Source organism: Porcisia hertigi, chromosome 31 (genome assembly GCF_017918235.1).
Source record: "Porcisia hertigi strain C119 chromosome 31, whole genome shotgun sequence".
NCBI lineage: Eukaryota > Euglenozoa > Kinetoplastea > Trypanosomatida > Trypanosomatidae > Porcisia > Porcisia hertigi.
In genome coordinates, this window is record NC_090590.1 from 1,390,801 (window position 1) to 1,460,089 (window position 69,289).

Sequence of the window (69,289 nt, forward strand, 5' to 3'; positions counted from 1 at the left end):
CACACATGCAGTGCTGAGCATTCGCATAGAACCCCACCGTATGGGCATTGATTGACGTCAAGAAGCTCTTTCCTCCCTCTTCTCGTTTTTTTTTTTGCAGTTCACGCTGGGCGCGACGGACGGAGGTAGAGTGTGAGGGTAGTCGTGTCATCGAGAATTTGTGTCGTAGCGACCAGTCGGACAGGAGAACCAAATCGAAGCAAATATTCCATGAAACAAAAAATAAACAAACAAATCAAGCCCAAGGCAAAGAGGTGTTCCACAGGGTGGTGGTGGTGGTGGTGGTGGGAGGTGTATCTGTCCGTTGGTCCAGAAGTGGGGGAACGGGGGACAAACAGCACGGACTCACAAACACACATATAAGGGGAGGAGGGGAAGAGGGGGGAGGGGGAGAAGAAGGGCAGGCTGTGCCGTGTTTACCTATTCCGGTGTTTTTTTTTTTATCGGGCAATCTCCTCCTTACACGCGGTACCAGCTGCGAATTTGGCGCACACACACACACACACACACACACACACTATTCCGCACAAATCGGACCGGATGGGTCAGACACCAAGTGGGATATGCGTCCGTGTGTCTGGTCAGTCTCTACACGCTGCATAAAAGGCTAATAGAGAGGGCGGTACATATATATATATATATATATAATGTGGATGTGTATAGAAAACTGTCAAAATAGAGGTGTGTGTGTGTGTGCGCCCGTATATAACAATATAAGGTCATGTCGAGGCAGAAGAACAACAACGACAACAACAACATCAGCAAAGAACACTTCTCCAGTTGATGTAATTATTTCTGTAAATACGTGTGATATATATAAAAATAAAAATAAATACACGGTTATACACACACGCATTCATTCCCTCATCGATTTTCGCTCCTTTTCCATTTTTTTTTCATTGCTATTGTCAATCAGAGAGGCTGGAGTGGGGGGGAGGGGAGGGGAGGGGAAGGGAGGGGAGTGGGTGGGTGGGGTGAAGGGTGATGTGTATCGGTTGTACTGTGTCTATTGTACTCAAAACAGTATATCCACACACACATACACACATGAGGGATACGTGAGTGCATCCCAATGGGAAGAAAAGAGGGAGGGGGGGGGTAGGGGGAACTAAAGGCAGCTGAAGCAACACTAAACGCCCTCCGAATCTCGAAGTTGTGGGGGAGGGGTGGGTCGGTGGCGTAGTGGTGTGCAACACATGCCAACTACAGTGAACGGGCCAGATGTAAATGCGATCTGCAGTAAAAAACAACAACAGATCCCAAAAAAAATAGAAATAATCGATACTGGTTGGAGGAGGGGGACAGGGGAGAAAATTGAGAGAAAAAGAGATGAGTGTGGGGGGAGAGGGAGGAGGGCTGCTGATGGCACTGCTTCCGCCAAGTATCTCTCGGCACACAAAAAAATATACATCGACAGAGAGTACCACACCAGATGGTGAAAACCTTGTCTTTTTTTTTCCACGACGTGGTCTCACTACAACGTGGCTCTACATCTCTTCGTGGCAAAAATAAAAAAACAACAACAACACCAACAACGAAAAAAAAAAGCGACGTTAGTAAAGGGGAGTAACGGAAGAGTGGGGAGAAGAGGGAAGAGAGATGAAGAAGCAAAACGCAGAAGGCAGGGGGGGGGGCATACAAACCAGTCGATAATACAAAAAAAAACTATTAGAGAGACACTGGAGAGGGGAAAAAAATATGCACACACACACAAAAAAGACAGGGATAGCGGAGAGGAAACAAGCTACTCAGGACAAGCCTGCGCACACGTGCCCCCCGCGCATCGAGCACTCATGTCGTGCGTAAAGACACGGTCATGATTGCGTCGCTGCGCATCTGACATTTGCTGATGAACACTGCACGAGGTGGGACAACCCACCAACGATGTTTTCAGTGGGTTTTCCAGAGGCGGTGGGGGGAAGTGTGGCGCATGGGCTAAGGGAGGCATGGGTCCTCCCTGAATAGATGTGACCCATACTTTCCGCAAGAGGAGAAAAGGGGAGAGGGGGGGGGCTGCTGGAAAAAAAAAAACGAAAAAAAAAACAGAAAAAAAAGGGAATTGGCTTACGCTACACAAATGAGGTCACTTGGCCTGTTTTTGGGGTGTTGATGTTGTCATGGCGTTTTGAAACGGGCGTATTCGCGAGGTGTTTTGGTCGATCCTTTTTGATTCGCGTGTTCGCCCCCCTCCCCCAAGCAAAAAGGGTGTGTCGGCACAACTGTGCGCGTGTTCTGGCGCTCCGCACCTCGATCCACACGGCAGAGAAGCGAGAGGACCTCCCCCACCCACACACCCCCGCCCTTTTTCCGCTACACGTGGGAGCACAATAGTGGGTCGAGGAACAGCTTTGCGACGGTACCCCTTGAGTTGCCCTCCGTAGCCATTACGAGATACGCATTCCCTGCTGTGCCCTCAGCACGCACATGTCCGTCTTCCCCTGCATCATCCGAGTACTGCTGTGCACCTCTCCACTGCAGAGGGGAGGGCCTCGCTGTGGGGCTCAGCTGAGCAGAGGTGTCCTCGCGGTGAAGGTAGGTGCGACATCGACAGCGCCAGCAGAAAAAAAAAACACCGGGCCTGCACGACACCATGAAACAACAACAAAAAAAAAGCGATATTCGAAGCAATCGGCACGCAGCCACTCTACGTTGCATATCCGCGTCTCTTCACTTCATCAGGTCATCCTCAATCGAGTACGCGCTGACCTCAGGGCAGATGGCGGTGTCGTACCCCCGAATGCGATTCCCCATTCCGAGGCGTGTTTTGCGGACAAAATTCCTCATTCGCTGCTCCCTTGCCTCCTGCAGCGTGTCATCCAGGCCTGGTCTCTGCGCTTGCAGAGCCAGAGGCTTGAATGACTTCTGCGACATCTGCACGACCTCATCCTCAGAAGCTGGGCTGCGGGAGATGAGTGTCCGCCCCATGGAGGCCCCAGTGTCAGACGATCCTGTTAGGTAATTACACTTCACAACTGGGGAGAGGTCAGTAGCCACTTTGGATTCTTGGCGAGACAGCACAGGATCGGTGAAATCGCTTGTGTCCATTGCAACTTTATCATCGCCTGGATAGACGCGCTCCTCCTCGAGGGCCTTCTGAGCGACTTTTTGCCGCTTTTCACGCCGGCGCCTCACAGCGAGGCAGCAGCACAGCACAACAACAAGCGCAGTCAAGGCCACGCCACTGATCACCAAACTCAAAGCGATGACGCAGGTCTTGCCACACAGGGGTTCCTTTTTCGGGCGGATCCTGCACAGCTGGCCGTTCGACATTCGGCGGTACAGAGAGGCGATGTCTGCGGAGCGGTGCTGCACGACGGTGGTGGACGGGCTTATGGGAGCTACAGAGGACATGGTGTGGAATGGGGAAAGTGAGACCAGCCGTTGAGCGTCTGTGTGTGTGTGGGGGGGATGGGGGCGGGGGGGGGCTTGTGCGTGAAAGTGACCGCGGAGCTCTCTTTGCGCAGGGGTCGGGAGCAGGAGACAGAAGGGTAGCCCCTCAAAATAGATGAGAATGATGATGGGGAAGAGCGTGTGAAACGGGGGCAATATGCGTGGGGAGGGGAGAATCGTGTGTGTGTGTGCGAGGTGGTAGCCGTTAAGTGTCTGGCGTGTGTGCTCTCGATGAAGGAAGGGGGAGGGGATGAAGGGAGGCAGTGTTCAGGAGGAATGGTGTGAACATTGGATGGCCAGGGAGGGGGGTGGAGGGCTGCCTGTCTTGCACACACGCCGGCAGTACCAAGAGCTTTGTCAGCTTATGGGGCAACCGTGCCCGGATCCGGGTGCAACACAGTGCTCACGCACGTCTTCGATGAGGTCGGCAGCAGCAGTCAAAGCCAAGAGCGAGATAGGAAGAAATACACGGTTATGTTTGATGTTGGATGATGGGCGAGTGTACTCGCGATGGCAACGCCGAGACACAGCCCTTACCACCCCACCAGGGGAGCAGGCCCCTGCATTGCTCTGCTATCACGGTCGGCTCCTTCCAGCGCTGTGAACACTGCATCTTCCTCATCTCTTCATGCCCGCTCGAGGGTCCCCACAGTACTCGCGTTGGCTCGCCGTCGATATGCCTGGCGCCAGGTCGATCGTCACAGACAGCAGCGCCGATAGCACATGAATGCCAAGTGCGGTATTGAGTCGGGGGGAGGGGGGCAGGTCCGCTTTCCAGTCGGCAGGCGTCGAGAGCCACGAGAGTTTGCTGCGTCCAGCCAAAGCGCACGGGAAGCTGGGAGCTGTTTGCACCGCTAGTGCAGCCTTCGTCGCCGGCAGTCTTCTTTCCCTTCCACCCTGTGATTACGCGGCGCGACGTCTGCAGAGTGTCGGTGCTCCCTCTCCTCCTCCCTGCAGAGGAGAACGTGACCACAGCAGTCATCGCGTGTGTGTGTGCGTGTGTGTGAGAGAGAGGGGGCGAGGGGGGAGGGGGGGGGGCAGGGGACATGAGAGCGAGGGAGACCAAAGTAGCAAACAGAGGAGAGACCGCAGAAAGGGTGCGAGGTCTGACCTACAGACACGAAGGAAGCAGACCCCTCCCCACCCCCGGGGCGGCCACCGGCCCGTTGCGCGGTGCCGTACATCGCTGGGCGGGCGTGCTGAATCAGTGCTGCCTCCGCCTTCATAGCGCAGCTTCTGACTCCAGCTATACTCTCCATCCACCTACCAGGTTGCCCCCCAGACAGCCGTCCCCATCATGCCGGTGGCCACGCCGTGCATGCCCCTCCGGGGGGAGGGGGCTCCCTTCAGAGCCATCTATATATCTATATATAGGACCATGAATATCTTATTTCATGAGTTTCTCGTCCTACTTTGCGGTTCCCAATGAGGGGTTTGGGCATAGCCATGGCTAAATAACAGACGTAAGCTCTGTCCATGATTCGCCGTCCGCGCTGTGTGTGTTTATGTGTGTGTGTATATATGTCATGCCTACGAAAAGAATAGCAGCTCATAAACAAGTCAGCCGAGACTCTAGTTGCGCATCCTATGGAGACCGGATGCATGTGGATGACCGATCCTTCCTCCCTTCCTTCCTCCCCTTTTACTTTTCTTTGTAATTCTTCATCACCTCTGCGAGAATGCCAAAAAAAAAAGAAATATACACATACACACACACACACCACACACAGCGAGGTGGTACAGCACACGCGGATACCCGCGTGTCTTCGTTTGTTGCTGTTCTAGTTCGTTGTTTTCCCGGTTGCAGTCCCCCCTCCCCTACGCACACACGTGCGTGAGCGTCTTACCCCGCAGGGCCGTTCATTTTTTCTCGTGGCGGATGCGGGCCGGTGCGCGTTGTCGTTTGAAACAACAACAACAAAAAATAAGTGTCAACAAAAAGAATAAGGATGCGTAAAAGGGGGTGTGAGGGAGCACAGGGCGACACCAGCCGAGTGCGTGCTGGCAGGCGCTAGAGAAACAGAGAAGCAACAAAATGGGGGTCAGAATAATAATAGAAATATCGCGTAGAAGTGCGACCGTAATGGAAATGGGCTCGATTGCATTTGAGGGTTCGTTACGTCTATCCAAACCCGCTCCTCCTCTTCCCCCCCCCCTCGCTCTACATAGACACACACCATCTTTGAATCCTTTGCCCAATCGCACCCGCGGCCGCCCTCATCGGTTTAACTGTATACCTTCACTGTCGTCCTGGCACTTGCCACGTTGCCGTCACTTCGGGGTGTTGAGGTAGTGCTCCGCCACGACACGGGCGATGCAGTATGTTACACCCTTTGCGTACGGGATGTGCAGAAACTCGTTTGGTCCGTGCGCGTTGCTCTGTGGGCCGAGAACACCCGTCACAACAAACTGCGCGTCTGGATACATATTTATGAGCATGCCGATGAACGGAATCGCTCCGCCCATGCCCTGGCATGCGTACGGGTTGCCAAGGGCCTCAGTGCTGCCCACACGCAGCGCCTTGTCCAGCCAGGGCTTCAGCTCCGGCGCAGCGCACCCATCGCCGGAGCCCATGGCCTTAAAGGTCACCTTTGCACCGTAGGGTGGGTCCGCCTCCAAGATGCGCTGCATCGCTTGCAGCACAGACTTGGAATTCACCAGGGGCGGCAGACGCATGGACAGCTTCACTGTCGTGTGGGTGCGGATGACGTTGCCAGCAGTCTGCGGCTCTGGCAGGTTTGCGCCCGTCACGGTGAGGCTCGGTTTCCAGAAGTTTTGAATCGCCAGTTCGACGTTATCGCCCGGCACCGTCGAGACGCCAGCCGCCATGGCGAACTGCTCCTTAAACGGAACTGCCGCCATCGCCTCCGCTGCCTTTTCTGCGTGCGGTGGGATGTCGCAGTAGGCCCCCGGAACCGTCACCTCGCCTGTCTTGCAGTTCTCAATGCGTTCGAGGAGATCGCGTGTGATGCGGAATGTATCCGGCACGACACCACCAGCAACACCGCTGTGCATGCCCTCTGTCAGTGTCTGGACCGTCAGTTCACCGATCGCAATACCCCGCAGCGACGTCGTGAGCCACACTTGCGTGTAGTTCATGCTGCCGCTGTCCAGGCAAACCATAAGGTCCACGTTGCCGATTCGTTCCTTGCAGCGCTCCATGTAGTAGTCGAGGTCTGGGCTGCCCGACTCCTCCCCAGCCTCGATTGTGATCACAACGCGACCGTGAGGAATTCCGTGGCGTTGCAGCGATGATACGGCCGTGACGGCGCCAAAAAGCGCATAGCCGTCATCGGCGCCACCGCGGCCGTACAACTTGTTGTCACGGATCACGGCCTTGTGAGGGTCAAGGCCCTCGGCCCAGGGTCGGAGCGGCGGCTGTTTGTCCATGTGGCCGTACATGAGCACAGTGTTCTTGGTCGGTGCCGTGCCAGCGATGTCGATGAGAAGAAACGGTGTGCGGCCCTCCTCCGTGATATACTCATATGTGAGCCCGGCTACTTTCTGCTCCTTCATCCAATTGATGAGGATGTCAAAGGCTTTTTCCTGTAGACCATTGGTGGCCCACGCCGGGTCAAACTGCGGGCTCAGGTTTGGCACCTCGATGTAGGCCGAGAGGGCTGGCACAATCGTCGCATCCCACTCGGACTCCACCGCCTGTTTTACCTTGGCCCAGTCAGCACTCATGGTGGCAAAGGTGCAGAGAGAGGAAGGGGCGCTGTGGACGGGAGGGGAGGGGAGGGGAGGGGAGGAGGGGGGGGGAAGAGGCGAGAATAAGGAATATCACACACACACACACACACAGACAGACAGGCAGAGGAATGGGCGCTGTGGAGGGGCAGCGAATTCAGATGTATATCCTCGACCCGAAAGGGGGAAAAAAGAAGAGAAGCGTCACCTGTGTGGACAAGGGTGGGTGGGTGGGTGGGTGGGAGGAGAGGTGTAGTTATATATATATATACACATATATACCTTTGTGGTGGTTGTTATTCGATGGAATCTGTGACAATCAGAACAGGGGCCAATACGAATAGTTACACGAGTAGGCAGAGAGCAGAGCGAGGGAGGGAGGGAGGGAGGGAGGAGTAGATGAATAAACAGAGAAGAAATGATATCGGAGCGGAACAGCTCAAGCCAAAGTGTTATGTAAACGGAGGGCGTGTGGGACGCGGCCTGTGCTGCTTCGTTTCGTCATCTACTTGACCCAGTGAACATAGCGGGGAATCGTTCGTGTGGGGAAGGAGGGAGGGAGGGGAGGGAGGGGTGCTCCTCTTCAAAGAAGTCACTGGCCGTCGCACTAGTGTGTGTGTCTTTTTTTTTTTTGAAGATGTAGGAGAAAAAGGAAAAAAATAGTAAACACAAAATCTTAAGAAATGAGAGACGAAAAAGAGGAGAGGGGATGAAGGAAGGGAGGGCATATCACCGATTGGCCGTCCAGACACAACCCTGCAAGCATATGTCCACACACACACACACACACAAACACACACTTTGAGCGATGTGCATACGTGTACCTATCCCTGGGTAATGGACCTCCCCCCACCCCACCCCATCGAGGACCTTTCACGGTAACCGGACGACGGAGCTACAGAGCGGTTGTCATCACTTAACGCAGCTTCTTCTTCATGCGCAGGTTGGAGCAGTGACCACAGGCCTTCTTGCGGCAGTTCGTGGCGCGCACGGGCAGGCGGGCGTAGCAGCGGCGGCAGACCTTCTTCTCCCAGTTGTACTTCTTGGCCAGCGCAATCAGCGTCGGCTCCATCAGGCCACCGCGCAGGCGCAGCACCAGGTGCAGCGTGGACTCCTTCTGGATGTTGTAGTCCGCGAGCGTGCGGCCCTCCTCCAACTGCTTGCCGGCAAAGATCAGGCGCTGCTGGTCCGGCGGGATGCCTTCCTTGTCCTGGATCTTGGCCTTCACGTTCTCGATCGTGTCACTCGACTCGACCTCGAGCGCGATCGTCTTGCCGGTCAACGTCTTCACAAAGATCTGCATGGTGATGCGCGGGTTTTGAAGAAAGGTAACACGAGTATATCTGTGCGTCTCCTCAGTTTGCTGTAATCGTCAGGGAAGGGAAAAGTTTTTTTTTCAAAATCAACGCAAGAGAAAAGGAGGTCGGATGGGACGATAGAGGGAGCTTGGGGGAGGAGGAAGAGGCCACGCATGGGATCGAGTAGTGTCAGCAAGGCGAGGGGACGACTCAGGCATCGGGTGGGCCGGTGGGGCGACAGGGTCAGACGCATCCGCAGCGATTGTCGAGAATTGGGGACACTGTGAACAGCATGGAAACACGCAAAGTGAACGCTTCCCCGCGTGCTCAACTCAAAGAGTCTGCACCCCCACCTTCAGTTCAGCTGGCGTGTATTATTGCCTGAGTCGCATTAATCCAGACCCAAGGGAGGGAGAGACGAAGGGAGATGGGGATATCGTCCTTCACCCACACCCACACCCCCACCCACACCCACACCCACACACACACACGTGCACAGACATCATTGTCCATGAAAGGTGGGTGGGGAGGGGGGGGGGGGAGCGGTGGGAGGGAGAGAGAGACACACACGTAGAGTTTTTTTTTCAATTGGTGCAGAAGGGAGGGAAGGTGGTAGCGGTAAAGCCCATTGTCGCCATACACTCACACACGCACACGCTCGGAGGAAAATCAGCAGCGTCAAAATGGCAGGTGAGTGACAGAGGGGAGTCGAGTAGAAACCAAACAAAGAACCCAACAGCGCTCGCCCGCCCGCACACACAAAACAACCAAACAAGTATGTACATTCGAAAAGCGGCAAAAGATAGACATATGAGGAGAAAGGGAGAGTGCATGAAAACCTCCCGCACCACACACACACACACACACAGACACAGAGAGGCAACGCGCACACGCAGGACAGCAAGGAAGGTTTGATTGAGCATCTAGAGGGTGGGAGTGGGAGCGACGGGGAAACGACAGGAAAAGTTGCCAAACAAGTCCCTCCCCCCTTCCCACCCCTCCCCTCCCCTCCCCAGTCGCGCATTCAGCGATGCGCCTCGAAATCGTGTGGGATTGTGGACTGAACAATATATTATAATCCAGAAACCAGAAAGCATTAAGCAACCCTGAGGTCATCAGAAAATACGCAGGGGTTGGACGTAGTGGCAGAGCAGATACTCTGTTTTTCTTTTTTTGTGAAGGGTGTGTGTGTGTGAGAGAGAGGGGAGAGGAGAGGGGGGGGGGAAGAGACCATGCGGATCAGCCGAGTCTCTCCATCCCCCCCCCTAAACAAAAGTGAAAGGAGGAGAGCAAACATTTGCCTTTGATACACCAGCCATTCACGCAAGTGCATGTAGAACAGAAAGCATTACATGGATGTTGTCCTAAACAGAGCTGCCCCCCCCCTGCTTCCGCATCCCCTCCTCCCACTCGTGTATTCTTAACCCCTAGTATCTTTTCGATGCCTCCCCCCAGAATCCATGTCGACTCAGCAGATGATCTAGCGGGTCATTCTTCTTCGCCAAAGTAGAGTAATCCAGTCGATGCCGAAGGCCTCGTGTGTTGTTGTAGGGGCGGTGCAACCCTAAACAACGTTTGGTCATCCGCTTGGGGTGCCGCCCACCCCTATCAGAGCAGTCGTGCAAAGCATTCAGGTAAGGTGCGAGCCTTTCCATTGCCCGTGCTTCTTGCTCTTCTTTCCTCATGCGGAGGAACCGCTTACGATTTTGTTTCAGGGTGATGAGTGCGGCGTTGTTCTCTTCATCGGCAGCATTGGTCGTCGTCCGTGAAGGCGCCACGGTGGGGTATTCATCCACAGAGGAGCTTGCTTTGACCTTTTTTGTTTTTGGCAACGCCAGGTGTTCGTGCCCGGTGCTTGGCGGATCCGCGTTGAAATTCCACGAGACTTGTATTTGTTGCCGAGGAAGCAGGGAACCGGTACGGCTGGTCACCAGGGGCTGAAGTGGTACCACAAAGACATGCTGCTGAGCCGTTGTCACTGGTGCCTGCCAGTGTCCCACCCTTGTTGAAGGGAGGACTCTACCTCTACCTTTACCTCTGCCGTTGCCTTTCATCATCGGAGACTTCGTTGCAGGGTGGGGCGCCAGCTGCTCAAGTCGCGTCTGGTGCTGCGGAGACGGCATAACGCATACCGAAACCGCCATTGGAGAAGGGCAAAGCGGTGAGCTGCCCAAAGCGTCCCCGCTACGGGGGGCATCTACACGCGGATAGCGTGACGCTGCACCCGAAGGCGTGTTGAACTGCTCCTCAAGACCAGAACCATATCGACGAAGCACGTCTTCGAGAGACGCTGAGGCGGTGCTGCTCAGCGCTGGATGCGAGGATAACGCCACGGGGGCGTGTCGCGCCGGTGACTTTGACAGTCCAGCCGCCGCTTGCTGGTCGGTTTGAAGCGGACGGTTGTCGTCGCCGCCGCCATAGCAGACTACGGATCCACCCTCACGGTGTCTGTTTCTCGGCTCTGCTCCCACGTAAGAGGTGTTCGGTGAGCCCTTGCTGAGCGGTAGGGGGGGTCGTGCGGTTATCTGCTGTCTCCCGTGGAGCATCCTCGTAGACGAGGGACGCGAAGGTGGTGCCAACGCACGCATCTGCCCTTTACGCGTCCCCGCGGATGAAGAGTTCCGCGACAGTGGCGTTGAGATGCCTCCAGAAAAGAGCCCGTCATTTGGCCTCGGTATCTGTCTGGGCGGCGGGGGACGAATCCACACAATGGGCAGGTTCTGTGAGGAGCTCAGACGACGGAGGGATAGGCCCCGCTTTTCATTATTGAGTGGGCTGTCCGCGGAGGTGCCCGAGTTCCGAGCACCCTTTTTGGGGGATGCGAAACGGTTGTCACTTCGATTATTAGAATATGAAGCCTTACGCAGACGCAAGGAGTTCCGATTCTCGCTCTCGGATGATGACGTGACCACCTTTGGGGAGCACTCAACGCGAAAGTGTGGCTCCAAAGGAGGGAGGTCTCTCGCCCCCTGCACAACCACCTTTGCCGACGCAGCCCCAGCAGCTCGTCTAGGGGATCCGATGTCGGAGCTACTAATGACAGTATCAAACATGTCTCCATTTCCATGGACGCTGCTGCCTTGCGAAGACTGAGTTCGCATAACATCGATGATTTTAAGCGAGACCTTAGACGAGCCTGTGTCGTCTAATAATGAATCATCGGAGACGAAGGCGAGGTTGTTCTCGAGGTTCCTTTGTGGGGCTCTTTTCCCAAAGATATCCCTGAGGGTGGACGCCGTCCACGAGTTGCCAGGGGAGGCCTCCCACTGCGCAGCCTCTACAGGGCCGCTAGTGCTACTCTGGTGGTGCCGCTTCTTTTTCCTTCGCATACACATCTCCACATCGGCAGGGGCCAGCTGCTTTTTGATCGACCGCGATGATGGCACGATGCCGGAGGAAGAGTAGATCGATGCATTTCGATTCATCGACGTATTTCGGTACCCCATCATGCTGCCGTTGCCGTCGAACAACTGCATTCGGTGCTGCTTTTTAGTCTTCACGTTTTTTTGAAGGGCGTCCTCCGATGGCTCCGGTTGCTTGCCCTGGTTGAGTGACTGTAGCCTTTGGTTGGGGTGCTCCATGGCATTCATGAACGCATCGGCAGCAACACTGTTCTCTGCCTCTCTTCCGTTCCTCTGTTCTAGCGATTGGAGGTTAACCAGTATCCTTTCGCGGGTAGAGCTGAGAAAGGTCGACGAACAGTGGCTGTTGTGCGAGGACACGATGCTTTCGATCTCTAGCGCACTTTGATCTTTCATGACTCGCGAACAAGAACGAAGAAACCTTTTTTTTCTTCCCCCCCCAAAAAAAAAACAACAACAACAACAACACACACAGGAAAAAAGAGAGATGTTTTCGTGGTACACAAGGTGTGCGGAACCTTCTAAATCGTGAGATCCGTATCCATGCAACCAGTGTCAGTGTTTTTTTTTTGTGTGTGTGTGCGTGGGGGGGGGGGAAGGGGGGGAGACGTAGAGGACAAGAGAGCGGCCGCGTGGAAGGTGTGGATTGTATGTATACACCGAATATTAAGTACAGGTGAACCCACACACGACGCAGACGCAAACCGCACGCAGGTGATTCTCTTCCCTTCTCTCTCGCTCTTTGTGTGATTCCTTTCTACGCAAAGATAAAGCACAACACATGCGACACACCGCCACCACGACAGCAACAATGATGGGTAAGGGGAAGGAGGAAGAAGGGGTAGAAGGGAGGGAGGAATGGAGGGGGGGGGAGGGGGAGGGGGAGGGTTGGCGACTTCTACAGGGGATTTTTGAGGCGAGAAAAAGAGGAGGAAGAGGCCACACCAAAGCACACGAAAAGGCTACAGCGACAGGATTCGATCGAAAAACTGCGAACGGTTCAGCGCAACCATTCAGGAAATGATAAATATAACAAAGAAGACTGTAACATACATACACACACCATATGAGAACAGCAGAGGGAGGATAGTGAGAGAGGAAGAAGGGGAGATCTAAGTCGTGTAGAAATACAGCAGGGGGGAGGGGGTGATCAAGAGAGACGAGATGTTTCTGGACGTCGAGAATGTTTAAAAAACATCAGATCTGCAAAAAAAAAGGGAGTACTGAAAGAAACAGCGAACTGGGATTTGTGGTGCACTTGCCAAAACACAAATGTACACACACACACACACAAACAGGTCGAGGGCGACCAGCGTATACGTCTGTGTGGGCGTCTGACCCTTCTACCGTGAGTGTTTTCTGCGGATGTGGTTCTGTCTGTTGAGACTCGATGAAGCAGCGACAGCAGAGGCGAAGCAAGTTAGAAAGGGGGCCCCCCCTCTTTCGTTGTGCTGTGACCAGTGAATACGATCTCCGGTGCCTGCAGGGGCTAAAACTAGCTGGAGACACGCTGTGCGTACGTTGTACAGGTTGCCAAGATCGAGAACACCGTGGATCACAGATGGGTGCAATCAAATCAGTGCGTGCCCCACCACCACCATCCCCGGTTTGGCGTGTGGGGGTTCAGAGGGGGGAGAGAGAGAGACAACAGATTACATCAAGGAGGAAATGATATCCCCCCCAAAAAGGCGGTCAGAGAAGGAGAGGGTGTCAGGACGAGTAGTAGAGGGGATATACATACACATATACATATATATGAACATAGGAAGGAGACTTGTAATCACATTGACGGGACTCGGGGTGAGGGCATTCACGAATCCAGAGAGGGATAAGGGGAACAAAGGAATGACCTACAGGTACTCATCGGTACCCATGAAGATCGCTTCCCCCTACCCCTTTTTTTTCTGGGAAGGGAGAGCCCTGATGTTCAATGAGAAGAGCTGCCCCCCCCTGCCATCAAGGATGGCGAGTTCGTCGTCGTCTGCACGATACGGTTCGGGTGGTATGGGGTCTACGAATGAGAGAGCCGAGGGTCTGCAGGGTGGGGTCTGGTCAATATTGGCTATGAGTGTAGTGACGATCTCGGTTCAATGTGGCCGCACAGAATTACGACAAAAAATATGTGTAATCGACCCGTACACACTGCGCATAATCGAATATATATATATAGAGTACCTACACAAGAGTACACCTCGTGCACACAGAAGGTAGCAATGCGATGTCCGGCTCCAACGTGAGGGGGCCTGTCCTATACGCGTTTCGCACAACATCTCTGGGGGGGGGGTGGGCCGGTTGTGCCCCAGCTATAAACCAAGAGCTGAAGAAGCCAAAACAAAAAATAGAGAAAAGGGTTGTGCACTCCCTCCCCCATCCCGCTCTTTCCGAGCATACAACACACAGCAAACAAACAAGCAAACAAACACACACACACACGACGACGACGAGCACAGGGTAAAGAGAGAACAAGGAAAAACGGGGGGAGGAGGGGGCAAGGCAAGGCGAGCAGAGGGTGCGCATTGCGAAAACACAGAAAGGGGGAAAGCGGGAACAAGGGAAACACATGAATATTGGGCCCACAACGGCGGCCGTCGACGCAGCGTTTGCCATTCAACGAAAACAGCGTTACATCAGGGGAAGAGAGAGAGAGGGAGAGTGAGGCGTAATGTATGATATCAGAAGCCCTCTCCAGCCTTGTCCTTGTCTCTCCCTCGCTTTTCGTTTTGACATATTTCTTCGCTGATCATCGATGTTGCACTGCGAGATCAGGAAAAAAAGGGTGATAGAGGGGGGGGGAGGGGGAACAGCAACCAAAACAGGCTATACGCTAGAATGGGAACAACAGTGAAAAAGAGAGTGTGCGTGTGTGTGTGTGTGTGCATGATGGGGGTGTGGGGAGATGGCCGGCAAAGTCACACTACATTTTGCGAGTCACACCTCGAAAATAATTAAAATCATTTTTTTTTGTGGTTTCGTTTTTTTTTTCTCCGGCTTCTTCAGTTAGTTTTATTGTACTCCCTCAACATCGACGCTGGACAATGTAGAGTTCGAGTTCCTTTATAGAGAAGGGAAGGCGCGATCGATGGCGTGCACATGTTGCCCGTGTGTCGCATTGAGGAGAGTACAGTACCCCCCCCCCCGCCTCCCGCCTCTCGCCTCGCCCGGAAAGGGAGGGAGGGCGGAAGGAGGAGGATGAGGCCATATGTGTAGCATATACTCTCAGGGCACGGATAGTTGAAAAACAAAATGACGGGCAAGAGGAGGGGCGTCACACCACCAAGTCCTCTTTTCAAAAGGAAAGAAGAAAGAGAACCAGAAGAACCACCAACAGGTGGAATCAAGACGTTCCTTCCATTGTGGCCTACGAATGTTTTATCGCCTCCCCCCTTCCGTCCAACTCCCTCCGAGCTTCCTCGAAAAAAAAGGACATAAAGCCGCACACCGTATATATATATATATATATATATGCATACATACGCACACACGCACACACATGTATGCTCGTATGCATGCTTTCACGGCCCAAGTCACATCTTTGCCATATTAACACTTCCACAAACCGGCATCCTGTGCCCCAAAGCGGTCTGTGATGTGAAATCATTGAAGGCCGTCTCTGAGATGAAGAGATGTCTAGGTGGAGGAGTACTGCGAAGTCGAACAGCACAAAAAAAACCGCAGCCCCTCTGCCCCCTCCGCCCTCCCCCCCCAAAAGGAGAACAGCAATAAAAGATATGAAAGTCATATATTTATATATGTTCCGCAAACCAGAAGGCAACCGACCCAAAACGAAAAATAAAAAACGAGAACACCATGAAACAAAAAAAAATGTGCATCTACTCATTCACATTTGGATGGGAGTTATCATGAGCCATGAACAGGCGCCATAAAAAAAAGAGAGATGAAAAGACGAAGGCGGAGCCGAGTGAGCAGCCACATTCCTCCTCTCTTCTCTCTTCTCCTCATCAATATGTGTAGACGCACATCCTGCACAGGGTGACCCGGGAGGGGGGGGGTGGAGCGATGAGAAGCCGACAAAAAATGTCTTCACACACAATACAAACATATATCGACGTAACGACCCATCCGCCTGGAAAAAAAAAAAACGACGCCGAGCACATATACACACACACACACACACACACACTATTCTGATATGTGTTCTCGAGACCTCGTCTCATCCCTTAGGCGGCTTCCTCCGCGGCGGGCAGTATTCAAAGGCTCGAATGACACGCAGCTCAGGCGGTACACTAAAGTGTCGAGTGTAGTGCAAATCCTCATCCTCGGGCTGCTGCGGCTGCTGCTCTGTGTTTTCGCATGTTGTGGGGAGCGTTGGCGGAGCCGACGGGGACCTGCCGGGGGCGTCAGAAGAAGAAACCTGAGACGGAGGGAGGGGTGCTTCAGAGGCAGGACCGTCATTGCTGTTATCCAGCCCCTGCGCTGAATGGTCAGCGTCGTCGACCGGCTGCACTACGACATCCGTTGCCGAAGTAACACCGCGGCTGCGGTTGACAATGTGCTCCATGTACATTTGCCGCGCCACGCTGCAGACGTTGATGATACCAGCAAAGAAGAGCGAGAAGAGTAAGCCACCCATCAGTGGGGAGGTCTCCCAATTCCAAACGATGTGACTGGTTTTGTACAGGAAGTACTTGAATAGGTATCCTGTTGCGTGCACCTGCGCAAGAAGCACAACGCACACTACCAGGATGAGGATTACGTTCCGCCGAGTGTAAAAGGGAGGCAATATGTGCATTTCGGCAATGTACTCCTCTACATCTGACCGACTGCAAAACCAGCTGTAGACGATGAGGTTGGCACAGAGGACCAGCAGCACCATGAGGCCGTAGATGAGGAACGTCAGCGCGAGCCCCTCGAAACGAAACATGGTTCCGTAGGACACCCGGTGGTAGCTAGCCGAGCACGACATCTCACCAATGACTGTGTGCGTCAGCGTTGTCTCCGCGACAACAAGGGTGAGGCACGCCAGAAATAAGCAGAGCCCATTCAGGGCATGTCTCGAACTCTCCCACAGCAACGTCCATCGCCCAATGTTCACATGGAAAGTCTCCTTGCATATTTCACACTGGTTTACGTTCGTCAAGTTACGCTTCGCGCTCTCGATCCTCCAGCGGTCAAGGCAGGTGGCATGCACAAAGCGAACAGATCCAGTGCATGCGCAGGGCGTGATGAGCGGCGCCACGTCATCTCCGTCCCGGCAGATTCGGCAAAAAGGCTCTTCTTCCTCTTCTTCTTCGTTTGGCGACGTTTTGAGCACCCCTGTTGCCAGCCCAGGTTCGGGTGTCGTCGTTGCTGCCGCCAGCACTGGAGGGGTCGTGGTGTTGCAGGGAAGCAGTCGGCCACAGTTTTCGGAGGCGGCCACGCAATCGACGGAGCCTCCACCTGACAATATCGCCTCCTCCTCTTCACGAGGCCGCTTCGGCGCAGTCTGGGTAGTGTCATTCACGCTCGACTGCTGCTGTGTACCTGCCGTACGCTGGGGCTGCTCGAGTGCCGCAGGGCTCTGCTCACCATGAACTGATTCCTCCGTGGTGAAGAGCAGGTCGTATCCGTTGTTCCGCGCGCGTCTTCCACGCCGGTGGTTATCCTGCAAGTGCTCGGTAGCATCCGCCAAAGGCGGAACGTGCACCAACACCGCTGTTGAGGCCTCAGAGGCCACTCTGCCTTCCCGCCCATCCTGGCAACATCGGCAGGCTCCGTGGGTACCGCCCGTCATGGACAAGAGGCTACCTCCATCCTCTTCGAGGATGGCCCTGGGGCACCCCAGGTGAGGTGGGGCCATCGTCACATCGCTGTAATGGCCATCAGTGTGGTGGTGGCAGATATGGTGGTGGTGGGTGCGGTCGTGTGACTCACCGAAGCCTGTCCCGCTCTGAGCACGAGCGGTCATGGAGTCGGGGCCCCTATTTTCACATGCTTCGACGCTTGCTTCCTCTTGTCGGAGTTGACGCTGCGCAGAAGGTTCGTGAAGCGTCCGAAAGGGCGGCAGCAGCGGCCTCTGTGCATCCTCATCTGCTGATTCGGGAGGGCCGCCGGGATGTGGCACCCTCGTGGACGGCGGTGACGCCGGAACGACTGCACCCCATCCGAGTGGTGGTGTTCCCGACTGCTGCTGCTGCTCCTCCGTGGCCAACAGCACCGCCGCCGTCGCCGCCGAGGTATTTGGGCGCACTGACTGTAGGTGCATCAACTGCGTTTGTAATCTGCGCTGCTCATAGGCGGAGCGGAGGCGGATCACCCCATCCACACCTGCCCTCAATCCCCCCAGCATTTTCTTGCTCAGCAGCAATGGCAGCAGCCACATCCACTCTGCGAAGTCGGCGTCCAACAGAAATTGCCGCAGCAGGTCTGCGCGCCGCATTGTAAAGAACAGCGGCAGAAAGAGCACCAGGAGCGGCAAGATGAGGGCGAAGATGAGCTGCATCCGCTCCTGTCTCGCTGCAGGCTCTTGGGCAATATATACATTCATGGCGCACGTATAGCCTGCGCCATCGAAGAAGGACACGTTCGCATAGTACTGATTTTTTTCATCAGGCGAGATCAAACTGGATTGGATAGTGATGAAGTACTCCTCCGTTACTGGAGCCTTATTCACACGCAGGGACACACTCTGTAGCGCTTCGCACAGTGCGCTGTTGTCAAACGCTGGTGCAAAGAAATCCCAGAAGCTGAGCGAGCTTCTACTTTCCGTGTTCTCGGATGAGTCGGCATCGTCGCTGTTTTCATCAAAGGCTTCGTGCTCTCGCAAGTCCCATGTTCGGCGGTTGACGAGGTAGCGGTTGTTCAGCTCCACGCGCAGGTACATGCCGTGGCAGTTGTCTTTACTCACAGATTTGTCGTAGCGATGCTCTTTGAGCTGCACAACTGCATTGATCACGTTGCCAACCTTTCCCTTGAACTTGACCACGGTGGTGCCGCTGCCGATGATGTTGATGGGCAAAAAGGCGTCGGTGCTACCCGTATCAATCACTACATCCTTGTAATACCTGTTCCATGGATCCACTTGACTGACGTCGCGCTTGGCGGTGTTGTGCGTTGGGGCATTCTCTTCATACATGAGAGCGGAAGGATCGATGCCACCATCGCCGGTCGAGCTCACCGACGTCTGATCCGCCGCAGCCGACGCTCCAAGCCTCTGCGAGGTCGTCCTAGGCGCCAGTTCAGTCTCATCTTCTACGGCTGCCACAGGAGCGTGCAGAGGCACGACGAGGGACCTTTGCAGGGTTTCCTTCGGGGGCGCCACACCGTCATTCTGCCAGGGTGCTGCGCCCGAGATGTGGCTGGAATCCGCACCCGTTGATTGGAGTGCTGTTGGTTTGGTGTACAGCACACGCAGCTTGGGCATGAACCGCCCCTTATAGGCGACCGCTTGAGTGACTGGCTCTAGGCGGACCTGAGAAGAACTCCGATGAGAAAGCGTCACCCCCCCACTGATTGAGTCTGGCATGGGTCCCACGATGACCCGCTCCAGTGGCTTCCGTGGATCTGCGTTCAACATTTCCTTTAATGAGGGAGGGGCACCGGATGGTGGGTCAGACTTTGTGCCGGCGTTCATCGTGGTGAGCGTCTCCGCAATGGAAGCCTGAGTGAAAGCATTGTCTTGAAGCCCACGCCCCGAGGGTTGACTGAGCGCCGATGTCTCAAGCCGAGCCGTCTTCTCCGTAGCAGCGGTGGGAGCAGCACTTGTGAGCGAGCAGGCCGTGACGAGGAGCAGCAAGAGAAGCACAGTGACTACGGTGGAGACTCGCCATATCGAAGGCGCCGTGTGCCCACGTGCATCCGCGGGAAGGGGCATCGTAGATGAAAGCATTGAGCTCAAGGCGAGGGGATCCGAGTGGAATGCAGAGGTTGGTGTGTGTGTGTGTGTGTGGGTGGGTGCTGTTGGAGGAGGAGGGGGTTGGAAAAAAAAAACGGGTAGTGAAGCATGTGTTTCTCCCTTACTTGAAAGCGTCACACTTGCGCAGTGTGCCAAATGTCTTCCCCCCCTCTTCCTTTCTTCCCCTGGTTCGAGTCTTTTTTTTTACTTCACACCGCCGCTCTCTCCCCTTCTCTCCCCCTTTTTTTTGTTCTCTCTCGGAAAAAGAAAAAAGGCCCCGAACGAGAGAACAACGACAAAAATGTTTACGGCGTCTTCAATACGTGCCCGACGCAGAAGTTGGCACAAACGCACACACGGAGAAGCAGAAAAGCGCGTCGAATAAGACTGACGCAAACAAACAAACAAACAAACAACAACAACAACAGGAACGGATGGAGGGAGCGAGAAGAGAGGGTGAGAGAATATTCACATATATATATATATATATGTATGTGTGTGTGTGTAGACGATGAAAGGAGGGGATTTCTATGCTGAGAGTCCCCCTTTTTTCTTTGAACTCGAATACACACGTATAGTTGCCGATGTAGCGCAAACTAAGTGGTCGCAGAGCAGCAGCTCTAGAGCATGGGGGAAAAGGGGGTGGGGTGTGGGTGAGGGGGGGGGAGTGAGGGGTGCATGTAGGGTCGGCAACCAAAGCGACCGCATGTCATAACATGCATGTGTGTTTGTGTTCACATCAATACGGTGGTTCCTTCCGTTTAGGGGTGCTGGAATATACCAACAAAACACACACACACACACACACAAAGCAGGATAAACATTTCGAGGGAGGAGGGTGGGGTGATGCTATGGTGTTTAACTCTTTTTTTGTTTTAAATATATTCTTACTCGACACGGCACGTGGGTGGGTGTGTGGGGGGCTGTGATATCTCCAACAAACCGCCCCGTCATGCGATTTAGCTGGGGTGCCCCCTCTTCAGAAATCAATGCCCAGGCTGTCCTCTTTCGTCCATATGTCAACTGTTTCCTCCTTCAGCTTTGCCTTCGCCGCCTGCAATGTCTTGGCCTGCTCTCCGTCCGTTGAGCATTGATGCTCAGCCTCCATTAGGGCTCGCAGGTGCACCTCAATTGCGTCAAGGTACTGCTCAAAGGCGGAGGCAGATACAGACGCCGCAGCCGCGGCTGCAGCGACCGCAGCACTCTCCTCGTCACTCTCCTCCTCGCGCTCGGCACCACCAGGTGCAGCTGGCTCCTCGGCTCCCGGTGCTGCACACAATCGCATTGCGTCCATCTCGTTCCTGTCGCCTCCCTTCTCCACCTTCTTCACTTTGGAGATGTTCGTCTTGAGCTGCCCCAGTTTCTCACGAAAGGTGGCGTGCAGTTCGTAGCTGTGAAAACACATTTTGAAGAGGTGCGCCTTCACAAAACCAATGTCGACTGGGTAATGGCGTACCCACTGCATGTACACAAGTGCCGTGTGCAGGGCGGAGAGTCGCGTCGCTTTGTTGGCGCCGTGGGTACGTCCTGGCATGACGGGGAGGGAGGGGTTACTAAACAGCTTCGGGTCCCATAGCAGCGGCTCGGCACACATGTGGCCCTCGCACCGCGTCTCCCGCAAGTGAGTCATGACATCGTCGTAGGTGCGCACGTTGCCATTTGAGATGACAGGGACTGTGCCACCGAGCGCACGGTGTACACGACGAATGAGCTCCATGTTTGCCACCCCAGTCTGCTGCCCTTTCATGTTGCGTGTGCGGCCGTGGATGCAAAGCACTTGCGCTCCTGCGTCACGAATCATGCGGGCGTAGAGGATTGTGAGAGCCTCATCAAAGTCCCCCTTCAGCGGCTCCTGCTCTCCGGACGTGACGGGGCTGCGATGGGTGGTGCCTTCACGATCGTCAACAGTAGTCTCCGCTTGGTCTGGGTGATCGAAAACACGGATCTTCGCTGTCACAGGCACCTCCAGTTCCACATGAAGAGTGTGCACGATAGTGTGGATAACCTCCCAGTCCTCCATTAGGAAAGAGCCGTAGTGGCCACGGCGGGCAATGCCTTGCGGGCACCCGAGGTTGAGATCGACCGCGTCGCACTGATATAGAAGGTGCTCTGGCTGTCCATCTGAGCACGATGACCCACGCACTCGAACATGCACTGGGTACACAGGGGTCTTGAGAGCACTGTGGCTGGCGCCGGCATCCTCCTCTGCAGCCGCATGCTCACCGAGGACGGCGAATCGGGCAGCTTTCAAGACGGTGTCTGCGTTGTTCCCGCAGAACTGCACGATGCACGGTCTGTCCACGAGCGCGGTGTTGGCGACGGCATGATTAATCTCCGTCCCCACATCTGCCTTCTCACTCCAACTGCCATCGTGCGCGCCCGCTGAGACAGAGGGGCTCGGAAGCGGTGACTCCATGGCCGCTTTTACTTTATCCGGTGAAGACACAGATAGGAAGTGCGATCGGTACGCAGCGCCCTCCGCGAAGCTCTTTGCATGCAGCATCGGTGTGTATGCCAGCGTTGCCCCGTACTGACGGCACAACATTCGGAACGGAAGCTCACTCTGGTCGACCATTGGTCCGACAACGAACATGCGTGGCCCACTAGTGACGGCAGGATACGGTGCCTCCGCCTCCCTCGCCTGCTCGCTATTCATCGCGGTGGGGTCACTCAACGGTGGGTGGAGCTCTGCCGAAGAGTTCATAAGGAAGGCCTCCTTGTTTGCGCGAGCGGCTGGCGACTGCACCGCCGCGTACTTGCGCACCAACACATCATTCCAAAAATCCCACGCACTGGAGGGCTTCGTGCTGGGGTGGACATGCTTCACGGTGGCATCACGATGCCCATTGCAGTAGGGACATGTGGTGCTGCGGAAGGGTTTTCCTTCGTTGATGAGCTGCCGGTAGACCTCCAACTGTTTTTGGTTGTAGGCCATCCTCACATTACTGCCCCGTGGAATAAAAATATAAACGGTGATGGCGTTCGCCACCGTGTATATGTATGTGTGTAAGGGGTGGGGGTGGGGGTGGGGTGGGGGAAAGAAGTGAGGCGATATTGACGTGTCATGTTCATGAGAAGAAGGGACGTTGCATTGAGGGGGAGGGGGAGAGGTAGGGAGGGGGGGGGGTCGGCAGAATAGGTGTGTGATGCGTTTATTCGTCGTGTCACTCCGTAGAGAAAGAAACCACTGGGGGGGGCGCGTCGTGTGGGGCGAGTCACGAGACTCGTAGCGAACGCCTTTTTAGCACACACGCGGATTAAGCTGACTGTCGTTCCACACACACACACACACACACACACACACAGACACACAGACACACACAAAGAATGCAAAAAAAAAAGACGCACATTTGAAGAGCTAGGGAATACGAAGAAGAAAATGGATGCATTTCGTATTGCGTTGCCTCTTTGTGCGACACAGACGTGTGCGTGCAGGTACACATTCACTAGGGATACACAGGCACATTGTATAGGTGTCGGTGTGTCTGTCGGTGTCTCTGTGTGTGTGTGTGTGTGTTTTGTTTCCGCGCCTTGGCCAAGGAGTTAGGAATGTAATCTCCGCCCCCCCCCCCCCCCACGCCCGCTTCATCTTTACATCGACAGAGCTCCACACTACAGCCAGACGATTTTGTTCATCGCTCCCCCCCCCTCAGCGATGCGGGGATTTTTTATTTTGGGGTGGTAAAATGATTGAAAAAAAATGGAAACGCGAGGAAGGAACAACAACGGCAATCACAGCAAAGAGGGAGAGAGACGAGGAAAAAACAAAAAAAAATACCACAATGAAGAGATGGAAGGTACCCATAACGACACACACACACATATATATATACAGTTGAATGGACGCTCCAGACACCGAGGCCGTCAGGAGAGTTATCAAAGCTTTAAAATGGAGAAGGCCGAAGAAAAAAAAAAGGTTTGAGTGAGGGGAGGAGGGAGGGGGGAACGCGCGTCGCTTTTTTTTTTTCAAATAATCTTAGGCTTGATTATGAGGGCCCCCCGCTTTCCCCCCCTCCTCCCTCCACATCGCGTTTATATATATATATATATTTATTTATTTTTTCGTCTAATGAGGTTCAAAGAGGAGGAGGGGGGGGAGAAGAGCCTAAACAGATGAGACCCGTATATGTATATATGTATATATGTATATATGCATATGCATGCACTCACACCGAGGAGGAGGGGGTCTCATTGGAAAAAAAGAGAGATGAATGTAAGGTGCCGTAGTCGTCGTAAGCCGTCTTCGCAGCAGCAGCGATAGCAGTGTGAACACATCTCCACCATCAATGGTGGAGATGTGTCGTCGTGCTCAACAAGCGGAGGGGTGGGATGCGGGGGCGGGGGTCAACAAGTAAAATGGGAAGTAGATTGTGTGGAGTGATAAGAGCGCCAGCATCACCCCCTTTCACCAAAAACGAACAAAAAAAAGAACCCCGAAAACACCCAGCGTATGGCAGCAGTCCCCGAAGAGGAGGAGGAGGAGTGGGGTGACACAATGTGGAGATGGACACAAGCGAAACCGTAAACGGAAAAAATAATACCAAAGACACATTAAAAAAAGGAGGAGGAGGAGGAGGAGGAGGGAGGGGAGGAGGGGGGAGGAGGACATCACGCTCATATCACAGACGAGTAGATCGTGACGGCCAAAACGAGGCGACACATGCGTACACCAAAACATCACGTCCTTTCTCCGTACTCCTCCCCCAAACCTCCTCCACGCACCATCATTGTGGTTCCTTGCCGAACTATTCGGGTTGTCATCGATGAGCGATGTTGCATGGACAGAGGGAGGGAGGCAAAAAAAAAAACGGTTGCGGGTTCAGAGAGAAGCTAGACAGCGTCAAGCAACTCGAGAAGCCCCCCCCCCAAAAAAAAAGAAGAGAGAGGTGAGCAGGATGCAACTCATAGGACCACCACCACAACAGCAAAAAACTGATACAAAAAAAAGTGGGGGATAACCACATCGCCTCGCGCTACTCTGTGAGCGAGTTGCACACCTTCTTGTATTCCTTTCAACGTGCATCCCCCCCTCTTTATTCTTCTTGTTCTGTTGTTCAAAGCGTCTTTCTACCATGAGCACGTCAATCCCATGTATTCGTGAATGAACTGAGTTCATCCGTATTTTGTTGAACAGCGGTCAAGTCCTGGTCGTCCAAAAGAACGATTCACCTGTCGTGAAATCCAGACACACACGCACCCAGCAGGAGTCTCTTCCCGTCTTTACGTGTGTGCTCCCCCTTCTCTCTCTCTCTAATACGTTCTGCTCCATCGGCGCCAGACGACTCTTGGGTTCGGGGCGGCAATGCCGGTGATGCATGCGAGCGGGCACCCAACGTCCTGCTCAAGGCCCAGCGTAGTGGCGATTGTTCTGTGGGTGCTGGGGGGTAGACAATCTCTCAGCACATGCAGCGCGCGCGCTCGAGGAGGCGGTTGGCAAACCCCGTGCCAGGGTTCTCACAGACCCCGGACTCAGCCTGCTTGCTCTGCCTCGTACACCGTCGTTTCGAGCCTCGATGGCACCATTCGACGTGTTCTCACCATGCTGTCGGCATCTGGCCCCCATCAGCTATCCCCCCGCCGCGCCCCCCGGTCAGACGTGGAAGGAGCGGCATGCTTCGCACATCTGCACAGTCTCCTGGGGGCTGGTTAGTAGGCATACGCTTTCACATCTACTCTCGGCGACCACTCCTGCTCGCCCCCCAAAAAACCTCCAGGCACCTTGTATGGCTCCAATACGTCATGCCTGTCGACGTCACGGGCAAAGGGGGCGGGTTCGTGGGCGGCCTGCCCGTGTGTGGCGCGGATGGTGAGACGCTGCTGTGCGCGTCTAGCAGCAGGAGCCTGCTGCCCTCTTCGTGGCCTGCGAGCCTTTGACCACAGCGGGCGCGCTAAGCGGAGGGCACCCGTGTATAAACACGCATTTGCGCAGAGGAGCTCCACAGCTTGTCGTTCCAGTGGACAGGTGGAGAGGAGGGGGGGGCAGCGACAGACACGCGGTGGGGGTGGGGGGAGACCACGTGGCGCGAGCGAGATGCGCACAATGAGACGATTTTCATCCCCATCGCGATGTGGGGATGAGGGTGGGCTTCGGGCAGTGCGTGAGTCCCGCTGTGCTGGCAGAGCAGCACACAGCACACCATCCATATTTCCACAGTGCCACCAAAAGTTGTCCACCGTTGGAAGTAAGCCACATGGCACGCGGTGCGCTGACAATGGCGAGGTGACGTCAGCCAATTTATTGGACACAGCGACAGTCGATCGATGTCCACCACTGAACGTAGGTTAGTGGGTGCTGTGACACTATGGTGAAGCGGACGGCGTTATCAGGGGAGGGACAGGGGAGAAGGGCGAAGGGGGGGGGGGAGCACTCGCGCGCGGACCGAGAACCAAATCACACGAGGCAAAAAAGATAACAGACCCCAGCCCCAATGCCAATACGGAAAAGGGGGTGGGGGGTTGGGAGAAGACCGACGTGGGCTTGGTGCAGAATATGTAATCTGACATCTCTCAATAGAAAAAAGTTTCCACAGCCAGGCCTTCCTTCTGGATCCAATACACTGTTGTTCATATTGAACACACACACACGCACACATCTGCGCACGCCGAATGACAACGCCCAGTCGTCCATGAGCAGCCGTCACCCGCGATGTGTAGGGGAGGGGGGGGAGGGGAGGGGAGGGGAGGCCTCATTAAAAAATCCACACAGCCACCGACGTTTGCCTTTCAACTATGGGGGTACGTTCCCCTCCGCCCTCCCACAAGTTCAGCCGTCCTTCTTGACATCATCAGCGCTCACTCTCTGTGAATCGGCTCATGAATGCCGACGGAGTTTTTTGTCAGCTCTCCAGGGACCTGCTGGCATGGGCCTGGCGTCTCTTTGTCGCTGCGCTGCCAGAGTAGCGGCAGGCCTGCACCGGCCAGACATTTCTGATTTGCGCCGTTACTGAAAAACCCGCTAAGTGCAACGCTGTGCTCGACATCCTTCCACGTGCGCTTCGGGGGAGAAGGCTGCAGACGGTCGACGTGCGTCCCGCTGCCAACGCCGGATCCACCGTGGGCGGCACACCCGGAGCTCTCCACCGCCGGTGTGTACGATGGACACACCTTTACCCCCGCTTCCGAGCACTCGAACTCACTCGATTCGACCCTCCCGCTTTCATCTTCGCCTTCAAGAATCACGATCTCGTTGGGCGCTTGGCGGTGATGGCTGACGCAAGGGCGATCTAGGTAGCCGCGCTCGCCGTTCCTGAGAGCTGGGTACGTCGTGCAGTTGACGGCGAGCACCTCCTCCGGCGGACGAGGCTCTGAGCTCGCCACACTCATCGAGCGTTCGGGGTGCAGACGATGGTGAGAACTACAGCCGCCGAAGGGCGTTCCTGTGCCACGGCGAGCGTGTCCACCGATCGTGTTCTCATCGCCATTGTCCCCCAATGACGCAGAGGACTTTGAAGACGGCGACAAATCCGAGGACGGTGCCAACTGGTCTTGCGCCCATTGGTTAAAAATCTCTATTTGCTGCTGCTTCTCGCGGCGACGCAGGTGCTGGCGCTGGCGCTGGCGGCGCAGGTAGGATTTGATGGTGGCGATGGTGCCCTGGCTGGTGCGACTGTGCACAGTGCCAGAGCTGCGTCGCGAACAACCGCTGTAAGCACTGTGCAGTTCGTCGCATTCGTTGTGCTCATCCAGGTGCACTGCACGAGCATCAGGGGGAGGTGAGAGGTAGGTGCCGCGCCCGTAGGCAAGAGTTGACGCCGTCCGTACCGTCGTGGCGGCAGACTTAAGCGTTGTTTGGGTGGTCACGGAGGAGCTGTCATCAAATTCATTTTCACTTGCCATGCCTTCACCATCGCCTTCACGGACGTTCACGATTCGTGCCTCACGAGCAGCTTGGCGCTCTCGGCGGCGCTGCTGGCGGGCCTGACGGCGCCTATACTTCTCCAAGACCTTTTCGCGCAGGATCTCCTGCTCCGGCGTCAAACGCGGGGGCCGTGAGTTCAGCGGAATGCCCTTGCATCCTAACTCTGCATTAGCCGCCTCGCCGCCACCGGTCGAGTCCGGCCGCCTTGAAGCATTGCGCCCACGTTGGCGGCGGTGTCCATCGGCCAGATCACCCTGTGAGGATTTGCAGAAGCCGAAGAACATCAAAAGAAACACAGCGACTGCAACACCAAAGCCCAAAGCAGCAGCGCAGGCAATACAGAGTAGAGCCGTTATTCCAACAGAAATGCTCATTAGGAAATTCGACACGGAGTGGGGCGGGGGGAGGGGTGGGGGAGGGGGGCTCACTCCCCGCTGTACGCTGTTTAGCCCCCTTTTTGTGTGTGTGTGGCCTTCGGATGAAGGGGCTGTACGAACTCCCTCAGAATCCCTTCACTTGTGTCGAGGAGAGCGTGTATTTCTGTTTGTTTGTTTTTACTGGGGGGAAGGGGAGGGAGGAGAAGGGAGGGGAGTGGTTTCTCAGCTGAGCGATTAAAAAAAACGAGCGCTCGTCGGCGAACTGGGGTGACGAGCCGCTGGCTTGTTTAGTGAGGTGAGGCGGGTAAAGGAAAAAGGGGGAGAGAGAGGGCCCTCCGAGGACAGGTGTGTGTGTGTGTGTCTGGTGGTAGTGGCGGTGAATAGAGGGTACTCGTGTAGAGTTTAGGGTGTATGCTCGTCACGGATTATAATGAGGCGTATGCGACAAAACAAAATTGAAGCACAAACACAAAAAGGATGGGGAGTGGTGATGTTGACTACGCGATCTCAGTTGCAGGCGGAGCAGGGGGAGCAGCAGAGAAGTAAAGTGAAGCGTTTGCATGTAGGGAATCATCTTTTTGTGATACAACTACACATACACACATATATACATTTACGTGTATATTTAGTTGTAAGTAGACCCAGGGAAAGACTGTGCGAGACATATTCAACGGCGTGCGATTTTGAACGCTTGTGTGTATGAATTCTGCGGGAGAAGAGAGGTGGCGGCGCAGCCCCGCTTTTCGTTCACGTTGCCTTTTTTTATGTAGTGATGCCGCTGACCCCCCTCCCCCCTCCCCTCCCCCCAGCGCTCTCCCTCTCCCCGCCTTTACACAGCGCTGCATGGCCACTAATATGACAAGGAAGCATCCAACACTGTGTAAACAGGGGACCTCAAAACTGTATATAAAAATATTTATATTTCATTGAGCGGATTGCGTCGAAAAAAGCAACATTGCACCCCCACAAAAAGAAAAAAAAAAGGCGATTCGTGGGGGATGACCGAGTACACACTCTGCAGAGGGGGAGGAGAGGCGGTTGAGTGGAGCCCTAATTTTTTTTCTTTAGGGGGAGGAAAAAACAAAAACGTGTGTGCGTGTACCTTATTGATGGGGGGGGGGGGGGAGTGTCCTTTGGGGGGAGTGAGGGGTAGAGAGGCGGGGGTGGGGGTGGTGGGGGGGGACACGGCGTGGATCAATACGCGCCAAGAAAGGGGCAGATGAATAGCGAACAAGAGGAGGAGGGGGCCGGTAGGCATTCACAGATACGACGAGGGCGTGCTTGAAAGCGAGGTGATGCGCGACGCTCTCAAGTCGGTAAGGAGGTCACATAAAATGAAGAAGAAAAACAGTAGCAACAGGAGGCGTAGGCTCTCTTTCTCCACTCGAGTGATCTCCCCCCTCTTTTCTCTCTCGTACTAACCCTACAACCATCACAGCTGCACACCACCCGTTTCGGCTCCTTCTCTAATTATCGCAGCCGGGGTCCCATGAGTTTTCGCCTCCTCCCCCCTCCGCTGGTTTTCCTCCAACACAGCGGGTTATCTCTACAGGTATTGTCTAGGGGACTCAAATACACACACACACACACACACACCGTCAATCTTTCCCAGTGGTATCGCTTCCGTCTGAATGGCTCTGGTGGAGTTGGGAGATGGTGGTGGTGGTGGTGGTGGCCGAAAACAAAAAGGGGTGCCCAAACCGCCACCGGCAGCAGCAGGGACAAGAAAAACAACACACATTCGAGTGCTGTCACGACGCCACCCTTTTTTTTCCGTTGTTGTTGTTGCTGCACGGATCCGGCGAGCGTGTTGTTGTGATCTGCGCGGACACGCCCAACGGGGGCGAGACCGAAGTCGACGCCCGCCTCCCCCCCCCCCATTTGCCCTCCCCCCAGAACTTCATGAGTCGGATGCGGTCACAGGGTCATTACTGGGTACCGAGAATGGCGAACGCAGGCTGCCGCTCCAGTGATTTGATTTCGGTGAGGGCGTGTCATAGAGACTGGCCGGCGCACCCACCCTGCCAACGCTCCCCTTGCCGACGCCCGAGAAGGACGCATGATGATGCGCGCTGGCAGATTCTGTATTGGCTAACAACAAGGAGTGAGTTGACTTTGCACTGCTGTGCGGCCTCCCACTTGCCCCTGCCAGTGTGGGTTCAGCACCGGAGGGCGGTACTGATAAGTCCACGTGCGAGTTGGACGTTACCAATCCCAGCCCCACAAGGCTGCTATTGGCCGCCGTGGCGCACCGAGACCGGCGGTTCTGAGTGGAGATATTCGAGGGCAACGCACCAGCGACCATAGCTGAAGTGTAGGACAGGTGTGACGGCGCACTTGGGTCCTCTAGGGGTGACACCGAGCCTGCTGTGGCACGCACGCCGTCAAGCCCACCCAGGCCACCGCTCGCCACGGATGCCCCGGGACTTCCTGGGCGATCAATGAAGACAGGAGAAGTGCTGAGGAGACTCGTTTGATCAAAGCCGCTCATCATGTTACCTGGGCCAGACATCGGAGAGAGTTGGCCCTGCATCTGCTGCTCTTGCTTCAGCAGGAACTCGCGTAACTGTTGGCATCGAGCATCAAAGGAGTTGTTTTGCAATGAGGCATCCTCAAAATCGTCGGACGTGCTCTCGAGATCGTCGTGACGGTGGCGGTGTACCGAGAAGGGAGAGCTTCGCGGTTGTGGTGTTTTTTGGGGGCTTGTACTGCTGTCGAGGTCATTGCGTGTCAGTGACTTATTATGTCGCTGAAAAACTTGGAGACTGCCAATGCTTCCATTCGGCAGACTGAAGCTGTTTGGGTTAGTACCTTGTCGATTGTGCCGTGCGCGCCGTGCCGACCCCGCTGGTGATCCGTGCCGGAAACTCATGCTCCCCACACTGCCCTCGCTCCTGTAGTGGGCCAAGGAGTGTGCGGATGCTGACGCCGCGCCGTACTGATGTTGCAGATCACGCAGCAGGGAGGAGCTGAGCTGCACGGTGGGTGTATTCCTGTTGGAGGCTCGCCGGAACTCATATTCAGCACGGCCATAGAACTCCGGTGACGCCACACGATTCTGCGCATCTTCTAGTCGCTGCTTCTCTTCCAGCGTGAGTGGTGGAGGTCCAGCCTGGGGCACACGGGTGACCCCGCGAAAATCGAGGTAAACCTCCTGGTCGCCATGATGCACGACGACGGGGGCACGCGGCAGATTGCGTCGTGGACGCACGCGAGTTTCGATGGGGACACCCTCTACACGCTCCGCGTTTGGCGATGCCGGTCGGACGCCTCCATCGAGATCGCAGTAATGAACGTTACCCTCCCTGCGGTATTCGACCGCGTCGCGATCGGCGTAGTTGTCGCGACGACTTTGACCAGGAATGGGGCTGTTGTTGTACGCTAGCCTGTGGGCGGGGCTGCTATCGCGTCTGTTTGATTCCGCTTGCGCATGAGGGTTAACCCCGAACTCTCCCTCGTCTTGGACGGACACGATCTGCGCGTCAGCATACGCACGGGACGATCGTGCGCGGAGGACACGGCGCACCTGAATCACCAGAAAACCGATGCAGAAGGCGACGCCAACAGCGGCAAAGAAACCCAAAATGAAGCTCACGAACGTGATATTCGTTGAGCCCATCTTGCGCGAGTTTCCTGGAGGGGAGTGACCACAGCGACGGATGAAAGGGGGAAAAAAGGGCAAAACGATTGTGCCACACTGAGTCAAGTGCCATCAGGGGGTGAGTGGGTGTGTGTGTGTGTGCCACACCACACAGCGAGTAGTGAGCTCGACAAATATTGTTTAGCCCAAGGCCAATGGACTATACAGAGAGGACGGTGTTCTCAAGACAAATGAAAATTTAAAACAATTAGGGTGACAACAGAGCAAGGAGAGCGCGAGGCGTCCGCTGGATGGCCCTTCAAAAGGCGCGCGTGATTCAAAGGGTGAGGTGGGGGGGATTCGCGCTCGGGTGGGACAAGATGCGCGGGGGTTCCGGTAACAACAGCAGCACCGCGAAGAAGGCGATGGTCCTGTGTGCTTGTGAAGGCTTGTGTGTGTGTGTGTCGTGAATTAGGAAGTGGGAGAATAAACACGAAAAAAAAAGAGGGAGGTGGAGGCAAGAATAGGAGAGACATGCAAGCGCATATATAACAGTGATGTAGGAGGGGGGAGGGGAGGGGTACCGCCCCACAGCGCAAAATTCGATTCACGTACGCATTTTTTTTTTACTCTTAAGAGCGCCACGTGGGATTTTTTTATCGAGGGTGGGCGGGGCAGGGGAGGGGGTCCCCCCTTCCAATTGTGTGTGCCCATTCTGCCAAAGTCACGTGTGGAATGACACTTTCTACTACCCCCCCCCCTTAACCCTCCACCACCACTGCCCCGGCAGAGTTGTGGATCCATGAAATAACTTCAAACACGTGGCCGTTAGAGGAGATTCAGGCATGACGAACGCGGTGCTCAACTAAGCTCGAAGAGCACATGCGAGCTGTGAGCCGCTCACTAGGAGCGAGCACTCTGGGGGTAGAGAAGAGGGGAGGGGAGGTGATCGTGCGTATGTGCGGGAGGGGGTCAGGAAAAGCATCGTCCAATATTCTTGATCAAGAGATGAAGACCTTACTTCACCCCCCCCCTCTCCCAAATGATAAACAATGTTTCTACAACATGCCTAAGAAAAAAAACTGTTTTTCATCTAAAGCAATCATGAATGACTGAAAGAGGGATGGTGGTGATATGGGAGCGCGAGAGAGGTGTAGGGTGCGCCCACTGGCGCCACAGCTGTGAGACGCAGAGCGTATTGCACTCAGCGAACAGGGCCGGTTGCCATCAATCTGCTCCGCGGCATTTCTTCGTTTTCTTCTTCACACTCTTCATTTTTTTTTCAATTAGACAACTGGTCCGTATATGAGAACGCATCAAGACGAGTTGGACATATATCACTTGCTGCGGCTCGTCAAGGAGTAGAGGACAAACACGATGGCCAGAACAACAACGGTGTTGCGTATGTAGGTAAAGACTGAAGGCTTAGCCAACTGCAATGCGTCTGCGTTGGGCCACGGAAACGTCTCCGCGGATGGGTCTTGTGTGACCATGTCCCGTCCACATCGCGTTATTATTTTGCGCGGATTTGAGTTCTCAAACAAGAGAAGCGTAGGAATGGACCGAAACCTGTATGTGTCACTCCAGACACGTGACATCGACTTTGCGTCGGCGTATGGCAGACAGTAGTAGTCCCCGTGCGCCTCTCGGAAGTATCTCATCATCTCATCTGAGGACTTATCCGACGACAAAAAGATGATTTCGAAGTTCTTTGTGGCGTGGTGGGCATCGTAGAACTTCTTCAGCACCGGTGTGAAGGCGCGACACGGTGGGCACCAGTGAGCGGAGAAGTACACAAACACGTAATCGATGTCTTGCAAGGCATCGATGGCGCGGACGGTGGTACCATCCTTCCGGAGGAGCATAAGCTCTGAGTTGTTGAAGAAGTTGGGCTTCATGTGGCAGGCTGAGGTGTGCCGGGGGCGGTGCGGGGGGAGGAGGGGGAGGGGTGAAAAGAAAAGGGGGAAAAACAAAAGTGTGTGGGTGGGAGGCTGAAGAAAGCGGCAGTTACCTAAGCAATACGGGATATGTACATATGTATATAAACGGATGAAGCAAAAAATTAAGTTTCGACTTTGTGTCTGAGGTTGAGTGATTGTAGTTGGTTCCCACCGAGTGTGTGCGTGTGTGTGTGTGTGTACTGGGGGATATTTTTTTCTTTTTTTGGGGGGGAAGAGAGAGAGGGGAGGCGGAATCGCGTGCCATGTCGTGGGCACAGAAGGTATGCGATCAATCACGAGAGCACAGGAGAGGAGAAAGGGGGAGGCGAAAATACTAAAGACATAAAGTGCTGAAACCGGACCATGTATTTAGTATATACACATATACATATACATATATATACATACATATACACATACATATACATATATATATACATATTTATACACGAAATCACCGCACTATAACCGGTTCCCAGCGAGTCAGGCAAACTCGAGAAGACTATAAAAGAGAGTGCCCTCCTCCCCCCTCTCTCTCCCCTCCCGGTTTGTCTGCCCTTGGAAAAAAACATTCAAATCCGTTCTTAGTAGAGGGGATGCGGCGGGCGGGCGGAGGGGAAACAAACCAACGCGGTTGCCCAACCACTACAAGCGAAGACGACCTCTCCAATGAGCAGCCAACATTTTACTTGAAATCCCTCCGAGATCGACACACCAGCCGTTACAAGCTTCTTGTTGCATCACCGGCTGACACACACACACACACGCACAGAGATAGAAGCTGTCACGAGGCAACTCGACTCAGCAGATTGGCTTGGATCGCTTCGATTTTCCCCAGCGCAGATGTAGATTGCCTTGTGCACCTCCTCTCTGCCTTTTCTACTCCGACTGCAGCGTCCTCCATCTCCGTAAGAATGAAGGCAATAACGTTATCGAGAGTCCCCGTGTAGAGCTCCATATTCCTTATTTCATGTGCCATGCGCGCCTTTTCTGCCTTGGCGCGCTCCGTCGACTCAAGTGTTTCGCGTAGCTCTAGCTGGGCTCGCTGCAACTCTGAGTATATGGCCTGAAGCTGTACATCTAGGTTCTCCATAGCTGCGGCGCGCTTACCAGGACCTTCGGTGTGTAGAAAAGAGGTGGCTGGGGGATACGGCTGTCATTACAGCCGTGCTAGCGCCAGTGGAGGTGCTCTGGACTTCACCGCCTTTACTACTTTGCCTGTTCACATTGGGTGAGGGGGTTTGTGATGAAAAGTGAGGCTCTGCAGCTGTTTTTTTTGTTTTAGAGTGTCACTGGCATTTCGCAATGTTTGGACAGGACAGTAACCTGGCGAGGTATTCGGATCAGCAAAGGACGAGAGGGGCATACGAGGTCCCCCACTGACGGGGCCTGCAGATCGGACGACGTGAGAACCCTTTCATGATCCCCCCGTGCCATCTACAACAGAAGAGCGCGCATCCTCGAATTTGGAGGGCCTTCCTTTATTCAACTTGAAGGGCTGGCAACGCATCAAAGAAAGTGGCGTGGCAGCCTCACCCGCAAGGCTTCTCACCCGGCAGGGCATTGTAGCTGTACCGTGCACCTGGGTCTCGCCAAGAGGCGGCGCACATTCGTGCGCGACATCGATGATCGGAGTTTTTAAATTATCCCATGCAGATGTGGCCCGAGGCGTACAACAGCGCTTCGCTACAACGCTATCGGCGTGGACAAAAACTCCACTCGCTGTGGTGCGAGGGGGAGGGGGGTGAGACCTGGCGGTCGTATTCATTTTTTATTTCCCGATCCAACGGCGCCTCATTTCTACTGGCGGCACACCAATCGTAGTCGTCCTTGTCGTCGTTGTCGTCGTGGGCACCGTATCTTCCTCTCTGCCCACCACAGCGGAAGCAGCGGCGTACATACAAGCCCTGCAAGAAACGATAGCAGAAGACTGCAAAACGCGGCAGCGACCCCCGACCACCCCAAAGTTGCAGGGGGCACCAGCGGGTGTGAGGCTTTTTGTTTTTAAAAAAGCATCGCTCTTCTTCTTGCAAACAGTCAAAAGGATGAGAAGGAGGAAGGTGGATCGTGTAGCCGGTGAGTCTATTGGAATATCGCGAACCCTCGATTGTCTGCCTGCGCGTCTGACCAAAGACGGAGATAGAGAGAGAGTACGAGTGGGAAGGTGTGTGTGGCTGCAGGCTGTTTGACCCAATGGTGAGAGGGCAGCGCTCACACTCCCTGGGCACAAGGTCCAAGAAACATATGCATACCCAAGCAGGACGTACCCACCAGACCAGAGAGCGGCTCCAAACATATGTTGGAAGACATGTGCAGATTCACTCTGTGCCCCCCCCCCCCCACACCACACCCCCATGGCTTATGTTTTGTTGAGCGCAGTGCCATGGGGTGCATCTATAGATCATATGAGTAGTAAATACGGGACGGAAACGGTATTGCGAGAGCAGCACAATGAGCATAGAAGAGAAACAATGGAATAAAGCTATCCGCAGCGCTGCAGAAAAAGAAAACGTCTTCCCCGTTCCAACACGAGGGAGAGGGAAGGGGAGGGGGGGGGCGGAGTGAAGAGCGTGGGAAGACAGAGAGAGAGAGGGAGACCACACCCCCTTGAAAACCTCATCTTTTCACACACACCCCTCTCTCTGCTTTCTCCTCCCCTTCAGCAGACAGATGTTCACACATGCCGACTTGTACACACACACACACACATGCGCGCGCGAGCAGTTCACAAATACACATAGAGATGCACAACTCCGCCCCCCCCTCCCCTCCCCTCCCCTCCTTCCTCTCCACACTCACCTCCTGTGTACAGATGTCAAGGAAACATCTAATAGAATGAAGGGAGCACAATGACGAAGGGGGGGGAAGGAGGGGGAAGACAACAATACTTCAGGTGAGAGACCTCTCACTCCCTTTTTTTGTCCCTCAGATCACGAAGGGGAAAGAAGCACGTAGGACATGAAAGATGCACAGAACAACAACAAAAATAAACCACGGGGAGGGAGGGGGGGAGTAGAGAAACCCCTCAATACACATGCATATATATATGTATATAAACAAATATATATATGGATAGATCGATGTCAATGAGGAAAAACATAAACAATACACACCCAATAAACGCACACACGGATGTAAAACAAACACTGGAATGAACAAGAAAAAATATTTGCGAATGGCAGGGGGGGGGAAGGCGGCACACGATAAAACGACACAATTTTATTTCATTGAGAAAACACAGAAAAAAAGCATCTGCAAGGGTTTTTTTGGGGGGGAGAAAAGAATATACGAAAGTAAAACGTAAACAATGTGTGTACGTGTGTGTGTGTGCGCATGGGAGTGGTGATGGTGGTGGGTAGGGGGAGGGAGGGGGGGGGGCATCATATGGTCATATTTCCAATATTAAAAAAGAGGAGAGAGAGCATATGTGGACAACACGGGAGGGAGGGGTAGGGGGAGGAAGGGGGGGGGGGGCGGAGCTTTGAGGCGGAAACACGAGGATTTTCTACTTAGCAAGCGACGCAATGCTTCTCCTACACCCCCCCTCCCCCTCAAAAAAAGAACAAGGGAAAACATGTTGTGATGATCGTTGTATGTGGAGAGGGGGAAAAAGACAACAGGAGGATGGGGGGGGCAGAGAGGACGGAGAAGGGTACAGTATTCAAGGAGGACAAAGGTGGGGTGGGGGAGGGGGGGGGGCTGGAGGTGCACACACTTGCTACACCAGTGGCAGGGCCAACGACGTCGCAGTTTCACTACAGCTTTGCACGCTAGCACTTCCGGTCTGAAGAGGGGCTGTGCCGAAGCCACGCTCATGCGTGGCTTCACTGCACCTGTCACCCATTGCACACAATTCTTCTTCCTCACGCAGGGTATCACTCCTTCTCGAAGTTGTCTTGATTTCTGCACCCAGGAACTGCAAATAGACTTTCTGATCCATTCGTCGGTGCAGTCCCATGCATAGGAGGAGCGTCGACGCTGTAATACGATGCCTCTCCATATTCTGCCACGGCTTTCTCGTACGCCGACTGGAGCTGTCGCGCTCGGCTTTCGTGCACAGTGGAATTATAGAAGCCGTTGGCTACCACCACCGCGCTAGTGCGTGAGAGGGCAGCGACGGAGCGGTTTGCACCACACGGTTCCCCCTTAGAGGTCGAATGACCGCCGAGCACGACGGCGCCTGAGAATCGATCGAAATAAACACCATCGCGGTCGTTACTCCGTTGGGCGGTGGGTGGAACACTCGTGCATTTGATGAATGGCGCCTCAGCGGCACCCCCCGCAGCGGGGCGAAACACCTCCACTTCACAGGGGACGGGGTCACTTATAAGGCGACTGTACAGCTCGCGTGGATGGGTCGCATTGACCTCTACCATCGACGCGTCACTGGCGGCGGTGGTCGCACTCGAGGTGGAGTAGCGATGTCGGCGACCGCCGCCGCGCTGTTGAAGTGTCAACGAAAGCGACACTGTAGTGTTTGCTGTGCTCGAAGTATCCGTACTGCCGGCGCTGCTAGTGAGATTGTTGTAGTCCTCCTCCCACTCAGTCACATATCTCGGTTCGCCAAGAAGCTCGCCAGCCCCAGCACCGATCGTCAACTTTACTGCAAGTGGAGGGCCACGAAAAACACGAGGGAAATGATTCAGCGGCTCGCGGTGGCGCAGGCAGAGCAGCCGGTACAGTTCCCCCTGTGGCAGCACATTTTGCAAATGGTTCAACAAGACTACCCCCTCCTCAGCGACAGGAAGACGAAGGCGGCTTGCCGGCTGTGGCAGCGGTCCTCTCTCAGCGCGGGAAGCGGAATCGTTGCGTGCCGTGGGTGTGACACCAGACTCTGCAATGGAGGCGGTGTGCGGCGACGCAGACCGAGATGCGCCTACAGCCTCTTCACGTCCTTCCTGTCTGTGGTGATTGAGCTCAGAGCTCTCGTCTGCACCAGCACGCTGGACCTCGTCGAGGAGTGTGTGGTGGCTGACCACCTCGTCGTATGTAAAGCGGTCCCAAGGCCCACAAACGGTGTACTTGGGACTGGTGTGTGCAGGCTGGGGAGAGTGCGGCATCTGCTGGCCCCCCCTCGGCGACATCATCAGAGACGCGTCCAAGTGTGAAGAAAAACTGTCCTCGGACACCTGAGTGAAGACGGCCAAGGGGCCACCGCTCTCACTCCCCCCAAGGCTGTTGATGCCGTCGTGCCTCTGCGAAGGCACCTGAGACGCGCGAGGCGGCATCAATTCGACGGTGGCGGGACCGTTGCCGACGACGGCGTGCGCGGGATCCCCCTGTGTTTCACCGTAGCAAAACAAAGACCGCAGCGAAGAGGAGGAGGTCATCTGTTCCCCTGTCAACCCACGAAACGGAGCCGCTGCAAGGGGGTCTCCAGGAGCGTGTTGCACCCATTCGCTTAGGACTTCGCTGGGAGAGATGTCATGTCTGAGCCCACGAGCCCTCCGAGAAGTCACGGTGCTGTCCAACCCCTCTCTCTGCGCGCGTGTGGTGTACCCTGGTGACGTCCGCGGATTTGCGTTTGATTCATTCACCATGCCGGTGCGCTTATCTGTTGCGAAGGGCAGCGGCGGTTCTGGCGATGTGCTGTGTAGACGTGAGTGCATGTTGGTCGTTACGCTGCTGCTGCTGCTGTTCTTATTACCACCACCACCACTCATCCATGCACCTGCACCGTCCCTCGAATGCCGTCGCAACCGTGAAAAGTCGCTTGTAGACGACACTGAGGAGGGGGGGTAGTGGCGGCGTGTGGGCTGTATTGCATTCCCGTCACTCGTCGTCGTCAGCACAAGTGGCTGCCACAGCGCCGCGGGTAGTCCACATGACACTTGAGTGGATGTGAGGGGGTCCTCTCGGTCTCCCTGAAGCATATCGGCGTGCTTCTCTTGCCACGTGGAGACGCTTCCAAGGGATGATGTGCGCGACGCTGTAGTGGCGACTCTCGACGCTGTCGCCACCCTCACTCCCAGAACCCGATCAGAGTACAGCGTTGCACCTTGCCTACCACCCACAGATATGAGCGATGACGAGCGGCGAGTTTGACGGCGGAGGGCATCTTGAGACGTGGTGAGCTGGACTCCCTGAGGAGAGACTAAAATGGTGATGCTCGCGGCTACTCCTTCGGTGTGGCCCGGTACGGCAGCTGTGTTGATTTTTTCCCGGCGCGTCGGCGCGTGAGACACCACTGCGGATGGTGTGGCAATAGGTCTCGTGGTGCTTAAAGGAGCGCCAGCTGGCACTGTTGCGGGGCCCCGACCGGAGATGAGCGAGCTGAATGACGACCCTTCTCTCTGCTCTCCGTAGCTTAGTTGGGGTACGAGGAAAGAGTTGTCCGAGTCGCGATATGAGTGTCTTCCGCCCAGGACCTCAGCAGCACCCGGGGTGGTGAGAGGATTAGGCAGGTTGAGCTCAGGTCGGCCCCTCTGTTGCGCGCTCGAGGGTGTACTGGACTCGGTGTCCCGCGGCGTTGGGAAAAGACTGCTGATGCTGGAGCTGCCCTGACGACTGCGCTCGCGCTGAGCAGTGTGGTTTCGGCTCGAGAACCGACGGTACCCCCCTGCCTCTCGCAGCGCACTCGAGTGCATACCGCGTCCCAGTCCAAGAACTGCACTAGCCTCCCCTCTTTCAGCGCCACCCGCAGCTGCAGAAGCTATGCCAGGGCCTGCGTGACTAAGCCGACGCTGTAGCGGGTGCGCTGGTGAATCAAACTCGGGCTCCGCGCGTTGCTCAGCCGCAGGTGTCTGGTTCGATACCAGGCGTCGCTGCCGGCGTGGGGGGGTATTCTCATCACCAACCCCGCTGGCTGACGACTCCAAGGGGACCACAGATAAAACGGTGCTGCGCGAATCGCTTGAGTGCACGATGCTTATAGGGTGCAACGACGGTGCCTCTGCTGCGGGTGTGATCATATGCCGGTGTTCTCGTGATTGCCCCCGCAAGCGCGCCTGCTGCTGCTGCTGCTGCAAAGGCTCACGTGTACTATTTGACAAGGAGTGTGGGGTCGATAGTGGCAGAGAAGCTTGTCGGGGGAGAGTCGCATATCCGACGACTGTTGCGTTGGCGGCGGACGGCGCCCGGTTCGATTCTCGTTCGCATGGAAGAGAGAAGGGGGATAAGACCGGCATCATGGCCGCTTGCACCTAAAGAGAAACGGGGTGGGTGGGTGGGTGGGTGGTGTGGAGGAGGGAGGCGCGTAGAGAACTTGTTGGGCTGACCACATGACAGGTTCGTGTGGCTTCACTCGCTCGCTCTCTCTCCCCCCGCTTCGCAGATTCAGCAGCTGCTCGGGCAGCTTCGTTACAGGGCGAGCTTGGAGAAAAAGGAGAGGAGCACAAGACACCACACAATCCACCAAAATGCAAAGGAGAAAGGAAGAAGGAAGAAAGGGGGGGCAACTGCAGGGGGGGGGGTGGGGAAAAATGCCAGAGAAATAAAGTTGCATAGGCACGTCGTACATCGAATGGACCCACCCGCAAGCGAGGGGGGTAGGGAGGGAGGGAGGGAGGGGGGGGGGCGGTGCTGCGAAACTGAGGGGTAAAAATCGAACGCGCGAGGGAAAAGCTGGAAATGAAAGAGAATGAGGAGTGACGCTGTGTTAGTGGTGGAAAAAAAAGCGGAGGAACACACAAAATGCGGGGAAGCGGTGCCGAACACACACACACACACACACACACACACGCGCCCGTGTAGAGCAGATATGAAGACAGCGCACTCACTACCCCTGTGGGTGAGGGGTGCGCATAGACACACAGAGATACGCGGTTGTATGGACGTCGTGTACAGAAGAAAGCCACGACAGTCGCAAACGTGCGCGTCCTAGGGAGTAGTCCGGCAACGTGTACTGTTTGTGTGTGCGTGTAGAGGGGGAGGGGGGGGAGGGGGGAGCCATTAGGGCAACCAGCATCCACTACGCGTTAGCGTCACAAGGTCGGAGGTGCAGGGAAACAGTGGAGGAGGGGGGAAGACATGAGAGGGAGTACAGTCGCATGGAGAGCAATGTGGGGAAGGAGTCGTTCCTGTGCTCTCATGTGCATTGCGTAGGCATATAATGCCATGCAGAGAGGGGTTCCCATTCACCTCAAACCAAGTCGCTACTGCGGGTGGGCAGTGGCAATATGGAGGTCTCATGGGCTTGCGTTTTGGTCCACAGCTATTCTGTGTGTGTGGGGGGGTTGTGTGTTGTGGTGGTCGTCAACGGCTCCCTGAGAAGCGCGGTTATTGGGGTAGCAGAAGGATCATGGGCGTGTGAAAGACACCTGATAGGGGACAGGGAAGAATAAATGGGAAAGAGCTGCCGAGGAAGCCCAACGAAAGAAAGAATAAGAGAGAGAGAGCACTACACGGAGCAAGTGGCTCCCCCAGAGCAAGCGTAGAAGCGTAAGGAGAATAGAGGGTCAGTATTTGAGGCGGGCTGAGCTTTCCTCCTTGAATCTTTGAGAGGCGGAAGGTCATGAAAAGAAGAACGCCAACATCGCATGTCATCCCTCCCCGGAAACGTATAGAGCACGTGCATGTGCATGATGCACCCGCTTTGGAGGCCCGCGGAAAAAAAAAAGAGAAAAAAAGAGGTGCGTTGAATATTCAAGAGAGAGAGCCAGTTGAATGTCCCCCCTCCTTACCCGGAGCCATCGCCTCTGTTTGTCACGGAGCGGCGGAGGGATATACCCTCGTCAAGGCAACTATGAAAGGCCAAGCGGTGAGCCAACGTTGACACCCGCACAAGCCTGTTGGTTGTGTGCGTCCACTGCATTGCCCCCTATCCCCCCTCCCCCTCCTCAGGCCAACAAATACTCTGGGGCATGACGAAGCGCACCAGGTAGAGAGGCCTCCACTAGTGTTTTGCTGCCTTTCTTCCACATCACTCCGATCCTGCCAATGACCTGCGCACCCGCAGTCGGCACGGCCACTTCGTTGGTGTTCAGGGCGAGCATAAACATCGTGTTCGTGAATTCCAGCACGGCATCCGGACACTCCCGCGGCATCGCTGAGAAAGCACTCTCTTGGATGGAGGTATCGGTGGTGTCTTCCTACCTCGGCCACGACGCAGCCAGTGTGACACGAACGATGAAGAAGCAAGCCACGAGAGCCCAAGGCCGTCCTCAGGACGTCGCCGCACTCGACCATACCGTTAAGCGTGAGGGTAGACGGAGAGGTGTCAAATGACGTGGCAACGACGCTATTATGGTGGCATGAGCTAGAGTGCGTACATGCCCTCTCGAGCACCTCGCAGATTGCTGCGATGCTCGCGGGCGCTTATTCCATGGCGTCGCAGCTCGTGCTCATAATCACGAAGAAGTCGATTGCTCGACACAACCTTCCACTTCTCCATCAAACATGGCCCTTCTTCGCAGTGTGCATAGCGATGGACGGTACTACTTCTACAACGCAGCTATATGCTTTGAAGCCGTGTTCCTCGACGTACGGGTCGAGGCATAAGGTGCAAGTGAAGCGAAGTCCCCCCGTGTCAGATGAAAAGGCGCCGTGGGGGGACATTGACACCTCTTCATGGCCAGAAGCACCGTAGTAAGTAGCAGGACAACGGCGGTGAGACCCTGGATACGGGTACCACTACATTCATTGGGCTTTTAATCCATCACCACCACAGGGTACGGGCCTGTATTCCCTCCTCTGCCCGCTATCCGGGACAAACCTGTGGTGCTCAGAGAGCGGCATGCCGTCCCGGAAGCGTGTCCCAGAGGTCAGCGTGCCTTGTCTCCTAGATGTACACAAGCGTCGCCTTGATACCCAGAAAGTGCAGGTACTGACAGACTTAGTGGACAGGTGAAAGGTTGAAGTGCGCGAGGCTGAGACAAACGCAATAAGCTTGACGAGGCACTGCCTCTAGTTATTCGGGATAGGCAATCATGAGAACGAAGCGCTGGTGAAGGCTAAGCCAAGGACTGCGAGTATCTTTTTAGCAGGCGTTTGCTTGAGGGAACCAGGCTGACCTAATGGGGCTGGCACCAGAAAAGGTGTGCGTGTGGAGAAGTGGAGGCAGTGAATCATGCGCGGCCCAATGATCCTCGTCCAGGGGTTTCTCAATGAGCAACAAGTAAATGTCTGTGAATGGGAAAAGGGGGTGATATCCATACAGACGGAAAAGTGAGATTCGTCTGATCTTTCCGAGAATGAGAAGCACTGTGCAGCGAATGAGGGTTAATCAGACGGAGGTCATGACGCTGGGACACCAGCGTGAAAGGGCGCAAAGTCGATCACCTTCCCATCAGGTACAGGCCGATGGCCCACGTACATTGCTACTACCCAAGCACGCGCGTCAGTGTTGTGCTTGGAGGGTTGCGGGATGCCTCAAATACAGACAGCTGTGAAGCAACCCGTGAAAACATCAGCCACGAGCCCATTGTTGATTGCTTGCAAGATGTGCCACAATTAATCTGCTTGGGGACTGAGGCCGCCCGGCAATGCAAAGGGCCCATGGTGGAGCAGAGAGACTGAAGTCGTTAATCCAGGCTCTCCCTACTCGCTCTAGCTATTTCCTGGAGTGGTAGTATCAGCCCCACAAGCAGTACCATGCCTGAGCAGAGTTCGTACAAGCGGCATATTCGTCTCACTTCCAGAACAAGCAGCGTACGCTTGCTTGGTGCATAAAATGAGCCGCCTCCTGGGCACGCACTTTTAAGTACATTGTGGAGTCTCACTCGAAGGAGACAGTTCTTCCATGCGGAGAGGAGGCAATCCAGTTCGAACGGCGATCGACTGTCAGCTACCCCTATCTTTGGCCTACACCCCTCACCGCCTCAGGTGGAGCAAGATACATATGGGTGGGTCCCTCTACTGACGACGAGACGTTCATGACAGCTTCTCCTCTAGCAAGCGAGTAACTCCCCTATGAAAGCAGATGACGCTTTTCCTCATCGTTACACGCATACACCAGAATCTACGGCTCGCCGCAGTTCACGATGAGAATGTGTCCTCACAAAAAAAAAAGGGAGCGGTTGTACCTCGTTGCTGGAGGTACACCGAGACGTCCTTACCCCAAGGACTACGGGGTAGTGCATCAATATTGAGTCAGATGCGACTCACATGCACCTCGTCACTTTGCCTTTCCAGCGGTCACTGCGGTAGCTGAGTGATAGCCAGCTGTATGAAACATGGACACACACATGCACACACGTGTGTGCGTATAATGCTTGTGGAGGAGAGGTTTAGCAGAATGTATTCCTGTGTACCAGAAGGAGCGGAAAAAAAAGGAAAGGTGAAGGCAGAATCTGTAGGCGGCAAAGGAAGCGAGGGGTTCGTTAGCCATCCATTTGTGGAGTGTAATTGTAGACGAGTGTCCAGAGAGCATCATAGGGAAAGAATAACGTGCGCTCATGAGCATCAGATGAGATGACATGTGTTGCCGCATTATTCCAAGAGCTGATCAAGCAACTCAATCAGTCTTATGCAGCTCGTCACCACAGAGACGACGACGAAAAAAACGCTGAGTGCACATATATATATATATATATATTTCTTTTTGGCCACGTTTCCGCTTTTGCTTTTCTTGCAGCGAATCGCTTGTCTTTGCACCAGCGCATACTGCACGCTTACGGTGGAACCTCGGATGATGACAGTTGAGTGTCATGTACAACAAGAGCGAGACATACGAAACGCGAAGCGATAGAGGAAAGGGAGGGGAGAGCTGGAAAGTAAGACAGTGTCACGGCGTTTGCCATTCAAAAAAGTACCGTCGGAGCAGAGAAGCGAATTTCAGGTGGCACTGGCTAGCCGTTGACAATGGTGATAAACGCCACCTTGAATAGAAACGATTGAAAGAGATTCACGCAGCCTGGCCTCATCGCTTAGGGGAAGGGGGTGACGTAGAGCAAGCGTCCAGATGCACCAAGTGATGGCTTTATGAGAATTTCTCACCAGTGCCTCCAGCAGATCAACCACCGGGACAAAGCTTGGAACAACCATTGACAAAGCACGTCTGGGAGCGGCAGCGCAGATTGTGACAAGGGCCCTTGGGAACTTCTCGCGCTCGATCAGATTCCCGTGAAGTGTGTATTTGTTCGCCTCGTGCACACCCTGGTCCACTGGGCCGATGATTCACAGTGGGGATCCTTAGCATTTTCTGGAAGAGAGCCGGCCTCTGTCGTGCCCTCACCTTTCTGGGCACAGTTGCACTTTAGCAGCTCACGAGACCAGCTTCGTGAATGTATCCACCCCATCGTGGCTGTTGAAGGCGTGACATTTGCTCTAGGTGTTAACCTCCACGCTCGCCTCGGCATAGTTCCTCTTCACCCCGGGTGAAACAACTGCTTCGATGTTATACCGGAGACACAAATCCATCCAGCGAGCGGTAGCCATGTCAGTGACGCGGACACTAAACTCAAACTCGCAATACACTGGCACAGTGTCAGCTCCAGAAATCACCTTTGCTGAAATTGGTGAGAATGAGCACCCGTAGCTGGGGTCACGGGTTTTATGATCGCGAATCTGGACTGCGATCTGGCGTATCTTTGTGGTGCTCTGTGCAGCGTACTCGATTGCGTTGCAGGTGGTGCTCATTAGCGCCATGAAGGAATGAATCGCCTTGCTGGGCACGTTCACATTCCAGGTGCAGTGGCCCTTGCTTCCCGTGCCGACATGCACGCCTCTGTCGTCAACAAGGCAGAAGCCTGCGCGGAAGCGCTTTTTCTTTAGGTAAACCCAAGGGTGGGAATGCCGGCACAGCCGAGCTTCTCATCGTGGGGGAAGGCGATGTGGGTGGGCCTGATGCGGCGCATTTTCAGGAAGAACGGAGCAACTACCAAGACAGCGGAAAGGAAGCTCTTCATGTCGCAGGCGCCGTGCCCCGTAGAGCTTGCCATCCTTTTCCACTATCGTGAAGGGGTCCCTATCCCACTCCTGGTCAGTCACCGGCGCCACACCTTTGTTTGCCCGGAGGGCGCGTGGCCACCCTGCGTCGCGCCATGGGTTTCCGACAAAGCAGCAAAAGGGGCTTGCTTTGTTCTTTTTAGGGCTGTGGGCGGGGGCGGGTTCCGTTCTCTCGCTCTTGGGTTGGCCTTCTTCGTGGTGGGTGGGGCCGGGGTTTGGCTTGGTCATGCGCGGTGTGTCGGGGCTGGTCGGCTTGCGGGGCGGGTTGTGGCGGGCCGGTGCGGCGTGGGGTGTGGTTGCGCTGCGGTCGGGGCCGGGCGGCGCCCTTGGTGGTGGTGGGGGGCGCGCCAGGGCCGCGCCGCCGCCCCCCCCTCCCCCCCCCCCGCCGCGCTTGGGCGGGTTTGGGGAGGGGCAAAGGAGGCCAAGGCCCCCTGGGGCCACATTTAGGCCCTGCCCGCCCCCCCAGCCAGCAGTAAGTAAACCCACCCCGGGAGGAGCTGGCCGCGTATGGAGAGGGGGGGGGGAGGGCGAGGCCCCGGCGCTGCGTGCCACAGCAGGGGCTCAGCTCACCCCATTAAGCGCAGCAAGTGGTAACGGTTCGGTCATCAAATGCGGGGCCGTGGCTTCGGGCACGCGAGGGGTAGCCCGCGGGTGGAGCTGGAGCGGGGCGTGGTGAGCGTGACATTCTAGCCAAACATTCGGGCAGTCCAGGTTAACAGGCCGGTAAAGGTGGCTGTGGCGCCGTGCGCCTTCACACAGCGGCCATTTCAGCACAGTGAGGCGGTATGGCACGATGCTGCAAGAGTTGCCGAGTAGGACGCCCTGGTCAGTCCTACGGTTGATATTGATGTGTGCTTGTGTATGGGGGGTGGTGGTGGTAGTCCCACTGCGAATCGCCGCCGCTCAGCGGCGTGGGGGCAGAGTGAAGTCGCGAAGGAAGAGGGCGGCTTGCTTGTGTGGTGCAGAACATCCTGGAGAGCTGAAAGGCAAAGCTGAGGATGCTCTTGGCGGTTGGCAGGCTATAGCCGTCGCCCTGGCCAAAGTTAACTGGATCCGCCTTGTCCTACTTTTCCTGGCAGAAGCCCAACAGGCCAATGGCAGCAACGACGGATGCCTTGTAGCAGCCGACGCCGCTTCTACGCACGCGTGTCTTACAGTTCCATGTGTGCCTGTGTGCTGCTGAGGAGCTGCATCTCTGCAACCACCTTGTTTGTGTCGATGTCTGGCGAGTAGGCATTGTCGCGCAGGCTCTTGAAGAGAAAACATGGTTTGCACGGGGGTGTTGACGTCGCGGGAGGTGGTGCATGCCGAAAGAGAGAGAGGAGGAGGCCTGCGTCAGCGATACGGATGGTAGAATTGAGTGATGCGGTCATAATCAACCAGCCGCGGGGCGGTTTGAGGTGGTGGTGGTTGATAGGTTAACGACGGTGTTGCTGTTGACACGCTGCACTTTAAGGCGCCCCTCATGCATCTGGATGGCGTGCGGAACGAGAAGATCTGTGAGACGTCTCAGCGCTTGTGAGGGGGTCGCGGTCACCCTGGAGGTGGCGCACCGGCGGGTGAGGCTCACGGCTGATGCCTGTGGCGGGTAGCGCGCTGCAGTTGCATTCGCACGTCGCTCTGAGCGCGAGTGGGCATGGCTAGCTGGCCAGGTGCGGCAAGCGTCGAGTGTGATAGAGATGAAAGAATAGACAAAGGTGAAGGTTCGCTGTGGGCAGTGTGTGTGTGTGTGTGGTGGGTGGGTCGGGGATGGAGGGTTGAGACAATTTGGGCATACTGAGGGTCACATCGCTTAGAAGGAGTTCTCCATGCGATGCGCGGCAGTTTTGTATTGTGGTCCCCTTCTTCCTTCCCCCCAGGATTAGCGCCGCCGATTAGGCATGATCTTTGCATCTGGAAACGATGTTACCCATGTGGAATATATATATATATATATGCCATCAGAGCCAGACGAAAAGGGTGTGCCCCAAAATCCTTGGGGGGGGGCGATTCTCTGCTTTGGGAAGAGGGGGTGAGGGAGGGTGGGTGGGTGGGTGAAGTAGACTCCTGCAGCCAAAAGCATGCGGGACTATAGCGCGGGGCCACATTCACAGTGAGGATGCAAGAGTTCCACATCAAGGTGGAGCTGGAGGGGGGGGGTTCAGTTCAGGGTGTTGCTGGGAGGAGAACGTCACTGAAGGAGGAGAAGTCGGGGGAGGGGGAACAAAGGAATACGATACGGGAGAATATCGGGTGATATAAACCCAATACTGAACGGGAACCGGCGGCACTTCTCTCGCTTAGCAACAGATGATGAGAGGGAGGAGGTAGAAAAAAAAATGTATCGTTGATACGAATCCTTGCGAGCCAGAAAGCTAGGGAGAAGGCTGCTCTTGGTGTAGTAGAGACGAAGGCACGCTTGTAAAGAGTGACGTACACCGTGTCGATCCAAAAGAGGCGACGGTAGCGCCTTCGTTCTAGTGGACTTGCCACCGGTTGTCCCCTCATTCAAAAATTGTCTACCGGTAAGAATCACAAGGAGTGGTAATGGTGGTGGCTGCAAACATCCGAGCAGCGTACAGCCCCCCCACCTTCACCCTCTTCACACACACACACACACACAGACACAGATATATATATATATATTAAAGCATGAAAAAAGACAAGCGCAGGGTGGGTGGGGGGGGCAGATTGACAGACAAAAAACAAAAAGGACAAAGGAGATATGAAAAAAAAAAAACAGTCCCCCCAACAAACTTAAAAATGCGGTGGCGGTGGTGGTAGTCTAATGTGTGTGTATGTGTGTTGTTGTTGTTGGGGGGGGGGAGGGAAGGGAAGGGAAGGTCAAAGTCTCCTTGTTGTGATCACGCCGATGGTTTCCTGTTGTCGTATTGCGCAGGCGTGCATAGGGGGATACACAGCTTCGGAGACCCGAACCTTCTAATCGTGGTTGACGTGCAAAAAGATGGGAAGGGAGGAGTAGTTAACGGGAGGGGGGGGGGGCGGGGGAGGTGGCGTCACTCACTGAAGATGTTGCATAGGTTTGATGAGACGGGGGACACGAAACCTCTCACAGTACGAGAAAAATAGAAAGAGAAAGCCTCTCCCCCAACGACTAACAACAACAAAAAATAAGACGAGTGTGTCCGTCGTACCTTTTAGCGTATGTGTGTTGTTGGTACTGTGGCTGCTGTAACTATGGCTAACAGGTGACAGCGGATGTCTCCTACACAAAGGAAGCCGAAGCTGTCGCTCTTCAAAGACAGGAGAGCGCACCAGTGCGTAACATTGACGAGGGGAGTGTCCGCCTGCGCGCCTTTGGTGGAGGAGCAACTCCCCTGAGAGGGTTGGGGTTTTCGGGCCTTCCTTTGTTCTCGCTCTGAGTCTCTCCGCCTCTCCTCTCCACCCCCCAAAACAAAACAAAACGATAAATGCACTGCTCCAGTGCTACTGTGACTTAAACACACACCACATGTCACTGGGAGGACGTGTGGGGTGGGAGTGGGAGGTAGCGGCGCGGAGAGAGGCCACTCGAGACCCCTGATAGTGACAGCAGGCGGGTGTATTGTTGCTTTTCCTTTTGCAAACTTGTCAAAGAGACATGTACGCGGAGCGGACGTGAGACACACACACACACACACGACAGCACTGAGATGTGTAGAAAGAGAGGATGGGAGAAACACCGGCGTGGCTGTACTGTGTTCCTTCCTTCCCTCCCCACCCTCCCCTCTTTCCCCCCCTTCTTTAGGGGATCCACGCGCTGAGGAACACACAGGCAGAAACAAAGACACGAAAGATTTTTTTATATATGGAATCGATAGCCGTGTCCGGTGAGTCCTCCCTGATTTCCCTCTCCACTTCTGGAAACGCGTCGGGGTTCGCGTAGCACACAACGTCGTAGGGCTGGCAGCCAATCGTGCCACCGTTCACGAAGATTTCAGGGCTCAGCACCGCTGGCTCTATCGTCATTCCAGTACCACCGGCGCCACAGGAGAACCAGCTGTTCGCGCCGCTTACGAGCACGTCATAGGTGCGCGACACTTTGTTACAGCGCACCCTGGCACATATTGCATCAGGACCTTTGAATGAGGACTTCACCAGGAGATTGTATGCTTTAAAGCAGCGAGCATCGCTGCCAGTGAGACTGCCCGGCATCGCACTCAGCGACCCACTGCCGCAGTGTGTGTTGTGGTAGGGGAGTATCAGAGGGCAGTAGTCGGTGTATGGAAGAGAGCCGCCCAGGGATGGCTGACCGGGGAAGTACTGAGCATACGGTGGTAGAGCTGATGGGTAAACGAGGAGGGCGCACCATCCAATGCTCAACCCGTCTGCAGTGCAGCTGCCCACCGAGTCATTGTGGCTGTCGCAGAACACCGTGGGATGGTTTGTGGTGCCCTCTGTCAGGCAGGGCTCTGTAAAGAGCTTCCCTCCTGCGGAGGCACCGAGGTCGACAGGCTCCGCCTTGTCGAGGTTGACCTTGTAGAAGCCCGTATCCTCCATGGCAGCGAGCGACAGGGAGCTGTAGCGTGCCAGACCGAGTACAGGCGCCATCAGCTCATCCCTTGCAGTGCGGCGCTTCCAGTGTGAGAGCGCCATCTCCGGTGTACCTTCCTCTTCCAGCTCCACCCCATAAAACGTTTCCGTGTCTGCGATACCGTACTTCTTCTTTGCAGCAGCGCGCACGGCAGATGAGTTGATCACCGGTACATTGATTTTGCCTCGCAAATACGGTACGGTGGCAAGCATGCCGCGTTCCTCGAAGACTGAAGATGTGAAGCCGAGCGCGTGGAGGAGTTCATGGGCCGCCACGCGGCGAAGGCTATCTGTGGTGCTAAACGGGTTGCCTCCGTACAGGTCGATCTCCTCTTGCGTCTCTCCCATCGAGGAGGGTAGGCTGCGCGGGTTGAAGTAGATCACCCCTACAGCTGGACGGCGTGTAAGGGTGGCTGTATCGGGGTGATACTGGCAGGGGCAGGCCCATGCTAAGGAAAGGGCGGATTTGGATGTCGGTCCCGCTGCCACGTAGACAACGAAGTCGGCGTTCGACACGCCGGTCGTCTGGTGCGCTGTCGGGACTGTGAAGGAGCCGCAATATTTCCCCGGCAAGGAGTTTACTACGATAGAGGCATGAGCTGCCAGGGGGCGCACCTTCAGTCGCTGCGCGTGCATGTTGACGGCTTGCGGCAGTACGTTGATCAAGGTATTCTTTTTTTCCTCCGTCAAGATATCTGCTTCGGTACACAGTCTCAGCGAACCCCTGAAATCGGGGCGACTCTGGCCGATGGCCGTGCAGTACTTGGACGCGTCCTCCAGGTCGGGGGTGAAGACGGCAATACGGATAGGAGCCCATTCTCGGTCTGTGCTGTCGACGCTGGCAGTGACGGTGGCCCGTGGCTTGACAGCGGCAGGGGCATCCGATCGCTTTAAGTTCGAGTTGACCTGAGTGCGCAGTGTCACGTATGTAAGAGGGGGTTCGCCGAGCTTGGAAATAATTTGAGCGTGCCCGCACAGGGGCGGGGGTTTGCCTGCCGCATCGGAGTCGATGTTCATATGTGGGGGAAAGGCCGCAGCGAAAGGGAGGGCTATGTGCACAAGAAAAAAGCTCAACCAGAACCACAGACTCCACAGCTCGACGGGTGGATGCGGCATGCTGCCCTCCTTGTCACGAAGGATGCCTCACTCCAATCGGTGGAGACTCCCACGAGACGAATTCCCGTACTGGGAGAGGGGGCGAGCGCAGGCAGATAGCACCACCACACACTACACACAATCACCACCAACACAGAAAGGAGAATACACAATAAAAAACAACAAAATATGCGATACAGAAGTGAGGTGCACCCCACACACGGGGGAGGGAGGGGGAGGGGAGAGAGAGAGGGCGGTGAGGTGTGACACACTTATCACAGATTCCAGAACACCCACAGGCGGTTATGTTGGGTGTATATATACTTGTATGTATATATATATATATATATATATAAATGTACAGGGTGGAGGGGAGGGGAGGGGAGAGTTGTTTAAAAAATGGGGAGGGGGTAGGACCTCAAAATGGAAAAAAAATAGACACACCAACACACAAACTCCACCACGTGTGCAGAAACAGGCTTTAACTCCCCCCTCTCCCCTTTCCCCCGAAGAAATTTATATATCGTATGTGGCCAAACGAAAATTCTCTATCGAATGCGGGATCAGTTGTATCACAGATTGTTGTCCTGATTGCGTAGACACACGGAGAGAAGGGGCGGAGGATGTATGTGAGGGTACAAAGGAGGCGGCGAGACCAACAGAGAAGTAGAAAAAAAAAGAAGGCCCCGGAAAAAAATAAAAAGAGGGAGGGAGGGGGGGGGTTGCGTGTGATGGCGTCAGAGAAGTTCACAGGTGGCAATCTACCTCGATAAACAAGAAGCAAAGAGAAGTAAAAGCGTGCGGGAGGGGGGGGGCAGCGGAAGCGTGTCTCTCTCTCTCTCTCTCTGTGTGTGTGTGTGTGTGTACTTTTCAGAGGCAGCCCCAATATCGGAATAGGTGAAAGAAAAGAAGATCGGTGCGCGCGCGCGGAGTTGAGAGGAGAGGGGTGGTGGTGGTGGTGGTGGTGGTGGTAAGAAAAGAAAAGCGGACAAGAAAAAAAGGGAGAGGGTCTGCGCGCTCGAGGTGTAAAGCAGTCGACGCGAACAAAGAAGAAAGCAACAAAATGTGAACGAAAAAAAGTTGGTAGAGAAGTTGGTTGAGAGGGGGGGGGGGGCTGACTCTTGAACAATGAAAAAAATACAACAACAAAGAAGAGAAAGCGAGGATGGCAGCGATTTTAATGTACGATAGTGAAGGCAGAGAGGGGAAAAGAAAAAAACAAAACAGCACTGGCTTTCTGCAGTTTGTATGTAACGAAGGTGAAGTGAGAGAAAAGTTTTTTTTTTTTGGTGACGAGAGGGGAAGATGCCCGTGGAAGCGATACGACCCTCAACAACCAACTCGGAAAGCGTTCAGGCACGATGTGTGTCAGCACCGAGGACATGCAGAACCATGGGAGCGTTGCGTAGCCCCGCACGACCACAGATGAAAAAATAAATAGGTTTGGGGCAAATGTATATATTTTGGGTGGTGAGAAAGGGAGAGCGGGGTGGGGGGGTGATGGTGGTGACGACATGAACAGTGTGCACTACAAAAAGTAGAGGTGTGTGTGCATGGTGAGCTACTCGTGCTACCCATACATGTCCGACAAGAAGCAACGATCAATAACTTCGATCCATTCGTGAATAGATGGAGCCAACGACATCGCAAGAGTGCCTGGGAGAACGCGAAGCGCATTTGTTTCCCAATAGATGAAAGAGAACACACATATTCGAGCCAACAGGCGCAGTACCAAAAAAATTTTCATCTTCGGGTTCGCTGTTCTCTCGCTCTTCAACCCCATCCCTCCAATACGCGGTCGGTGGCGTAGAGGAGTTGGAGAGGAGTTGTGTATTCGCGTCGAGTTGTGTCTGTCTGTAAGTCGATTTTGTCAGTTACATACCTCAGTTGCCTACTCTTTGTGCCGAACGATGAAAGGTTATTCCACCTTTGATATCGGTGTGCTTACAATTATATATACACACACGCGTACACATACGCACAAAGATTTGTGTATATGGACACACAGTGGAGATAGGGAGGTAGGGGTGGGGTGGGGGGTGGGGCTCACAAAGAGAGACCACCAAGGGCCCTAGGAAGAGGAGTAGGGTGTCTGTGCGTTGTGGTCTCTCTCTTTCTCACTCGCTCCCCCTTCCTCCTCCGGCCCCTCCTTTTTTTTTTATAGGTGTGTGTGTGTGTGTGTGTGTGAAGAAATTCATCCCGGCGATGCAGAGAGAAACACTGCGACTGCTCGAGATGGGGGCATAAGAAAAAAAGGGAGGAGGCTCACACAGATGCAGGGGCGGGGTGGCGGAAGGCACCGATGTTTCGAGGCGGCAAGCCATAGAAGTAGAAACACACTTGACACGTCACCCAAGGGGAGAACAAAAAAAAATGCCGCTAACAACACCGGAGATGACTTCCCTCCCCTCCCCCTCCCCTCCCCTCCCCAAAGCGCCTGGGTATGAATATATGTAATATACACATCTAAGGTGACACGTGTGTTCAACGCAGTGAGCAGTGGAGTATATTAAAAACAACAAAAAAAGAAAAAAAAATAGTGAAAGTGATACGCGACTTTCCCAGCAAATCTCTGCCCTCTCGAGTTCGGGAGAGATCGATGGGATAATCACACCTTTGCGGCGACGGTAATGGGGTGGGTGAGTGGGGTTGGCCAGGGAGTGTGGGGGGTGGGGGGGGGGAGGGAACGTGAAGATCTCTCCACACAAGTAGAGATCTTGCGCTCGTTGAACAATCTCCTGCCCCCCCCCCCCTCTCCCCCCTCTCCCACAAATGTGAATGTGTGGTGGTGTATCTGCCATTTCTTTTGGCTTTTCCACGCCATCACATGGCACATATCACCACCAGGCAGATGAGCAGGAAACATCCAGAGAAAAATGCCACAACTGCTTTATTCGTGTTTTCATCCGCGAGCACCGCATGTGTTGCATAGTCTTCATTTTGTAAACACCTCGGCGATGTCGTCGCATAAGGAGGCCTTGTCATGCTATGCTGCAGAGGCGCTGTCTTACTTGATGCCGCTTGTACGAGCAATGCATTGCGGGGGTGCTGGTGCTGGATGCCATTGTGGTTCGTTACGGCGTTACTGAGACTGACGTGATGCGTGTTTCGAGTTTGACGGCTTCCGCAACCAACAAAGAGGTCTTCTGGCGAGGCGTAGGGGGTAGTGGTGGCGGTGGTGGTGGTGGTCCGTGGCTGCTGTCCTGCACCGCACACACGTGATCGATGTTTGAATTCATGCGAAAAGAAGGCGTGGGTGGAAGGAGACCTTCGTCCCGTATTCGTCGAGGGCGGCGGCTCTTTCCGCCCAATACTTTGTTTACGCGGCGACAAGGACAACGACGCTGGCGAGTCGGCACTGCTTGATTGGCCGACTTCGTTCGCCTTGGTGTTCCTCCCTCTTGCCACGTGATGGCAGGTGGTGATGACACCAAGTGTGCGTGGCTCTCGAATAGCGGGACTTCTATCCAGAGTCAAATCTTGCTCTAGAGTGGCCTGCGGTGGTGTGTGGAAGAGATGTTCTTGATTCAACTGCATCGCGGTGGGAGGTCGATGTGATGATACGAGGAGTGGTGTTCCAGCGACCAAGTGGACATCTGCCAGCTCTGTCTGTTCGAATTCACCGCTAGACGGGTGGCCATGCTCGCTGTGAGAGAAGTACTTTACAGAAAGGGTGTCCCCACACGTGGCGTTACTTTCGACTGGTGTCACCGCGGTTGTGCTGGGATGGGACGACGAGGCTGCCGAGTTCATGTGAAGATTAATCAATTGAATGTCCGGCACCGGCGCGACGATGGTGGGCTTCGTCAGCACCAGTACCCTCTCCCTGCACGTGCGTGTTGCTGCGATGCCCTCATCCTCTGCAGTATGGCCCTGCTGCGTGCTGCGAGGCGGCTGAAGGGTGGATATGTGTGCTCGCCAGTCCAGGAGTTCTTGGAGTGTTTTAACCTCTCCAGTCGGTGGAGTTAGGCAGCAGTGGGGCGTGTGCGGCTGGGGGTTACTGCAAAAGGCTTCGTTAGAGCTCAAGCTTTGGGGGCGTGCTGCGGCCACGCCTGATTGGACTCTCTTCTGCACGGAAGCGGGTGATGTACGTCGCTGTGGGGCAGGTTCTGTCACCGCAGAGAGTGCAGCCGCCCCTGTCTCTCCTTTGAACTCTGCAGAGTGGGGAACCAGTGCGTTCGCGACTTCGGGTACGTGCGTTCCGAGCGAAGTCGTCCGATCCCGCTCGTACACCTCCGCTTCCCCGTGAGGAGTTGGTGAGATAAGGTCACGTCCGGTGGCTCTCATGAAGTTCTCCAGCCCATTCGGGTTGTCTAGCCGGCCCAGCGTGAGACTGTTGCAAAACGATGCCTCGTGTGAGGAGATGACGGACGAGGGATCCACCACGATCCTGTCGCCCGTCACTGGGAGTGGATAGTCCTCGCTGTCGTTGAGTCCTGCTCTGTCGGGCGACACCGAGGGCGAGCGAGGTACTGGCTCAGATAAGAGTCTCGAAAGTCCATCTGAGTTCTGGACGGCCGCACATCCCACCAAGGTGTCTGCCGATACACCTCCCCCTTTTCCTTCTCTGATAAAAGAAATCGACGGCTGAGGCAGCTGCGCCGGCGGTGATGGAGGGTCCATTGAAGGAGTTGCTGGTACATCGATACATGTGTACATCTTCGTTGGCGAGGTCGTGCTCACACTTGCTGGATTTATGCGGTTCATCTTTAAACCGGGGGCCTCAATACCGCCTCAATAGATTACGGAGGGAGGGAAAAAGTAAATGTAATACACGTTACCGTCTCTTTGTTTGTTGGCGCTGACCGCTGGTACGCACCCCCTCTCTCTCCAGCAGCTCACCCCCCCTTTTTTTTTTCGGGAAGGCGGGGGGGAGGAGGGAGGAGGAGGGAGGAGGAGGTGTGTGTGTGTGTGTGTGTGTGTATTATGGCCTTTTTTTTTCTTCCTGGCCAAAAAGAAAAACCCCTTTTACAGTGTCTACTAGGAGGGGTACACACTCAGAGCGTCCACCCCCCCCACCCCGACATACCACACCACCACAGTTTCAATGCTAGATGAGACAGATATATATGCTAAACAGATTGAGAAGCGATACTACTAAAAGAGCTCCCACCAAAAAAAAACGAGTAATCAACAAGTACACCTTATACAGAAAAAAATGTGAGATATGAAGAAATCCTGAAAATGTGTACACACACACACATACACACGGGCACACAAGCAGCCACTCGCACCACTGATGACAGAAAAGAGAAGAGAAAATGCTGGGTGGCGTGCAAGTGCTTTGATGTAGTGTATCCACAATAGCGGGATGGTCAATCTTCACTCAGTTATGAACTATCGAGAACGCACACATGGAGAAAAAGGGAAGGAAAAAAGGGGGAGGAGGGGAGGGGAGGGGAGGGGAGGGGGGGGGGAGATGAGTGTGTGTATGTCCCTTGTGTGTGCCCAGTCAGCGCAGTCTTACAGAGAGACCGCGTTTGCTCGCCAAAGACAACACCGATCTATTTTGTAGAAATACCAGGGACGAGGGAGAGCAGACAGACAGACAGACAGACACACATGTGTGTGTGTGCGTGTGTGAAGAAACACATCAAATTAGAGAGATTGAGGGCTAACAGCTTGCTGAAAAAAATGCAGGTAGACCTGTGGACATGTGCTACACCGGGGAAGAGCGTGGGCGTCACCTCAAGATGTTGGAGCGCATGTTTTGTTCAACTTGTTCGAGGCACGGTTTTGGGGCTCGGGTGTGAGGTGGCGGCGAAACAAGAGGCGAAGGCAGAAGAGAGCAGAAGTGGTGTAGAGGTCAAAAATAGAGAGCAAGGAGGCGCTTCGCGCAGGGGTGTCATTCGCGATGGAGAGTATTCTGCTGAGGGTGAAGGGGTGTGAGAGAGGGGGAGGGGGAGGGGGAGGGGAGGGGGAGTCGTTTGAGCACCCCAGGAGAACCCCCTCTTTTCTCACCGATTTTTCTCTTGTAACGGAGAGGAGTTGTTACATTTGTTGGGGCTCATCCACTGCAGTATGCGGCACGTACGTATAGATATGTGAAGAGGTGTCATAGACAATCAGTACCGGACGCGGAGCTCTCTCTCTTTTCCTCCTCCTCCCCCAAAATGGGCCAGCTCAGAAGTGGAGACATCGACTCCTCTTCGATCTCTTGTTGCCTAGTCGCGCTTTGCATTTTTCTTTTACTTTCTTCGGGCGTTGAGCCCGCGTCCCACTCCCGACTTTGTGTGCAACCGCTGCCGCTCGAGAGGCCACATTGTATGGCCTCTTCTCTCGTGGGCAAAAGAAAAGTCGAAGGGAGGGTGGATGTGGCTGTACAGCTTTGGGTGCTGGCTAGGGAGAACACGAGATCGGGGGAGAGGTGTAAGGCACGATTGGCTGCCTGCATGCGTGCGTGGATAAAAATGAGCTGCTGTGCCTCTACATAAGAAAATAAAATGGAGGAGGAGAGGTGTAGGGAGCAGTATAAAATCCGCATCGCCTTGAGAGTCGTGAGATGAAATCTTTGTTGTGGCAGTTTATTTCTTCGATGTCCTCGGTCGTCGAGACGGGCAGCATATATATATATATATACCCATATAATATATATATATATATACGTATATCCATATTAGTTGTTTCCATTGCTTCACGCAGCGGTGACGGTATGCCGGAGGAGAGCAGGGAGGAGTTCAGGGTGCCGAGAGAGCGGAGGGCAGTAGGGGGGGGGGTGAGTGACAGACCCTCAATCCGAGTGTCGTACCGGAAGATATGATGAGCAGGACGCTTGAGGCGACCAAGTGCATATATGTACACACATCATTGTAGACCCCTCCCTCTTCTCCCTCTGTTTTGTTCGTATCTTTGTTAGAATGCCGTGGAGAAGCGTAACACATTAGACCACGTGAGAAAGCAAGACAGTAGCCCCCCCCCCCCCCCCAATACACGACATCGACAAGAGTATGCACACGCACACACACCAAACCTGCGAACACGCATATTGTCGTCTTCCACCGAGATAGATAACATATAAAAAACAAGCTCAGTCACCGCAGAAAAATAAGAAGCACATATATCCCCCTAACAAGGAAGGGGGGGGGGAGGGGGGAGGAAGAAGAGTGGTCGGATAGGGTGGGGAAAAAAACGAGACCCAGACTCACAACCCTTTTAACAACCCCCATATCCTTCACAGAGACGCGCGCACGCACACACAAAACACAAAAATAAACAGGCCACCGTCACTGAAGGGGGCGTGAGGGGAGGGGGGGGGCAGTGACAGACACGCGGTGGGGGTGGGGGGAGACCACGTGGCGCGAGCGAGATGCGCACAATGAGACGATTTCCATCCCCATCACGATGTGGGGATGAGGGTGGGCTTCGGGCAGTGCGTGAGTCCCGCTGTGCTGGCAGAGCAGCACACAGCACACCATCCATATTTCCACCGTGCCACCAAAAGTTGTCCGCCGTTGGGGGTAAGCCACATGGCACGCGGTGCGCTGACAATGGCGAGGTGACGTCAGCGAATTTATTGGACACAGCGACAGTTGATCGATGTCCACCAACGCCAAGTGCCCGTCGCCATACTCGAGGGCAGTGTGCAGGCTCTTGGCGTCACAGAAGTTATTGTTTTGGGCGGAGGGGTGCTGGGTACCCATGCCACGGTGGTCTGTCTGTTGTCATGGTCAGAGCATCCACAACGGCACAAGAGAAAAAAAACACGCAAAAGATTAGTTGAGTTCCCCCCTTCCTACCATAAAACAAAGGGGGAACAGAGGCGGGGTCGACTGCATCGCGTGCTGGTGAGCTGAAAAATGCACACACACACACACACACGCGCAGAGCGGATGTAGGCCAGTCGTAGACCCACAAAGAATCGAGAGTACACAACGAAAATATCAAGATGGGATTAGAGGAGAGCAAACACACAGTTATCGAGAAAGGGGCACATCGGCGCGGGTGATATGAATAGAGCACCACACCACCCCCCCTCCCCCCTCCCCTCCCCCCCTTCCCTCTTCGACAAACGTCAAGGGGGCGAGATAGAACAAAACAGAAAAACGATACAGCGAACCTGAAAAGTCTTTTTTTATGCGTTGCTGGTAGGTTTTAATCTAGTGCGTGAAGAGGGGGGGGGGGAAGAGGCAGCGAGGAGAAACCCAGAGGGCGAAGCAAAGGGCATTACGGAGCAGTAGACGAGACCCTCAGAAGGGTGGGGTTACTGAGGGAGAGGGGCCTTGATAAAGACAGGGACACGCCTCTTGCTTGACGTGAGGTAAGTCCAAAAAAAAAAAGAATGCTGGACGTTCGCACCAGAGAATAGTGTCTCTGCTCAGGTCTGTGCAAAACGCCTGATATGCGGAGGAAACAAAAAAGCAAGAGGGATAAAAAAAATCGAAGGGGAGGAAGAGAGAGAGGAGGGGGTGGGTAGGGGACGGAGGGGATACAGAAAACCAGAGGGCTACCACATTTACCCCGAACGGTACTCAACGTAGACAGGTGCTCCTGATTGCGTTTGTCCGTCCATCGGAACGCGAGGGAGGAAGGGGAGGGGACAACAGAAGGGATCAATATTTGGGGAGAAAAAAGCGGGCTACCACAGTAGAGGGAGGAGGAGAAGGGGAAGCCTGGAAGGAAAACACAAGAAGACCGATAAATATAGATGGAAAAACATAAACGATAAACATGGTGGAAGAGGGTCAAAGCGTGGGAAGAGGAGGGGGAGTAGAGGAAGAGATGAATAGAGTTCAGCTGACCAAACGCCTCACCGCGTTGCATGCAGAGGGGAGAGGGGGTGGGGGGTGGGCTCTGCATGCGACAGTGGAGAAGAACATGCACAGTCAAAAAATGAAAAAACATCTAGCCGTTTAGGCACTAGTAAAATATAATCGTAATAAATATATATCATATGAGACGAAAACTATAAACAGGGGATGATCACACTTTTTTTATATTGAGACCACATTGAAATCAAGTTCTTTGAGAAGTATGCTGTCTCATTACAAACGTGTGCGCTGTGGCCACGTAGGTTTTTTTCTTCCCCATCTCTTCCATCCGAATGCCATTTTTTATTACACACACACATAGACAGACAGACAGACGGGGTAGCATCGATCGACTAATAAAGAAATAATAATAACTTCAAGCAAAAACAATTTGGAATGAATCAGGAGAAGCATGAAAAAAAACCCAGGGAAAAAGATAAAACGACAAGTCCACTGTTCGTGCCGGTCGAACGACGTTTTCGATATCCCTTTTTTGTCTTGTTTTTGGTGTGTATACATACGTGTATGTGTATGTATACATATACACACACATATATATATACACACATGTACATCTATTATTATTTTTGTAGGTGTGAAGGTATTTGAATAATTCAAGAAAAAAGAACAAAGGTGTGGTGGTCGGGTGGTAGTAGTGCAGAGAGGGAGGGAGGAGGGGGGGGGGAGGGGGGATAAATCATACTGGAAAAAAAAGGACTGGAAACAAAACGCATGAAAAAAAAAGAACAATGTATAGATAAATATATATATCCCCCCCCCCCTCTGCAGTTCACAACAGCTCAAAAAAAAGAAATGACCACCAACTGTAGAGCGCATAGAGAGTCTCTGTGATGAAGAAAAAAAAGGTGACAGCTGCAAGGAAGAGAAACAGGCACACGAAGGCGCAGCGTACGATTCTGTAATCCCCCTCAAATGCCTCTGGAGAAGAACCGTGCGTTTTTGTGTGGGCGCCCTTTCGGCTCTGATGCGGGATCGGTTGCAAGTCAGTGATGTGAGGTGGAGGCGGGGTAGTAGGTGGAGTAACAACCACCAACTGCAAATGAGGCTGAGTATCAGAGCGAGGAAGGGGCAGCGGGCGGTATTTTTCGGTGGTGGGAATCAGGGCGTACGGCAATGTCGCCTGCACGTGGGCATTCGCAACTGTGTTGTATTGACGGCCGCGGGAGCAGGGAGTCGCTCTGCTGCCTCTGCAGTGGATACTGTGGTGTCCATTTCTCTGTGTTGAACGCAGGGCCTGCTGCGCTTCGAATCGAGACTGGAGGAGCTCCTGACGCCAGGCCAAAAGTGCCTCGAGTGTGTGTGGCGGGTTGGAAGTGGTGCTGCTCGCCGTTTTCACATCCGAGGTCGAAGAAATAAAACGACAGTCATCATTTGGCACCAGCTGCGACTCCGCGTCCCCGTACGTACTCGAAAATTCACAGAGCGCCGTAGTCTGCGGTGAAAGAGATGTGCCTTCGCTGGTGGTGGTCCTCCCCTTCAGCTGCAGCTGCTGGGCTGCCATAAGGGAGGCATAGAAGGAGCCGGTGCAGTCCTGCGCATAGCTGGAAAGTGCGTCCGCTTCGACTGTATCACGGGAGTTTTCGAGTTTCTCCATGATATTGACACGCAAATCCCTCTTGATGACATCTGTGGGCACGTGGTGAGCGTCCTGTGTCGATGGGCCACCAGCAGAATGAGAGAGGGTGCCTGTTAGCACTGTCGCGATGATCCCTGGCGTGTGGTGCATGAGCGTTGAATCCCCACAGTCTTGGCGGATGCACTTCGGCTCTTGGTCGCGCAGATGCACCACCGGCATCCGTTTCTTTGAAGCTGCCATTGGCAGCATCGTTCGCGAGACGCAAGACTGCATGGTGCTGTCGGGAGTATGGTTAATAAGGGAGGAAAGTGGACTGTTGTTGTTGAGGAGAAAAAAAAAGAGGGAGGAGGGGGGGAGGGGGAGGGGGCACGCGCGGTATCTTCAAAGACACGAGTGCCTTTCACGTGGTCGAAGGCATCCAAACCCCGTCGCCGGGGATGTCCGCAAAGGGGGGAAGATAAAAAAAATAAGAAAGACACTCAAAGCAGAAAAATGATAGACATACAAAAGAGAAAATGATAGTAACCCATGCGGGAGAAGAAAAAGGGGGAGGGGAGGGGAACCTCTCTGCGGTTACACAGGAGGGGAAGTGGGGAGAGGACAGGGAAAACAATAGACTCAGAGTCAATAAAGATATTCAAGGATAGGCTGCTCTATGGGTGGCCGAGGACAAGATTAATGAAAGGACGGGACAGGGGGGGGGGGTATATAGAGAAACAACGGAGGTAAGAGAGAGTGCAGAAGGATGAAATATAGGAACGAGATCAGAGCTGTGCTACACACACACACACACAGACACGGACACACACAGACACACAGACGCAGACGCAGATACAAATTATTAATAGATAATAGTAATGAAGATCCAAATGTCTTTCATACTGAAAGCAAAGGCAAACACGCAGACATAATACGGAGCAGAGAAAACGGAGAAAGGGGAGAAGGGAGGAGAAGGGAGGGAAGAGGTCTTTAGAGCGAACGGGAAGTGCAGAGGCGTTCCTTTTCAATTCTTGTTTTTTTTTCTTCTTTCTTCTTCCTCAATAATAAACAACTCGAGAGAAAAAGTAGAAATGGATGTGTGTGAATGTATATTGTATGTATATATTGTATATATGTATATATTATATATGTATAGACTTTACGAGAAAGAAAGAAAGAAAAAAAGGGGTGCAGCTGTGGTTTGTACGGCAGTACGGGAGAGGGTGGGGAGAGAAGGCCCTGGAGATTTTCAGTGAGAGATCGTAGGACAGGGGGCGAAAACACAGAGCGGCGCTCAGAGGTTGATCCTCTCAATGGGGGGGGGAGGGGAGAGGAGGGGCTGCGAGATTATCTGTATGCGTGTTGCGTTGTGGGTATGTACATGTAAGCATATATAAATATACATATATGATGTGTGTGTGTGTGTTGGTGTGTAGGTGTGCGTGCGGCAGTATGATGTGCGTAAGGATGACAGACAGAGGGAGAGGAGGGGGGGGAGAGATTGGGGGTGGGTGGGGGAACATAGCTGCAACGAAAACAAAGAAGAAATGAGGCTCTGTTCTCCAAAACACTCAAGTTTCCATTGGATTTACAGGCTCTGTAGTGCAACGCTGCGCTGGGAGTCAGCAGGTGCACGCATCCTCGCTGAACAGAGAGAGAGAGCGCATCTTGTTGTCCGAAAGAGGCAGGAGCAAGGAGAAGGGACACTGCGGATGGTTCTGTGTTGACTCCGGTCTTGTGGTGTTGCTTCGATGACGTTGGGAGAGCCAAAGACACATAGGGAAGCACTACTGGGACGTGCACGCACATACACACACACACACACAGACGCATACTGGACTAGCTTTTGTATATAGTTGTATTATGAATCGGTTGTTGAGGTCTGTTCACACACACACAGGAGGGGGGGGGGAGATGACCCGTCACTTGGAAAAAAAGAAATAAAGATCGTATATACACATACAACACACCAAAGACGCCACACCACTCTCCTCCCCTCCCCTCCCCCCTTTTCTGGTGCATCGGTTAAACACGGATGCGACAGCAAAGCGCAATACGAAGAGGCGTACCGTTCGATACAATGAATACATTACACCCGAAGAGGGACGGAGGATAAAAAAAAAGGGAGCGACACACATTAACAAAAAAAACAGGGATGATACCACGAAGAGCGCCGCTGAGTATTGATGGCTTGACACACACACACAGCCCCCCCACACACACAATAATAATAATATATAATAATATATATACCGAAGCAATAGAAAAAGAAAAAAAGGAGAAAAAAGAAAGCAGTAGAGCAGTGACTTACTTCACCTGTGAAAAAACTGAAAAACACAGAGTCCCGAAGTGCCGACTGGGAGGTGTGGAGGGGGGGGGGGGGAGAGAGGCTCGACAGCGTGGTGCGTCGATTTGAACGTGCTGTTGTCTGCGCTCTTCCTTCTGTGCTATATACATAGAGCAGCAACAAAGGTGTAGCCCTGGCCAACTATGTGGAATGAGATGGGGAGATGCGTGCCATAATCGACACGACAGATCTGTTCAAACCCGCATGTAGTAAAGTGTATAGAATAAAAAAATAGGTAATGGTACGAGAAGCAGGGCGTGCGATACTCAAGCGTCTGTCGCGATTCTGCATCGTCCGGCACTGATAAATCTTCTCTCCTCTTAGAAAAAAAAATCCCCCTCTCACAAGTGGTGTGGGTTAACTGGAAAGTGGAGATATCGATACACACAGGGATCGAGCCGCAAAGTGATTCGATTGCTTCACGGAGAGTGGAGGGAAAAGGCGGGAGAAAAGAGAGAGAGAAAGAAAGAAGGACCCACTTTTCACCACTCTCCATCGCGAAGAAAAAACCGCCGCGTTGAGAGGGAGCACACACACACACACACACACGCACACACACACACACACACACATCCAATAAAGAACAAGCTTTCCCAGCCTCCTCAGTGCGGTGTGTGTGTGTAATAGGAGGGGGGGGGGGACTATCCACCGGATCAAACGGAGAGAGCACCACGAGGCTCTCGAGCACACACACTAAAAAAAGAGGATGCAAACAAATAAGAAAACAGAGGGATGCAGGAGGGGGAGGAGAGAAAGGGCAGAGGCCAAGGTATACGTAGGCACTTCTTGCCCTCCCCCTCCCCCTCCTGCATCCCTCGGTCGATTCGTGTTGAGTTGTACAGGCACACCTCATGTAGAGATTTCACTCCCTGATGTCTACCGTGACGAGCTACAAGCAGATAGGAGGCGAGCACATGGAGGAAAAAAGGGGGGGGCGGAGGGGGGCGGAGGAAGAAGGCAACCTTTACACGGAACCCCTCTCTCTCCCCCCACCCTCTCTCCCTCTGCACCATTGAGTGGCGGAGGCGTACGTGTTAAAAAAGACACGCACCTGTATTCCCACCACAGAAGTGACCAGGAGAACAAAAAATAAAAACAACAAACGGGGAAAAAAAGAGGACATACTTCCATCATGAGAGAGTGCGCTACATTGGCAGTACAACGCAGAGAGGGGTGCAGGCCTTATTTGAGACCGACTCACTTTTCTTCTCTCCCCTCCCCCCTCCCCCCTCCCCTCCCATCCCTGTTTGGCGGTGCTCAGAGGAGGAGACGCACCAACACATGGGGGGGGGGCGCGGTACCAAAAAACCATCAAAATTGAAAAAAAAAGAGAGAGCCGCGGGTCAATACCCCCGAAATGAAGCATTCATCGAGGCATTTAAAAGCGTTCTCATTGAAAAACACAAAAATACAGACCGGTTAATGACTAGTAGATTGTGGGTGATGTCCTCCAGCGGTGGCGCGGCCACATCTTCACCGCCTCCTCGCGCTTGAAGATGAAAACATGTGCGCTATTGATTTTGGCACGTCAGCTTACGGGGATCTACACACTCTACTCTCTCTTCCCCCCCTCCTCTCCTCGCAAAAGGGAGGTGGGGGAGAGGTACTGGCTGGTGCCGTAGAGGTCGACAGGCTCGATACGGCGAAAGGTTGGGCGGATGCACTTCATCGCCTCGTGGACGCATCTCTCGACCTCTTTGTTCGTGTGGTGACTTTTGAGGGGGATGCCGTGCTGAAAAGAGTCGAGTTGTTTTTTAGCTCGGTGGATTTGTTGTCGCTTCGATGAGGAACCACTCTCAGGCGAGGAGTAGATGCCCAGCGACGGGTTCTGCGTAAGGGGCGAGTGCGACGCTGTGGAGACGAGAGAGCACATGTACTGCTTGAAGGCGGAGATCATTGTGGGCAGTGCAGTGTGGGACTGCGCCTCCACAAACCGGTCCGTGAAAAGGACACGTCCACCAAGTTCGAAGCTGTTACCATCTGCTGGGAAGGCCCAGTGCGCACTTGAAGCCTCATAGATCCGCGATGAAGGATCGGATGGACTGTCAAGTGCGTTGTGGCCGAACAGCCGGGTGATGCTGAGGTTGGCTACAGCGCTGGGGTTGCAGTGGCCATGATATTTGGATGATGTCCTGTTCAAGCCGGAAGGGCTACGGCGAAAAAAAAACAGGAGGGAGTGCCCGACGCTTCTGCGGTAAGGCGCGGTGAGTGACATGAAGCCCCCACTGACAAATATGCGAGGGTTGACCTCTCCATCGTCGATGTCCATCGCCGCACTGCCAGGAGGAGTCGTATTGCCACCTGATTCATCAACACCGTGCGTCAAGGCGGGGCGGTGGTTTTCAGGAAGGGAGGCGGGCTGCTCAACGACCGCGTTGCTGAGCGTGACTGGGGCATCCACGTAAGTGATGTCAGAGCGTGGATGCGATGAGTCCTCAGCTGAGGTAAGCCTATTGACGGAGGAGACCAGCGGCAGTCTGTGTGGGGCCGGCGTGTGGTGTTCTGGTGCGAGCGGCGCTTCCGGTAGTGTAGCCACCACAGCAGCGGCTGACGACAGGGTATGTGATCTGCACTGCGGTGACGACAGAGGGGAGCCGAGTTGGGGATTCTCGTTCTCGCACGTTGGGATCTCGAGAGGCTGGCGCGGGGTGAGAGGCGTCAGGAGGAGGGAATCCAGCAGTGGACATCCCTTCGGGCAGAGCACTTCCATGAAGGAGGAGTAGTCGATACTCTGTGCTGCAACATACTTGTGGTGGTGGTGGTCATTGCCTCTGTGAAAGCCGCCGTGGCGATACCCCAGATGCGCGAGATGGTCGAGGGTTTGACTTGCAGGGCGGGTGCCCAGGGGGATGTCCGGTGCGCTGGAGATGTCAAGAATAGCCGTGCCATGCACCGCCATCGCGTCGCAGTTCTCAGGGATGGGAATCATTTTCATTTTTAGTGCTTGGCGGCGCTCTTCATCGTTCCCATGTCGAAGGACGCGGATTAGACGCGCCACGCGTCGCCGCTCGAGGAGCTCAGGCATGTTCAAAGCGTTTGACCGGCTCGCAGAAAGAGAGGCGTAGAGGGGCATCGTTCGAGAGGAAGGAGGTGTGCGTGTGTGTGTGGAGGAGGAGGGAGGGAGGGAGGGAGGGAGGGGAAAGTGCAACAGTGTAATGATGCCGGTTAAAGGAGGAGTCAGAGATGGTCTTAGAGGTCGAGTATAAGGGATGCCTCTATTTCGCACACTACCGTCAATGACGCGGTTAATACCCTGAGGGTGGGGAGAAAACAAAACAAAATAAATATACATATAAATATATCTATATAGATAGATGTTATTGCAAAATGCACAGCAGAAAAAATAGAGAAGTACGAGGGTGTGTGATGGGGTAACACCTAATCGACACGCGCATCGTATACGTTTATACATGAACACATATATATTGATACATATATCGAATTGGGCTATAGAGGCACAGATACTAGTAAAGTTTGGAAGGTGTGTGCGTGTGTGTGTCTCTGTGTGTGTGTGTGTGCGTGTGTGGAGGGGGGTAGGTAGGTAGGTGAGTGGTTTTCAGAGAAGCGCTGCATACAACCACGATGGTCTCAGTCTTGCTTATCTGAACAGCGGTGCCTCAGCTTACATGCCTTAGTTTTTGGAGCGAAAAGCGTAACAAGTGTATACGAAACGCAAAAGAAAAAGACACCAGACGGACGAGCAACGGACGCACCCGCCGGCGCGAGGGATGGAGGGAGGGAAGGGAAAGAGGCGAGTAGGAGGAGGATGGGGCTACCGGGAGAGGCGGGGGTATAGAACACTTCATAGCCCCTCTTCCCAATTGTGTAGTGAGAGGGTGAAGGGCGGGGGGTGGTGGGGCGCCTCCACACATCTGGCCCTTTTTTCTTTGGTTTCTCGTGTTTGTGTTTGTGTGTACTCTCGGAGTGTGCAGCTTAAAGATTCCCTTCTCTCCCCACCCGCCCTCCAATTCGCAAGTGTGACGCCCTCTGGAGAGACACGCGGGTGTCCGTGGCCGGCTGCCAGACACCGTTTCAATCGAGGGAAACACCACTCAAAAAGAGAGAGGGAAAGGAGGAGAGGGATCAAGGGTGAGCCGGCAAACACAGAGGCAGACATAGTGAGGGAGGGGGGAGGGGAGGAGGGAGGGGTAAAGGGAGGTGTGTAGTAGCTGCGTGGTGAATCCGTTGATAAGGCCCATGAAGGTGTCTTGGAACTTTTCTGTTTGCTGGTGTCCCTCTCCCTCGCTTGGCCTTGTCGCTGCTGACGGGGGCATCGAGGCACACACAAAAACCAGCAAACAAAAAAACCGATGTTACGCAGCCCAGCTTCTCAAAAAAAAAAGTGGAGAAAAAGAGAAGTGCACGCCAACGCAGGAGGCCGACACATGCGGAGAGACATACATATATATATGCGCAACTCGTATTGATTCGCTTCGCTCACGTTTATGTGTACGCCGAGATGTTTTCTGCCACACATGAAAAAAAGAAAAGGGAGGAAGGGGGAGAGGGGAGTTCACCATCAGAGAGGCCGGCGCGACAAAAATGAGCAAAAACGAAAACAACAGCAACAACACTGAAAATGTGCGCGGATGAGGGGAGGGGGAGGGGAACTACCAGAGAAGTGAGTGCAAATATATTCGCACGTATACACGGAAAGACACACACATATGTGCGTACGTATGTGTATGCATACACGCTTTCAAGGGGTCTAGAGTGAACCCTGAAAAGACGGGGTTGTGTGCATTTAAAAGGGGAGGGGGGGGGCCGGGTTGCAGGCTGGTGTGTGTGCGTGTGACACACATTATCCGAAGCGTGATCCGTCGAGATGGAGCGTGCGAGGAGAAGGTGTCCACGAGAGACA

General features: G+C 54.4%; 12 protein-coding genes across 12 annotated transcripts; all 12 read right to left on the reverse strand.

The window, feature by feature from the left end:
* Positions 1-2,667: 2,667 nt before the first annotated feature.
* JKF63_03920 (uncharacterized protein) lies at positions 2,668-3,351 on the reverse strand (the record flags this gene model as incomplete). Its single annotated transcript, XM_067899917.1, has 1 exon — positions 2,668-3,351. One exon carries the CDS (start codon positions 3,349-3,351, stop codon positions 2,668-2,670), a length of 684 nt encoding a protein of 227 aa, XP_067755123.1.
* A 2,310-nt stretch (positions 3,352-5,661) lies between these two features.
* JKF63_03921 (uncharacterized protein) lies at positions 5,662-7,077 on the reverse strand (the record flags this gene model as incomplete). Its single annotated transcript, XM_067899918.1, has 1 exon — positions 5,662-7,077. One exon carries the CDS (start codon positions 7,075-7,077, stop codon positions 5,662-5,664), a length of 1,416 nt encoding a protein of 471 aa, XP_067755124.1.
* Positions 7,078-7,996: 919 nt separating this feature from the next.
* On the reverse strand, positions 7,997-8,383 carry JKF63_03922 (uncharacterized protein; the record flags this gene model as incomplete). Its single annotated transcript, XM_067899919.1, has 1 exon — positions 7,997-8,383. The coding sequence occupies one exon, from the start codon at positions 8,381-8,383 to the stop codon at positions 7,997-7,999; it is 387 nt and encodes a 128-aa protein (XP_067755125.1).
* A 7,528-nt stretch (positions 8,384-15,911) lies between these two features.
* Positions 15,912-19,565, reverse strand: JKF63_03923 (uncharacterized protein; the record flags this gene model as incomplete). Its single annotated transcript, XM_067899920.1, has 1 exon — positions 15,912-19,565. The coding sequence occupies one exon, from the start codon at positions 19,563-19,565 to the stop codon at positions 15,912-15,914; it is 3,654 nt and encodes a 1,217-aa protein (XP_067755126.1).
* A 985-nt stretch (positions 19,566-20,550) lies between these two features.
* On the reverse strand, positions 20,551-22,506 carry JKF63_03924 (uncharacterized protein; the record flags this gene model as incomplete). The annotated part of the gene is made up of 1 exon (XM_067899921.1): positions 20,551-22,506. One exon carries the CDS (start codon positions 22,504-22,506, stop codon positions 20,551-20,553), a length of 1,956 nt encoding a protein of 651 aa, XP_067755127.1.
* Positions 22,507-26,363: 3,857 nt separating this feature from the next.
* Positions 26,364-27,803, reverse strand: JKF63_03925 (uncharacterized protein; the record flags this gene model as incomplete). Its single annotated transcript, XM_067899922.1, has 1 exon — positions 26,364-27,803. One exon carries the CDS (start codon positions 27,801-27,803, stop codon positions 26,364-26,366), a length of 1,440 nt encoding a protein of 479 aa, XP_067755128.1.
* A 1,903-nt stretch (positions 27,804-29,706) lies between these two features.
* Positions 29,707-31,425, reverse strand: JKF63_03926 (uncharacterized protein; the record flags this gene model as incomplete). Its single annotated transcript, XM_067899923.1, has 1 exon — positions 29,707-31,425. One exon carries the CDS (start codon positions 31,423-31,425, stop codon positions 29,707-29,709), a length of 1,719 nt encoding a protein of 572 aa, XP_067755129.1.
* A 1,298-nt stretch (positions 31,426-32,723) lies between these two features.
* Positions 32,724-33,284, reverse strand: JKF63_03927 (uncharacterized protein; the record flags this gene model as incomplete). The annotated part of the gene is made up of 1 exon (XM_067899924.1): positions 32,724-33,284. The coding sequence occupies one exon, from the start codon at positions 33,282-33,284 to the stop codon at positions 32,724-32,726; it is 561 nt and encodes a 186-aa protein (XP_067755130.1).
* An 826-nt stretch (positions 33,285-34,110) lies between these two features.
* On the reverse strand, positions 34,111-34,305 carry JKF63_03928 (uncharacterized protein; the record flags this gene model as incomplete). The annotated part of the gene is made up of 1 exon (XM_067899925.1): positions 34,111-34,305. One exon carries the CDS (start codon positions 34,303-34,305, stop codon positions 34,111-34,113), a length of 195 nt encoding a protein of 64 aa, XP_067755131.1.
* Positions 34,306-37,201: 2,896 nt separating this feature from the next.
* Positions 37,202-40,453, reverse strand: JKF63_03929 (uncharacterized protein; the record flags this gene model as incomplete). Its single annotated transcript, XM_067899926.1, has 1 exon — positions 37,202-40,453. The coding sequence occupies one exon, from the start codon at positions 40,451-40,453 to the stop codon at positions 37,202-37,204; it is 3,252 nt and encodes a 1,083-aa protein (XP_067755132.1).
* Positions 40,454-49,874: 9,421 nt separating this feature from the next.
* On the reverse strand, positions 49,875-51,680 carry JKF63_03931 (uncharacterized protein; the record flags this gene model as incomplete). The annotated part of the gene is made up of 1 exon (XM_067899927.1): positions 49,875-51,680. The coding sequence occupies one exon, from the start codon at positions 51,678-51,680 to the stop codon at positions 49,875-49,877; it is 1,806 nt and encodes a 601-aa protein (XP_067755133.1).
* Positions 51,681-65,980: 14,300 nt separating this feature from the next.
* JKF63_03932 (uncharacterized protein) lies at positions 65,981-67,501 on the reverse strand (the record flags this gene model as incomplete). Its single annotated transcript, XM_067899928.1, has 1 exon — positions 65,981-67,501. The coding sequence occupies one exon, from the start codon at positions 67,499-67,501 to the stop codon at positions 65,981-65,983; it is 1,521 nt and encodes a 506-aa protein (XP_067755134.1).
* Positions 67,502-69,289: the final 1,788 nt, after the last annotated feature.